Below are 72,089 nucleotides of genomic sequence, written 5' to 3'. Positions count from 1 at the left end.
CCATCCTTCTATCCTTCCTTTACTTACCCCGTTATTCCTCCTCCTACAGCTTCACATTCATTCCAGCCATCCCACCCAGCCGCTGTTAGAAACTTTTCCCTATATAATATGATGGCCATCTGCTAGGCTGAGCCACGCTTTACCAAAAAGCCCCCGGGCTCGATGTTTATCCGTCATTTCCCCCTCCGACACCCCTCTTAAAACTCTGTTTAAGGATGCAAAACATACCAGCGAGCGTTGGAGCGCTACAATTAGCGCAGGTGCCGCCAAGCTGTAAAGTGATCAGGAGGAAAGGTAATTGACGCGGAATGGAGGGGAGGAGGATGGTGAAGGGGAACTGCGGTGTTTTGGAAATGAGCTGGAAATGCTTGGACAGCGGCCCTTATTTGCTGTTTGAAATTCACTGCGCTGTGATTAAAATTGGAGCAGAGCGGTGGTTGGAAATCGACGGAAGCGCATTGCAGTCACTTGAAAAAAAGAAAATCATCTCCTGTTTTTCTGACTAATGTTTTTGGGAGCTTTGTTTTATTGACTATGTTTTTTTGTTGTTGTGGTTTTTCTGAATATTTTTTTTTTCTGTCATCAAAAAAAATTCTGCTAAAAAAGAGAAAAAAATATTACTCCAAAAAATAGGGGGAAAACATGATTAAAAAAAACAGAAATTTTTTTTTTCTCCAAAAAACAGAAAAAAAAAAAATAATTCCGAAAAACAGAGCACCGACTTCTGTTTTTCGGAGTAATTTTTTTTTGGGACTCCAAGTGACTTGTTTCAGACCACTGACCTGTATTTATGACTGGATAGCCGAAAGCCCAGTGCAAGCCGTTGAAGTCACAGGGCGGCCATCTTAGTGACCACCCCGGCACAAACCCCCCTCCAGCCCGCCTCCGGCCTTATACTAACTGCCTACGAGCTGTAAATGTCTCACCTGTACATATACCGTATAGTTTATACAGTAGTCTGCTCGCGACATGGGAGTCACAAGATGGCCGCCCTGTGACTTCAATGGCTTGGCACGGGCGTGTATGAGCGATCGGCTATCCAGTCATATATACAGGTCTGCACCAAGTCATTTGGAGTCATTTGGAGTTACTCTGAAAAACAAAAGTTGGTGCTCTGTTTTTTGGAATTTTTTTTTTTTCTGTTTTTTGGGAAAAAAAAAATTCTGTTTTTTTTTTCGGAATTTTTGTTTTCTTTTTTTTGGAATATCTTTTTTCTGTTTTTTGGATTTTTTATTTTTTATTTTTTTATTTTTTTTTTTTGGAAGAAAAAAAAATTCTGTTTTTTGGAAAAAAAAAATTGCTGTTTTTTTTCGGTATTTTTTTTTTCTTTTTTTTGGAATATCTTTTTTCTGTTTTTGGGAATATTTTTTGTTTTTGTTTTTTTTTCTGTTTTTTGGGGAAAAAAAAGTTCTGTTTTTTGGAATAGATTTTTTTTTTTTTCTGTTTTTTGGGAAAAAAAATTCCCCCTTTTTTTTTCCAGAGTAACTTTTTTTCTGTTTTTCTGAATATTTTTTTTTTCATAAAAATATTCAGTTAAACAGAAAAAAAAAAAATTCAGATATTACTCAATAAAACAACCCCCCCCCCCCCCCCCCCCCCCCCCCCCCATCCCCGCCCCAAAAAAAATTAGTCAGAAAAACAGGAGTTTTTTTTTTTTCCAAGTCAATGCAATACGCTTCCGTAGAAATCCTGGCAAGTTCTGTTTTTTTTTTTTTTTGTTTTTTTTTTATTAACGGCTGTTTCGCTGTTGTTGAGAATGTTGCTCCTGTCATCTTGACAAATGGACTCAACGGTGTGACGGCCAAGAGTGCCACGTATTTTTCACTTGCACCCGGAGCACTGTGCTTGTGAGTCCGACATGCGGCAAACCAAAGCATTTTGCTTTGAGAGCATGATGACAACACGGCAGCAAACAAACACGTGTGGCAACTGTTCACGCGGCTGACTTGTATAGCTCCCAAGCAGGCGGCGAAATATTCCACAGCAGTCACTCATGAAGAGGAATTCTTAATAATAAATATCCCACCAATAATGAATGTGCTGCCGGCTGCAGTTGTCTTGAGGGCATAATATCTAATTTCCTCCCAATGTTTCATATCTCTTCTCCGGCGTGTCGACACAGTCCATCACGGCGCTCCAGCGTAGGTTCCTATCCCTTTTTATTTATTTTTCAAATCAATATATAAATCAAAAGCGTGGACAGATGAGATGCAATAAATTACAAGAGTGCCGGACGAATGCAGAATTTTAGCCGCGTGTCAGAAGAAGCGACTCCCATGGGTGGAAGATCTACCAAATGTCATTTGAAATTACACTGAGTATTACTAAAATTTTTTATTTTTATTTTTTTTAATACAAGTGGAGCCAGCAAAGCCATTGCTCTATGTAATTAAGATTTCCTGCATTACATCTTTCTTGACAACCATCCCATGCATGTCTTTTTTTTTTTTTTAACATTATGATATCAGTTTTGTACTTTAATAAACAAGACTACTTGTGTCATAAAGGAGACGCCATTATCAACCGTCATTTGTGACTTTGGTGTCGTATAATTTGCTCAATTTGTACGTAATTTTCCCAACTGAAATGATGCAAATAGAAATTATTCCCATATTTAATTGTCGCCATCATAAAAGCTGTGCTGTTCAAACATTTTAAGACCATGTTAAAGATTAAAAATAATTTTAAAATAATGCGTGCATGGCCACAGTGCAAACTCCTTGTAAAGTTCTGGGTGGGAACTTCCACTGGTTCTTGTATTTTAATGCTCACGACATTATACTAACAGTAATTGTCTCAGTTGAACTGTTTACTGGATGCCAGAAAGATCGAGTACACAGCTGCGGAAACTCTCTTCCAATAGCATGAGGAAGAGGAACTGCTCTATTCAGAATCGTCCCTGCACTTATACTGTCTAGGCCGCGCGCCCACATGGGCGAACGGCTCAACCTCCCCATGTGAGAATGTGTGGCCTGGTGGCTTTAACTGGTTTTTACCGGATACGTATGTCAGAATGCAGACAGATAGAAAGGCGCCAAGCAAGGACAAATAACAGCGACGCAACGGCCTCGCTCAAGTCATCTATCTAGTCATCATGAGCCCTAATCTAACATCCTCAATGAACAGTCGACATCAGTGTTCAGGATGCAGCCTCTCTACACCGTATCCTATCACAGGACTATGTACAGGGTGACCCAAAAAGATGCGTACCCATATTTTATTGGATAAAAAATCCATTTTTTAACGAATGTCTTTTCTGTTGCAGGACGTGAAAGGTGAACCTATGGATGATCATTTGCAGCTATAGTTGCCCTGAAAATGTCTTGGACAAATCAGCAGAAGATATTCTCCCTGGAGACCGATTTTGCGACAAAATCATACCAGAGTGTACAGATTCAGTTTCCATTGTCGCAACTTTCCATCAAAATCAACGATTGTTAGTTGGATTAAGAAGTTCCAATTTCTACATGGCCGTTCTGCCAGCCATTTTTTTTTTTTACTAAAATTTCGCTCCATTGTACATATATTCAAATAACACTTGAGGGAAAATTGAGCATGGTTGGTCCTCACCGGCCACTTTGTGAGTCAACACTCTCCTATTACGAAATCCAGCCACATGGAAAAAGACGGAGTTATGTGAATCGGCTACAAGGGTGTTGAAACCAGGTGAAATAGAGCAGACAAAAGGAGAGTCACCCTCATAAGACCTGGAGCTGCCATATTGAATCGTGACCACAGATCCGCGTCGGTGCGCGGCGCTGAGCAGTCAAACTCGAGCACGGACCTTTAAAGCGAAGGGCGGGCTGAGAGGGCACGCACAGTTTACCTGAGCATGGCAATCATGGCTATCAGCAGGGAATATGCTAGCGTCGGGCCCAATAAGGTCAGCAAGCACCTTAGCGCTGACGCCGCGTGACGTGCATATGTGCAGAGGCGGCGTGAGGCGATGCCGTCGTGGGCGGCAGCAGGGGTTTGAAGGAGATTCCAGCTGACAGCGGTCCAGCGTTGGGGGGGAGACGAGGACTTGCGTCCCCCTGCCGCGCGTACACAGCCCACCCACCCCCGCCACTAAACCTGCCTTGCCAAGTAAAACAACAGGCCAAACAAAAAAACATAGAGGGGGGGGGGGGGGGGGGATCTGTATAGTATAATGGGATTATTGGACTGACCAATAATTTGTGGCAAATTGTTAATTAATTTACTAAATTGTGACCAAGGATGTTCCGGCAATGTGTTTGCGTAAGACCAATAATATGCTAATAGTGCAAATTAATTACTAATTAATTATTAATTAATAACTAATTTAATGCTAATGGTATATTTTATTATTAATAATGGTCATGTATGTGAAGGCATTGATCTTTGTGATTTCTTACAATAATTAGGAAATGTTACTATACAATTATAATTATTTCTATTTATCTCAGCAATGTTTACATTTTTTCAAATGATCATTTATACAACATTCTTGGAAATGTCCCATCACTGGTATTAGATCATAAACTACCTACCACAGTATGCAAATGCTCAATTTTTGATTGGCATTCATTAGTTTATTTTGCTGTGGCGTAAAACTGCATTTTAACATAAAGATGTTTTTTAATACATCAATTTCTGTTCCCATATTTAGTTTTGAAAAAGAAAAAAAAAAAAAAACTTGCAGTCTGATGCTGTGTAATTCTGTTATAAAAACAACCACAATATACGGTTCCTAATTTCATATTATTTAACAAATTTTTCAAGGATGATATGTTCTAATTCACAGTTAAAATATGTCATTATTTGCAAATAGGACGCCTAATATCCATTCATGGACACTAAAACATTAATGTGATTGCTTTTTATGCTGCACTGGGAAACGAGATCTCATTTAAAAACAATAGCAAAAGCAGAAGGCCGCTGCTCTAATATGGAGCATATAAAAGAATAAATAATCGGCTTGTCTGCAGTGTCCAACGCAAAGTAATTTAACGCATCGATGCTGCCACCTATTAATTTCTTGTCGAAGCAGAGCGAGGGGAGCCTGCGAGCACTGATTGGATAGACAACGCAGCTGCATCTTGGATGAACTTCCCGACTGAACACAACGCCCCCAAAAAAAAGACTCGCAAACGCACACTCATGGGCAGTGCACACATGGTCACATGGGAGCGAGGTGACACCGTATTCCTAATGAACGAATTACCGAACCACGTATACAGATAGAGGGGGGCCCCCAATTGGGGCTCTTGTCCTCGGGGCGCTGCATCACGAGGAGCCCCTGCAGGCTTCTCTGCGTTCAATGGAAATCCCGGGCTGCTTTAATTAGATCCGCAGCTTCTGACCCCCGTCTCGTTCCCAAATAGCTTTGGTGGGGGCACCGGTGTCGCTGATCCCCCACAACAACGACAGACGGTGGAGGCTAAAAAATGTTACATTCTAAGTAGTTGGACATGGGCCACTAAAAAGGCAAATCGGAACACAGCGTTCCGAATTAAACAAACATTTTCATGCATTCATGAGACATTTCATTAGGGAAACCTGCACAATCTATTTATATTTACAGTGGGTCTTCAGCAGTGTTGAGAATCACGGCGTTAGGCAACTTTTTTTTTTTCCTTTCTTAAACGGAAAAATCTAAGTTACTAATTATTCTGCCCATACTTGAAACTCCATTATCATTATTGTATGTGAAATGTGTTGCGTTACAATTCATTTATTAGTAGGGATGGGAGAGTACCGATACCAGGTATCGGTATCGGTATCGGGCCGATACCAGCCTTTTTTCAAGTACTCGAGTACTCGTGACGCAGACGAGTACAAGCGACCGAAGACGTGAAGTGAGTCCTCCTTGCCTGTAAGTGGCGCTAGCTTGCAGCAGTTTTTTCACCAAAACTTCACCGGTTTGGAAATACTTCAAAATTGTGAATCTTAAACTAAAAGAGCATTTTTGTGTTTTATTTTGAGCATTAAGACTACTGTTTATTTTTTTCAAAATTAAAGGAAATATATTTGTTTAAAAATATCTTTTAGTGATTTTTTTTTATTTGTCAAAATGTACTACTAGTATCGGCAGTTGGTATCGGTATCGTTGAGTACTGAGGGTCTGAGTATCGGTCTGAAAAAAAGTGGTATCGACCATCCCTGTTTATTAGTTTCAAGGCTCGAAGTAAGCTGCTGACGCCGTGCAGTCGCGTGTTGCTCCGAAAATGCCATTTGCGCACAGTAAGTGGCGCTGTTGTTGTCGGCCTCGTCACAATAAAAATGTCTTAACTGCTAAAATGTATATTTACTTTTATTTGGGAGGTGCCACGGGAAGTGTGTCACCACGTGCCGGACGTGTCTCCCTTTTGGACCTGAGCATTTTAGCAACGAGCCCACCTCGTCATTCATATGATGGTATTTTTAAAATTGTGTTTTTCGAAAATGCTGTTCCTGCACTGTCCACTCTTTTAGTAATTTTAGGAAGCAATTTTTTTGTTTTTTTATTTCACTTTTAATTTTTATGATCTTTTTAACTCTGTTTGCAATCACTTTTAAATGTACTTTTAATTACAGTATGTCAAGAATATTGAGTTCTGTCGTGTATGAAATGCACTAAAAAATATATATATATGACCATAAGATGAGATTTAGTCATCGTGCCAAAATTTAAAGTCATCATGATGCGATTTAAAGCGGTCAGGACGAGATTTGAAGTCGCCACCACGATGATCGTTAACGAGAGAATCCTGAAGTCGACTTGGTGAAACAGATGTTTCTTTATTCTCATTGTATGGCTCTTTAAAATGGTCCTCATACACTACTCTATTAGCAATTAATATGACCTGTCTCATAGAATCTGATGTATTTTTTTGTCATTATTATTATGGCCGATCATTACTGTCCTATTATTTATCCGGGGGACATTCGAGACAATCCGGAAGAGCTGCGGACGAGGAACAAGAGACACTCACGCATTTCTTTCTTTTCGGAGGTTAATGTGGGGGGAGGGGGGTTATTTGCCCCAAAGATATCATGTCTGTGTTTTCCCGCAATTAATTAATGGGTCCCCAGCTAGTTAGCAGAAGGCAGCTCTTGCTTCACAGTGGCGAGCGTGAGAGGGCAGAAGAGGTTGGAGCCAAGCTCGCCTCGCTTGCTGCAGGCTCTTAGTTGTGAGCCGCTGGATTTGGACTATTTTTAACGAAATCCCTTTATGGATAGATAAATCTGATTTTATGCAAGAAGAGTCTCCTGGGTTTCAATTAACTGGGGGTCACGCTGCAGATCTATCAGCAAAAGAAAGAGGAAAGAAAGCAGGAGAGCAAAAAGATAGAAAGGGGAGAAGGAACCTTTCATTAATGCAGTCTAATTAAACATTTGTGAAATGCATTATGTCCCTTTGTTGAGGTTTTATAATAAGCCATAGGTGACGGTGACTGTTTGCATTAAAATCCAGGTTGCACCATGTCACTAGCGCCTCCTGTAGGGCAGACTCTGAGATGTGCCCTATTTGGGTGGTGTCGTTCACAAATTTGATCAGTTTTACGGAGTGATAGCTGGAGGTGCAGAAGTTGGTGTGAATAGAGAACAGTCTAAAGTTCAGGAGAACCCTTGCCCAGCCCTTTTGTCTTTAATGCTTGTGATATTAGACTAACAGTAACAACCAGAAGACTACTAATATTCTCAGTTGAACTATTTACTGGATGCCAGAAAGATTGTGAAGGCTTTTTAATACGCAAAAGAAGGTATAATATGTTCAGTGGTTTCTACTCATACTGTCTTGGCCGTCCACCCACGCGAGGGATGGCTCAGCCTAGCCCATGTGAAAATTTGTGACCCAATCGTCTCGACTGGTTTCAACTAGATAGTGCTGATGTTGATGGCCCTTGTGTCCAAAACAGGCTCCCCCAACCGTACTTGTTGCTTCTGCTTCCTGGTAGGAAGTACACCTGCCGAGGGAGTTGGGCATGGTGAACTGGGAGGATGGACTTGATCTAATTAAAAAAATAAAAATAAATACAATAGTCAAATAGTCATGTAAAATCGTTTTTTTGACTGGTGAGCAGTTGAGGTTGTACCCCACTGCTCACCCCAAAGTCAGCTGAGATCGGCTTCTTCTCACCTATGTTGATTGATGAACATTTTTGCTGTAACAAATGGAATCGGAATCTGTAACAAACTGCAATTTGTCATTCCTCGTTGGAAAAACAAGTGATTGGGATTCCTGTTTTGTTCTGAAAGAGTCCTCTTGAGCAAACGGAGAGCGGTTTAACACCCTTTAATTTGATCCCTCGAACATGCAAGATGACAACATCCACTTGCACGAAAGAGGTCGATTTGACTGATAATGACGAGGCATGTCAAATCATATAACCTGAAGTGAGAGAAGCATCGATAAGAGAGCGTTTGGTCAAAACGCACAGCGTGATTTGTGCATCTGTCACCTCTGTCGCGCTCATCGTCTCACTGTGACGCTTATTTTTTTTTCCCCCCGCCGTCAGCTCATTGTCTCTCGTTGTTAAAGTACCCACGGGGCGCTCCTTAATGTGAAGTTGATCTCAGGTTATAGTCACTTACTCGCCATGCCCCCATTTACTGCGATGACATTTCCCTCCCCATTCGATTCCCAGCGTGAGCGCCAATCGCAAAGTGTGTTCCGTTTCTCTGCCGCGTGGTGGGGAATGATCCGCTTCGTCGGAGCGCGCAAATGTGCTCTGATACCTTTGGATGAAATGCAAACGTGGGCTGGATGAGTGCAGGTTTATATACTCACACGCACACACAAAATGTTGCTGAGGCATGCAGAAGCTGAGCAATGAGCAATGCATTGCAGACTTCATGTTGGGACGGTGAACATCACACGCCAGTAAACATCTACTTGTAGAAAAAAGTGTCAATTCTGAAAAAAGAAAACACAATCTTCATTCCTAAGTGTTTTGCCTGTTTAAAATCTTTTATGGGAGGGGCTCCTTGAAAATACTGCCCACCAGAGAAAATAGCATGCTCTATTTATTATCTAGGCTGAGTTGGCATATTATTTTGAACCACACAATGATCAAAAAATAAAAAAAAGTCATTCTGCGGCTGGAACGGAACGGATTAATTGCATTACCATTCATCTCAATGGGTAATATTACCTTGGTTTGCAAATGTTTTGGTTTAAAAACAAGGTCATGGAACAAATTAAATTTGTAACCCGAGGTTCCACTCTTGAGTGCGCAGGCGTGTTTTTGTGATGACTGCGACACTCTCTTTCGCTGCAGCTCAATGAGCTCTGGCTGCAGTCGATCTGCCGTATCATTGAATAATGAAACTCTGTCGTCTTATACTAGTAAGCAGCCAAACATTTGCACACATACCAGCAAAATTATTAAGTCTACTCTAGTCTCCATTTTGTACCATTTTTTTTATCGATTGGATGTTTCTATATGCCCCACACACACTTATGCTAACTACAGTGTGTGTAATGAGTGGTTAAATGACAACTAAATTACGCAGTCTGGTTTAACTGAGAAAGTCTCGATTTTGAGCCTTGTTTCCTTTTTTTCATTGGGAAAATCGATGACAACCGTGTCTTGTGTTGTCAGCGAAAGAATTGGAAACAATTAGTACAGTCCAAGCACGTTCGCCTCCCAGTTCTGAGGACTCGGGTTCGAGTCCGGGCTCCGGCCTTCCTGGGTGGAGTTTGCATGTTCTCCCCGTGCCCGCGTGGGTCTTCTCCGGGTACTCCGGTCTCCTCCCACATTCCAAAGACATGCGTGGCGGGTTAATCGGGCGCTCGGAATTGTCCCTAGGTGTGCTTGTGTGCCCTGCGATTGGCTGGCAACCAGTCCAGGGTGCCCCCCGCCTACTGCCCAGAGCCAGCTGAGATAGGCTCCAGCATCCCCCGTGATCTTTGTGAGGAATAAGCGGTCAAAAAAATGGATGGATATATTAACATATTTCTGGCAGAGACAGCAGGAGGTGAGTACTCATCTCAGACAAATGATCAAATTTAATTTCTTCATTTAAAATTCTCTGCCCTTTATTACAGAGAAACACGAAGCGTCGACAGAGTCCAAGACGGACTTTTAACAACGTACGTGTTATTTTGCATTATAATTTGATGGCAACGGAAAGAATGTAATTGCACGAGGCCGACTGACATTTCGCTTCATGCAATCCCTGAGAGATTAAAGTGGAGAGCGAAATCAAGTCTGAGGCTCTCTTGGATCTCGCCTTTGCTCCAATTAGTAGCTACACTCAGCCCGATTGGGAGGAGAATCCGGTGGCCGCGGGGATTGGTCAATCCTTTGAGGGGTTATTTTGAATCTGTGCACAATAGCCCCCAGGTGTTGATGGGAAATGTAGCCCCCGCAAGCCTGTCCGGACGGTCCTGGCGGTGTCCATTTACTTGCAATGACCAATTAAACCATCTTATGTAGGTCAGATAGAATGTTGTCATTAGACAGCCTCCGCTCCTCCAAATGAATGCTCATTAAATGAGCTGCAATGATTTATAGCTACAGTTTATAATAACAAGGGTATTGGCGACATTATTGGCTATAAGATTAAATACAAGAATTGTTTCCGAACATACTTATGAATGATGTTCATTTAATGTCACTATTGATTTAGTTTCATGGCTGTGCTAATTTATTTTTTTTTCTCCATAAAATGAGGTTGTCATGTTTTGGTTTTATGGTTGTGGGATTTTGTTTTCTTTTGGTGTTTTTGGTTATTTGTCATGTATTCCTTGTCTCTTCCCTTGTCCCGTTATGTGTAACCACGTCCACCTGAGCGTTTCTTCCCTTCCCAGCGTGTTGACCAATCAGCTCCCCAAGCTTCTTGTATTTTGCCCAGGTGTCTGTTGTTTTCTCGTTACCATGTGTATTTAGTTACCTGGCTTTGTTTCAGTTCTGGTTGAGTCGTTGTTGTTGTTGTTACTGTCACTGTTTAGTCATCCCATGTTGCCTTCCATGTCTTGTTTCCCTCCTGTTTTTGTTGCTTTAGTCTATTTTTTGCTCTTGTTAATTTTGTTATTTTCGCAGAGTACTTCGTTTGCCTTTTTGTTAATTAAACCCCTTTTTTTTTTTTCTTTTTTTTTACTTGCATCCCTGCCTTGCCCTGTTTTTGTTGCGCCCTGCATGCCCCCCATCGTGACAGAGGTTATGTTTTGTGGAACTATTTGTACTTAAGAGCTTCAAAATGTTAGCATGATATTAAATCACCTCCCAAACAAATCATGTTACTCTTAAAATGTTTACATTTTATACATTGTGAACACCTGTGAACATTTTGCATTAAAAAAAAAAAAAAAAGATGGTAACACAGGCAAAGTACAGTAAATGGTAACTCCTTCAGTCATTATACTACTTATTAAGCATTTATCTATAATGATGACACAATGTAGACCAAGCACAGCTCCTTTCATAACAAAAATATAATAGCGAGGCACACAGTGTATTGAACAAATAAACACTTCTTTCCAAACATGATGAACATGTGCATTGTCTTTACTTCGCTCGGATGAAGATTTTTATTTATTTTTTTACCCCTCCAACTCTGGCTGCCGTTGGCTCGAGAGTCACGCTGCTTAATTAAGGACGAGAAAAGTATGGGCGGGCCTGCTCAGTGCAGTGTCCTCATTAGTGGATTTTTCCACCCGGAGGTGGTGTTGAGGAACACGACGCCTAATGAGCAACCAACAGCCACGCAAGTAATTGCACAGGTTTCTTAAATTGGGCTGTATGAAAACTTTGTTCACTCTCATGGGCCACATTATTAGATATATGTTACTGCACAATCTTAAACAGGGTATGCACATATCATTTTATTTTTTTTTTAAATATGAGCGAGCCCACACATGCAGCGGCAACAAGTGTGCGTTTACTGAGCATGTACTCGATGGTGAACTCGACATGACCAACAAAGCATACGCTGCATAACCACTCATATAGGCTAACAATTGTCGAGTGTCGTTCCTCAAACTTCAAAATTTGTCTTTTGTAGTATTAAGACTGACCCGAGAGAAGCAGCACAGTGCCACTGGGGCATCTAGATTGCTGGAAAATAAGAAAACGACCAAAGAGTTGTAGCAAAAGCAGAAAGAGAAGAAGCTAGGCTAACTGTTAGCATCTATGCTAATGGTGTTACATTGCGATTCGATTGCTAACCCGATCAATTTGTTGACATTTAACAAACATTTAACAAAAACACTCAACAACCACAGCTAAATTTAAAAAATAAAATGAAATAAAAAGTTGCCTTTACAAAGAAAAACACAACGCTAACAATACTAAGAATATGTGTGAAATTAAATCAATCAAAAGATGTCAAACGCATCAGACAACTTTTATACTTAAAAACTACTATACTATACTTTATACTTAAAAACTTTTAAGCTTAAAAACCAAAAAGTATTCATTTAGCTTAAGAACGAAGCTGCTGACAAATGTTTGAGGGTGCCACCTGACTTGCACACGTCATGTGATGAGGCTCCTCCAATACAAATATCAGCATTAGGCATACATAACATTTTAGTTTGCACAAGAACCTAGCACTATAATCGAAAAATGAAAGTATGACATGACGATGATGATGATTATTATTACGTTATATTTTCAATGCATTTAGTTACCTATTAGATCTTGCAAAATAATATTCAGCATTATTTTCCATAGGCAGGCAGCTAGCCATGCAGTCATGGTAGGGGTGAGCCAACATGCCCGCCGGCTAGTGATAACTGTAGCTTCTTCTGCATCTCGTACGCAAACGCGCACGCACCGTCAAAACTCTCTCAGCACGCCTTTGTACAGGTAATCTCACTTCATCATCTCAGAGGTCACAGCAAAGTGAGGCGCTGTGATAATTGCTGTAGTGAGCAGCGCAAAGTGAAGGACTTCAGGAGAATGAGGGAGAGTGAATTGGACGATGGGGAGGACAGGATAGAGATAAACGTACAACAGTGCCTTCCTCTGGCTCATTTGGGATATGAATAGCACAAATAGTATGTTCTAAAATCCATCAAAAAGTCATAAAAACAGACATAATCACAAATAAAGCAGAATGTCATTTGTATAGCAAGCTGTCCAGCAGATATGCACAATCCACGACAATTTCTTTTTATACAGCGAACAATAAAAATGATTTGCCATTTGTAAAGGAGAAAAGGAAAAGTCACTAAAATCGATATGTACCAGCACCACAATGAATACATTATTTGCAGCAGCAAAGGCATACGAATACATTCTGTGGGAAATTGTACAAAGGATAAACATTTTGTATTTTACAACAGCTTACCATTATTGTACCCTGCAATAGTCTCCTTAAAAAAACAAAAAATATGTGGAAAAAATATGTCACAAGTTGGTTGTAGGCCCCCAACCACAAATCAGTTTTACATCCCAAAATGATAACATTTGTGGTTATAGTGATGTACTATAAATAAGTGACTTTCCACACCAAAAATTCCGGTGATGCGACACGACTTAGCTTCTCTGCATGAACTGATTAAGCCAATAAAATGACACGATTGAATGAAAATACAGTATTTACTGGCATTAATTATTCCTATATATGTGAGGGTTAGAAATATGCATCCTCCAACTCATTGTTTAAAAAATAAAAAATAAAAATAGGCAACTAACTACCAAAGACCTCCGACACAATGTGACAACCAACATCATCACAGGGATGGTTGTCACGTACGAATAGATCGTCACGATGTCGACATTGAGCGACATCATGACCGTCGACTGCATATAATTGAACACTAACTGACAGTAACAAAATTCTACAAACTACCTCAACAACAATAAACTTCATCAAGTCAAAACTGAGCATTATCTTTCTCAAGGTACACGTTGCTAATGAAGTTCTTGATTCGGCTCACGTGAGACGGCGAAGGTGTCATCAGTTTTATGGCCAGTGCGTGCACGGTCGTAAGCTAATGTTAAACGAACACACGTTAGCCGGAATTGCATTAAATCTATTAATACCATCAAAGATAAAGAGAAAAAAAAATAGAAATAAAAAGAAATGAGAAACAAAAATTCACTTAACATTGATGGTTACCGTAATGTTCATAAAACCCAGTGTGGCTTTTCAAAGTCAAATTAAGTTCACTGGGCAAAATGATGCCGAGCTGAATGTATCCATTTATATGACTCTTTTTATGGCTGATTCAAAGCCGCCTAGCTAATCAACGCTCTATTACAAAGCTTCTTCATGGCGGCGCATTGATTGGCTTCAATTTACATAATGGCGGAACGCTGAGAAAGTGAGGTCTTCAACTGCTTTCCATTTCTCCCGCCAAGCAGTTTAGATAGCTTTATGGATTTGCAACACGTGCAAAGACATTTTTTTTTTTTTCTTGGCTTATTTCATTACTGGTCTATTTCACCTGGGAACTAGCGAGTTGTTGACAATCACTGCGGGGTTGGGGGGGGGGCATTTCTACCATTCTGCTTTGCATCAGGTTGCTCTTGGAATCTAATTTGTGACCATAAACGGTTTTGTGCGCTGCACATACGTAGATGGTGATGGTAGATGGTAGATACGTTGGTCTGTAACAATTAAGTGATGAAGAAAAGATAACTGATAAAGGTAAAAATAGGAAATTGACCACATTTCTACAATAGGAGGCTTGTCAAATTAACACATTCACTGCCAGCCCAGCAAAAATGTATCATTTGACGTCTTTTTCCGTCAATGGCAGTGAATGAGTTAATCTCAAACCCAAAGCGACGCGATCGCAATCTATTGCATCTGTTAGTCGTTACACTTATGAATGGATCTTCATTGACATCGCACATGTTAAAGATTATCACGCAACAACAAATATAAAACATAAAACAACATACCCCCCAAAAAAATATTCTTCAAGTACAATACTGTATGTGTTCATGCAATCAACTACAAAAATAAGATGCTAAATCACGTGACAGCACACGATTGAAACACCGGGGGGGGGGGGGGGGGGGGGTTGTGTTTCGTTGGGGGGGCGGGGTCAGAGAGAGAGTCTGCCTGTCGCTACTGTGACATGTATCTGATTGACCAAACTGCAGCAGTGCATGAAAGAAACATGCATGAAACTAAACTACTAGATCAATATCATAGCACCTGTATTGATCCGATATCGATACTGACTAGTAGGGGTGTGAATTGCCTAGTACTACCTGACGATTCGACACCGATTAATCCCGATATGAATTTACAAGTTGAGATTTTTTTTTTTACTCAAATTTAGAAAATACTTGTACATGTACACTGTAAGATTTGTATGAAATTGTATTATTTATTGATCTGAAACTTCAGTCTTATAACTGTAAGCTACTGTATTTAAAAAACAGATTGTAACATTTTTCACGTTTGAACAGCGTTGAAATAAAATATTAAGGCTTAATGTTCCATTAATATAACATTCTTCCATGCTCAAGGTGTGAAATTTAAACATTTTGTTGAATATTTTTCCATCAAAAATCGATTCGGCTCGCGATATATTGCTGAATCGATTTTTTTTTTTTTAAACACCCCTACTGACTAGGTACTCGATATTTGGATCGATCCGCCCACCACTACTGTCGAACTCTGACGAAAAGCAACATTCGCGATGTTCGGCAACAGTCGCAGCTCAGCGGGGTCGGGGCTGAAGGCTTCTTCCTAAGCATTGTGGGTAAACTGATGTCAGTCGGAAGAGTCTATAGATGTTTCAGGTGTTGTTAATCTCCACGTTTCACCAACATATAGCCCATATAAGAAGTACCATGTAATTACACTGCATCACATGGTCTCGCGAGCCTGCTCGAAGGCCAAAAACGCGTGCTGGATGAAGACTGAGAAGAAGTGCGAGAAGATCAAAATTAACAGAGCAGCAAAGCTTGGGGGCGTCAAGCTGCCATCTCCCCCCCCTTATCTCATCGGGATGCCGCATAAAGGCGAGCTCAGGTAGCTGCTACTTTTTTTAATGACGCCATGGTGGCCATGCGGTGGCCCATTCGGAGCTTCCTCTCGACTAATTGGTGTGAGGTGCTGCGTTAAAGACAATAACAACAAAAAAAGGGAAAGAACAGGACAATCATGTGCAGAGCTTTTCTGCTGATTCCTTGCTTTTCTGCTTATCATGCAGGGTACATGGTGAATTGCACTCAAAGATGTTGTTGGGCGAAAATTTATTTTTATTTATATATTAAAATTTACGCTCAGGTGAGCCAGTTTAATCGTCTTCAAAAAGCCAATGGCCGAAGAACATGTCCAATCCAAACCCAACTGTAGATTTTCTTTGTTTCTAAATTGTAACTGCCCAAAGTGATTATTTTTCTACAAATCAATATGTCTCTTAATTTTACAAATTATTGACTAATCTTAAGTGTTGGGAGTAGCTTGCTCTATTTGAGACAATGTACTATTAACTCATTCAAACCCCCCCAAAAAATGTATAAATATGTTTTTTAATACTTTGTTTTTCACTCCTAAAAAATGGTTTGTTTTGTTTTTCTTTTTAATGTTAGAGCATACAGAAGGCTTTGATACAACTTCTGACATGAAGAGGTCGTTTAAAGCAATGGTAGCTTTGCAAAAAACGGCCAGCAGGTGGCAGTGGAGTATAAGAGATCAGCCAAGGCCATAAGCTCTTTCTGCCAGTTTTCAACAGGTTTGTGAAAAATTATGAAATTTAACTATAATGCTAATTGCTGCAAAACCAAAACGGATACAAATAAACTTTTTTTTTTTTTTTTTTTCCTGATGAAAGGCATGACTCTAAACTTTGTTTTGGTAGGTTCCATGTTTTTATAGCAATAGAACAGAATATTCTGTGGACCTTGCGAAATCAGTCAAAATCCAGTAAAATAAAAGTAGTCCTGGAAATGCATAAATATGGATAGATTATGTAGGCCAGTATCTTCCGTTTATCGTCTAAACGGCACCATATGCATTATTTTTTTTTCGCATACCAGGATGGCGAAGTTCGACCTATTCTCTTAACACGCTGTACATATATTTCCTGTAAAAGCACCTTTCATCAATAGATAGCATGGCCCAAACACAGAAGACATCCAGCACATACACACACACACAATCCCAAATGCAGGCTTTTTATGAAAGGATTGAGTGACATGAGGTCCACGAGATGAATAGTTTGGTAGCCCGAGGCGGGCGAGTGAAGCGATTGGCCGTAAATAGGATTGAAGTTTAAATGGAATAATGCGGTCTGGAAAAGAGCTGCTGCTCTGATTAGGGGGATGGGCAGAAAAGGTTGGGGGGTGGGGTTGTTGGGCAAGACCAGGGGTAATGTAGAGGTGAGTAGTTCACCTACAGAGCATCTTAAGCAAATCTTAAAAAAAAAAAAATGGTGGTTGTGCACGACCAAAGTTAAAAGAGAAACTGATGGTTCCTATCATGTGAGCAACTGACTATAAAGTAGAACCGTCAAAGTCGATCCTTTCCGACGGTCGACTTCTGAGGTGTTGGAATTTTCAAAATATGTTTATACATGACACAAAGTAAAGGAATAATTTGGTTATTTAGTGTGGATTGTACCTTGGGGGACTGAAATGGACTCTGACTGTACCCTTATTTCTGATCAAATAGACAAAGAAGATTATAATGTAAATGATGTTTTGAATCGAGGGAGAAAAAAGGTTGTCCTTTGGAACTGATGAGTGGACAACCTGGTGTGAGAGGATGGTTCCCAGTAGGCCAACATTAAGAAAGGAGCGGCGCCTTCGTTCCGAGTCATTAGACAGCCTTAAAGCTGATGACACGGGCAGAGGGAAGATTGATATCTTCTGAATTGGTATCCAACAGGAAAGGCCGTTCACGCCACATGTGAGGATCACCTATGAATTCATTAAGTAAAGGGCATTTTGGGGGGCAAGTACTTTTTTTTTCTTTTTTTTTTTCCTGCAATGTTGTTTTTCTTTTGCTCCTACATAAAGTGGTGCCTCATCAAATGATCACAGCAAGCGGATGTGGCAGTAGTGGAAGCAAGTTGACATTTGCATTGGAAGCTATCCATGATTTACATACAAAGCTGAAACAAGAGCTATGAAAACCCGTCGAAATGAAATAAAATCACAATATACATTTCCTTGCCCACATGGGCAGTGTCTGCTTCAAGCTCAAGACCGCGACCAGGGTCTTGGTAGGGTTCTTAAGGGTTCTGTGGAGGATCTTAGATGTTTCCAGTATTCTTCTTCTGCATGGAATTGTCAGATGTTATTCCTGCGATCTGCTCGAGCCATCCACCCATCTTGGGGATGACTGTCCCCAGTGACTTGATCATTACTGGCACCACTGTTGCTTTTACCCTCCCCAGTCCTTAGTATTTCCCCAACTTCACTATTTGTGGCTGGTTGACTATGGCCAGTTTGTCAGTCTGGATCTGAAAGTCCCACAGGATCTTGGCCTGGTTCTCATCCAGCTTTGGTGGTATCTGCCAGCTAAGAGTCTAGGACCCTCGAGGTCTAGGCCATAGAGGCCTTTGCACAGCCTGCACCTGAAGTCCCGTCTCGTAGATCCCAGCCTGTCTTGAGCCTAATTCCGGTGCTGCCGTGATTAGTGTCTCCATGCTCTTTCAGTCCAGCCTTTGACATCCACTGGTATGTTTTCTCGTTGTCAGCCACTTCTTCGATTTCGCGATGGGTGCATGCCATCCATGGGCTTGTCTTTCTAAGACAGTCCATCTGGCTCCTTCTTCTCATTTCTGGGCTTCTATTGCCTGAGGCATTCACTAAGCTGCTGGGACATGCATGACATGTCTTAATAATTTCCAATAACAGGGCTGCATAAAAATAATGCCTTTATAAAGATTGCACAACATGAAGTATGTCATAAATAGATGCCAGATTGACAATTCTTGTTAATACCTCTCTGACAGCGCAAATCAAAACTGACTCATATCTGTAAACGCAGATATTTTTTTAACGTAATTTATCTTGAAACACATTCATGAAATCATGATCCAATTCTTTAAAAAATGACAAACGTGGGCTTTTAATATCGCTTATCTTTTACACCCTCTATTTGCCTCCTTCCTTTTCTATCCATCACATCAATAAGGAGCAGGCATAAAAAGCCATTATGGTAACACTCCCATCAACTGTAGCTTGGGACAGGCTTCACAGTAAATTAGTTACAATTAGCGCTGCCTGCGGACCATCGCCCCCCCCCCCCCAATGCTATTAAATGTCTACCCAGTCAAATCTCGTGTCCGTACTGTCCACTGGATCATTTCTCAAATCAATGATCTTGGTAACTGCCTTGTTAAAAAAAAAAAAAAAAGAATGAAAGGCCTGATCAGCTGCACGTGGACAATTAGGTAGAGGAGTTAGGGGACAGTGTTAATTAGCACGACGCTCTAAGGCAATACATGTCATTTATTATGCAGCACAGAGCCCAGGTACGATATGGTGACAGCATAATTGAGATGGGAGCTTTTTAGTCAAGACGACACTAACTTCGAAATGTTATATCTCATTTCTTTGCATAATAATGAAGGTAGAGGCGCGATAACGAGATTTGGTGACCAGGGCCGCCGCACCCTATAGGCAGAGTAGCGTATTTTTCGGATTATAAATCGCAGTTTTTTTTTTTTTCATAGTTTGGCCGAGGGTGCGACTTATACTCCGGTGCGACTTATGTGTGAAAGTATTAACACATTATTATATCATTTCACATGTTATTTTCACACTAAACCGCAAGAGGGCGCTCTAGGCCTGTGTTGGTAATTCCGCCATTGCCGGTAGAAGAGGAAGCGGCGCGAGTTGGGGGAGTTGTTTGAAAGTGACACCGCGGATGAAGATTTCTTTGGATTTCGTGATTTGGAGTGAAACTGATAGTTTGGTAAACTTGTTAGCATGTTGTTTATTCTAGAGTTATATAAATAGCATGTAGTGATGGGAACATAATTCACCCGCGGAACGTTGGGACGAAGGGAACGTTCCGGGTGGGAAGGTTTTGTTATGTGGAAAAGGGGAGTTAGCCTGTTAGCTTCTAGCTGAGTGGGGAGTTGCTGTTAAGACCTCAGAAGCTGATGTCAATAAAACGCCAGCCTTTGGCTCCGCCCTTCAACACTCCGCCTCCGACTACAAACTCTTAATATGTTACGTCGTTACTGACATTACCGGGCATGTCAGTCATGTAACGTTAGTATACCGTACGCTTCTTCAGCCTGTTGTTCTCTCTTTTATTTTTATTTTAAATTTCCTTTCAAGATGACATGTATGTTTTTGGTGTTGGATTTTATCAAATAAATGTCCCCCAAAAATGCGACTTATATATGTTTTTTCCTTCTTAATTATGCATTTTTTGGCTGGTTCGACTTATAATCCGGAGCGACGTATAATCCGAAAAATACGGTACGCATAGTGCGCAGGGCCCCATTTGCCTGTGGGCACGGCGCACGCATGCACTTGACATGTTACCAAACAGCAGTATAGACAAAAAAGTGTTGAAGGTTATACATTTTTTGGATCCCAACTTTTATTTTTTGGTGAGTGGTGTCTACATCCTGAAAGGACGCTGGATAAAACTCGACAAGCAGTGAAGACAGCAACCGCACTGTCGGATGTTGCTGTTGACTTCCCGTCGAGCTCAAACACACACATACACACGCATCCGTGGTACATGCGGCACACGTGCGGTGACACATCGTCGACAGCGGGGCCCCGTCTCCGATCACCGAGGAGCGCGGATCTGCGGCGCGGCGAGAGCAAATGATTTGAGGCATATGTCAAGTCCTTGCGGATTCAAAACAAAGCACTGTCAAGAACACTCTGCCTTGGCCGGGCGGCCCGCTTCCTGCTCGGCTGCGCTCGGCGTGCGGCGGGCCATTTCATCCTCCAAGTCCAAGACCGAACCCGTCATCATCCTTTCACGTCGCTGTGTTCTTTGCCCCCACAGACTGCCGCCGACTCGGCGTGTGCTGCTCCCATCCGAGCGGCCGCCACACATTTGCCTGCGAGGCTTGAGAGGGGGGCCTCGACACCCGGGAGACGAAGTCCGTTCACATTACCCGCTGTGGGAGAAGTAGTGCGGCGGGCCGGACGCGGGAGAGAGAGATAGAGGTGGGGGGTGGGGCTTCAAATGAACAATAAAAGTGTGTTTGTGAAACGATAACACACCGAAGTAAGAAACTTTGAAGTGAAGCTGAGGAAAAAATGAATACCCCACAAACAGCATTAACTTGGTCCATATATTTGTCTAAATTCTGCCATGCATCCATCCATTGAAAGGCACCCGCTGAGTAGTGTCATCATAGACAACATTTACAGGACCTACACATACAGTAGACATATTGGATGAGGCAAAGTGAAGCTATTTGTAAAGATGCCTCATTCAGTTTCTCCTTGGAGATGTATCATCAAGCCACAATTAACTCATTGGATTAATAAGGAATCAATACATTTGATTGTATTATCCATTCTAACTCATTATTTGCCAATTTAGGCGAATACAATTGCCACATTAAATATGGCGGCTGCGCTAACATATCGTCAAAACCCATAGGCAGTATTGTGACCCGTTTTTGGCATTTTCGTTGGTTCTGACCAAGTCATTTCAAAATAAGATATGGCCTACGGGCTAATCTGAATCTAACAAATAACTTGTAATCTAATTTAGTTACTATTACATCCAAAGAGTCAGTCTAGTAACTTAGTTACTTCTAAAATCAAGTCATCAGTCATAAATTGTGCCAAGAGGTGTGGTCCACCCTGTACTGGTCGCCAGCCAATCACAGTAAAAAAATATGTTCATTTTGGTTTCCAAATCTAATGATTTGGGAAAATAATTAAATGACTGTATAATTACCGGCAATGATACAATCAGAAATATGTTAAGAGATGAAGTCTACATTCATTCTCATGGATCATAATGACAGCGTGCTGCTTAAATTATAGCCCTTTGATGAAGGGAATTAAATAATAAGTCATCGCAATGATATAATAGTGTTATATGTCTGATTTAATTATGAACAGATGCAGTGTGAAAAGTAGCATAGGGGGCGGGGCTTCTTATTGAACGTGCACTGCCATGTCAGATGAGTCTCCCCATTATATGGCGCCACAAAGTATTTCCAGCGTGCTCCAGTGAGAAGCCAAAATTGTGAAAAGAGTTGACTTTCATCGCGCTTGCTTGCGGCCAAATGTTCGACTGCAGAATTTCTATGGATTGAGCTTGTTAACCTTCATCATCATAAATCAAAATAACCAAATGTGCTATTGTGCTTTTTTTTTTTTTTTTTCCCCCACTTATGAAAATAGATCAATCTTTGTGCATTTGTTGATCATTTAGAGCATTTATGTTGTCAAAATAGGATAAATTGAATTATTTTATCCCCATAAAACATACACTCAAGTATCACAATAAATCACAGTGAACTCGTGTTTTGCATGTTTCGAGTTTGAAAGTTAGCATGTTCTCCCCTTGCTAGTGTAGGTTTTCACCAGGTGCTCAGGTGTCCTCGCACATTCCAAAACATGCAGTTCGGTTCACTAAAGACTTCAGAAATCAGATGTGGGCCACTGCAGCCCACTCGACAATTTTTGCCCAGCCTATTTATGAAGACAAAATACAAATGTAAAATTTGTTCTGCTTTTGTTTTCAAAGTTGTGCTTTTATTTTGATGTGAAATCAGCAATGAATTGTGTCCAGAGTTTCAAACATACAAGAAAAATTGAAAAAGTGAATAGCGACAATGCCGCATCAGATTTAAAATAGAGGGAGAAAATGATGCACACTTTAGACTTTAGAGTCGCTGGTTAAAATTTCAGCGACACAGACCACAGAACAAATATCAGTTACTTTATTGAGTAACTAATTACTTTTACAAAGCAGTACATAACTCAGTTTTTAACTGAATTAGACATGTGGGTAACAGGACTGACATGGAATTATCTGATTGGCTGTTGACCAAGTAAAGACATTAAAGGTTCTTGACATCACATAGCGTTTTTTCCAGTTGAAACCAGATGATGGTTACATGAGTTCAAAACAGACACTTGACCTCACGGTCATGACCCAAACTTAACCCTGGCATGACCCAGTCATGACAGCAAAAAAAACAGGTGAACAGCCAGTTACCTGAAATGAGAAGACAGAAATTAAACAGAGAACACAAAACGTACACTAGGCAAAAAAAGAATAATGGTCTAAAACAAAAGACAAGCAGATTTCTTGAACGTGACAGTACTCCCCCTTCGAAGGACGACACATTGATGGACCAGGCAACTGAGGCTGACAAGTGAAAAAGTCTGAGAAACCCAGCCTCTCTCCTCCGGACCGACCCCTCCCAAACCACCAGCAACCACCTCAGTCAATCTGTAATTTTCCAGCTTGTTTCAGCTTCTCCATCATCCTTAACAGTGTAAAGCAGTATGCAAAATGTCATTTTTCATTCCACAAAACATGATGGATGATTTTCCGTGGCCTCCCCCATCGACGAGTCTGTAATGTTCTCTTCGAAACCTTTGAAAATGACTGTCATCATGCTTCGCAGCAGCAGGCTGGATGGATCCGCTCAGTGCGGACTTTCTGGACCAACATGGCAAACTTGACGTTTTGTTTATGTCAGCATCTGTGAACGGCGTGTTTGAATGACATGTTCGCTTGATTAGAAGTGTCGTGCGGTCATGCTACCACGTGTCCATCCAGCAGCCGAGCACAAGCAAGCCCGCTAATGGCTCTCCAGAGTTTACCATGTAAAAGTGGCGTGATGGATAACATGCAGAGTCGGGTGCGACTCGGTGGTGATGCTAATGCGCAAAGTCTGTTTGGCGAGCGAGTCGACCAACGAGACCCCCCCCCCGCTAACGACTCTTTGCCAAGTAAATGATGATAAACATGAGCTCTCCCTCTGCCGTTGAGCATTACGTGCCGTACCTAATGACATTGAATGCTGATGGTGAACAAAAAGACAACAAATGTGTTATGCCGATGCATCTTAAATGGGCATCCCTAAGGAAACACATCTGAATTGTAAATCCATGTATCAAGATATCACTTTCAACCAGCTGCGTACATAATGTGTATTTTTATTTTTTTTTGCATTTTTTTTTTCTTTGTAAGCACTTGTTTGTGTTTAACTAATGTGAAATGTGCAGCTCATTGTCAGGAATGGACAACAACAAGCTTCGATTTATGCAGGAGTGTCAGGATGAAAAAAAAGGAGGTGAAAAAAAATGAATATCTGAATATATTTAAGTCTTTTCAGCCAATTCCTAGAATGGAAAAAGATATTTTGTAATGTCTTTCCAGTGGGGTGCTTTCCGGTATTTGGTGTGTGTATAATTTTCTCAAGAAATCTTATGTTGGTTAAAAATGCTTCTGAGTTTCCCAGATACAACCGATGCACACTCTTAAAACAGTTGGGTCAAAAATAACCCAAATTAGCTCAAGAATGGACCAACCAAACAAATTTTTTTTAGTTATTTAATCCAAAAAGTTGGGTCAAATTAAATTAATATCGCACAAAACAACCCCAAAAATTGGGTGTTGTGTGGGTTATTTGATCCAACTTTCTGGGTTATTTAGCCCAAAAAAGTTGAATTGGGGCAAAAATAAACCGATCCAACTTTTTGAGGTATTTAATAAAGTTGGGTCACAAATCAACCCTTTGGGTTGGGTTACTCATTTGACCCAACTTTTTGGGTTAGTTAATAACCCAATTTAATTGGGTAAAAAAAATGAACCAAGCCAACTTTTTGAAGTATTTAGACTCAAATGTTTGGTCAAATTAAATTAATAACCCAGAAATCAACCCGATTTGGGGGGTTGTTTTGTTGTTTGCGGGTTCATTCAACCTCGGGTTGGTTTGTGGATTATTCATTTGACTCAATTTTTTTGGGTTAATTATTAAAATAACCCCATGGTTGGTTTGGACCCAATTTGGTTTAATTTTGAGTCAAAATTTTTGGCCCAAGTGTTTTTAGAGTGTATGGAATGGCAATGTAGTTACATCCACCTTGTTCCCGATGTCAAGATTCTTTAATCTTTCTATCTGGTCAACAGCCAATCAGATAATTCCATGTCAGTTCTGTTACCCACATGTCGAGCCACACCCAATCTGATCGATTCACTATCTATAAAAGCCTAACTGAGAAGTGTGTGTGTTTTGTCGGATTATTCCTCTATTCCCCTGTGCACCTCCACAGCCCAAGTTAGCTTAGCTTCTCAATGGTATGCGAATAAAGAGTAAAAATCTTATTTACCTGCTGTGGTGTCCTGCTACCTTTTCCCACTGCTGATCATCTTAGTTGTGTCATTTGCTAATAATGCTTTTTTGTTTTTTATCGCAGTTCACTCCTACCAAAATGTTTGTGTAGATTAGCATATACGATGCAACTCACATGAATAGTGTCTTGGCCCAGGTGTTGCCTAATTGGCACCTGATTTTTCGTTCGCAAACTGTAAGCGTTCCCCGTGACATGGCTGTGGAAACAGATTTGGTGTCCCAAAAAGGTTCATGAATGCACTGCATGCACACACTCGGACTGATGTTCACTCTAATGTCCTCTTTTCGCTTCTATCTGCAGGCTACGTGACAGACAAAGAAAGGGCTGCGGAGTGAAGAACAGCTTTAAATCTTTCTGTCATGGCGATCTTCATATGGCTTGCAGGGGATTCGACTCGAGCAAGTCCTCCACTCTGCAAGCAATATGACACATGCTGAAGTATCAATCCTGACTGAGACTTTTTCATGCACACAGACGTAAACAGATAAGTCACTTTTATAGGGTAAAAAAACACAAAACAAAACACATTTTACCAATGGGGAAATACCCAGTCTGAATTTAACCTGTAAAGCTCGTCTTGTAAAAAAAAAAAATGACAGGCACTGTGCATCGTCTAATATCTAATTCCAGATAACTCTGGGCAAGAAATAGGGTTTCACTCTGGACTGGCAGTAGAGTAGTAGTACAGTAGAAAAGTGTTTACTCTTACTGCTGTGTGTTGCAGGACTCAGTACTCAATCAATCAATCAACTTTATTTATATAGCACCTTTCATACATTTAAAATGCAACTCAAAGTGCTGGACATCCATAATACAATAAAATAAAAGAAAGAAAAAGCCCCACAGACACACCCAAAACCCAACAAACACATTAAAAACCACAACATGGCGGGGCACAGAAGTACCCTGTAAGGAAAGGCACCCAGGAGGAGTTCATCCACAGTGAGATGGATGAAGACCAAGCATCCCTCTCACTGTGGAGGCTCACACTGGAGCTAAAAATTGAATAATTACCCAATTAAAACATTTAAACACGATAAAAAAAAATATATAATTAAAAACAAAGCTACAAGACAATATAGATTAAAATAGTTAAATAAATAAAAGGGGATACAAAAATAAAAATATAAATAAAAAAATATAATAATAATAATAATAAATAAATATATAAAATAAAAAAAAGATCAATAATATGCCAAATTAAAAAAGTAAGTCTTAATCATATCTGTCAGCATCATATCTCTGATCCCGTTATTTATTTTTCAGATGAGAATTGATAACTCTACATTTTAATATGAAACACTCCAATACAAAATGCCTTGTGTAAAAAATGAAGACCAAAAAACGGTTAATAAGACACCGTCCATGTCTTAGAAATTCCCATTTTATGCCAACATGTAGTCTCTGTGACGTCCCAAGTGGGTGTCATGTGACCGTATCCATATTTCCATCAATTTTACTGTGCTGATTCAATTTTCCTAGTTTGCATGACACCGGACTGCAGTTGCCTTGAACTCTTTACCAAAGTGCTCGAGGCCCCCCGCAGCCGCGCGTGGCCCCCTTCCCACTTAATGGGCAAGCGGCCATCTCTCTCTGTTGCACGGTCTCCATCGCCTTCTTCATTTGTCCACTCAGTAGGCCTCGGTCAATCTTTTATCGCTGGTCAGCTTCTTCTTATCAGAAGCATGCAGAGGGCCTAATTAGCCAGAGGGTCAGTGCAAGCGTCAGGCGGCTCCCAGATTAACTTGACATCATGTTAAGAGGTGGTCCGCTTGGAGACTGCTCCGCCAAATCAAAGCGAGTCTTCCGCTGATTGACGTGAGCAACCAATGTTACTTTTGGGTTTTGCACACTGTGGTGCAAATTGCAATAGGCCACATAATAATGATATTTATCACTGCCCGGGAGCGATATGTTTCATTTTGCTGCCAAATACCGTGATGACAAAAATGGACTAATTTTAAAAAGAGTGGTCAACCGAACCCACACTTGTCTTTTCTTTTCTTTTTTTTCATCTGTAAAAAAAATTTGTTAATCTGTTCATTTTTAGACTTGGGCCCCATTTTTGCTGCAGCTTACCTGTAGGATGGTCACTCCCACTGCCACAAAACAATACTACAAGAAGAGAGGATAGATCAAACACGACTGAACCAAAATGAGACTTAAATCTGACAAAACCTGAAATACAAAAATTAAACTAGACAAAAATAGACCAGATTTAAGCATTTCGACCAAATATGTAATCCTAACTAAAGTCATTTTACCATTTTTTACACCAATACATACTTCGCTTAGCTAGGTTTTGTGAAGTTACTTATTTGTATGGCAATAACTGTGTAAAATAGACCGAAATAATGCAAATAATTGAAAGGTAGAAGCAAAGAAATGTGTTTGAAGGGCTGACGTCAAATGAAGTTGTAAAATGAAGACCTCAAACAATTAGGGCACTTTAGTCAAGTGTTATGTGAAAAAAGGGGTTTCGGGGTCACTCGACTGTGTGTCGGCCGATGCTGTATTGACATTAAAATAAGTGGAGGGGTTATTGCAAGGCTTTTCATTCTCCCCCATCAAGTCATATTAGCCTCTCAAGGAGATGGCCAAGAAGGAAAAAAGAGATGGGCTAGCATGTGTCATTGACATGGACAAGGAGCCTTGTGACTGCTGTCAGGTGACTTCAGACGTATCATCTCTCTCTTGATTGCAACATGAGAGGGGTGGCTATCAAAGCAAGAATAAGAGCGAGCTAGTTGCAGCAGCGGCAGCGAGAGAGGGAGAATTAGTTGGCAAGAGAGAGCGAGGTTCAAATGAGGCGAGGAAGACGGAGAGGGAGAGATGATGAAAAGAGTGAGCAGCCACTCGCTCCTCTGGGACTCCTTTGCTTCTCCAGCTGCCAAATTAGCCCAATTAGTCAGAGTGGCCTCTGTTTGAAAGCACCGCACTGTACTGTACAGCGGCGCCAGCGGTCCTCCTCACTCATTTAAGTCACTCATTTGACTCTCTTGAAGCCACCTGCACACACACGCGCGCGCGCGTCTCTCCGAGTTTGCATTCATGTGTTTGGAGAGAACGCTTGAAAGGGCTCCGCTTCAAATCAATCCCCACCTCAGCAGCATGGGGCCCGCTTGTCCTTCTAGCTTCTGAGGAAGGTGTGAGACTTCTCTTCAGTCCTCAGGTAAAATCACTTTCAAGCTCGCCATCAAATCTTTTTTTTTTTTTTTTTTAATCTTTTGGAATCTGAAGGGTCCAACTTCTGCACAGCTGAAAAAAAAAAAAAAAGTGCCCAGAGCACATCTTGTGTGAAAACAATCATAAAAAAAAGAAAAAAAATATTTGCAACAATTGTTTCATCTGGCGTGTCGGAACAACAAGCACACCTGAAAAAACTCCCCACCCAAAAAAAAAAAAAAAAAAAAAAAAAAAGAAGCACACCCGAAAAAATAAAATAAAATAAATACATAAATAACAGACACCTAAATTTACCCTGTAGCGTGAAATCATTCTGTCAAAAGTCAAATACACAAAAAAAACAAGACACCTCGACGAATGAATAACTCGTAAACCTGTTGGCAAGAATCATCTTTCATTTTCAAATCGGTGGGACTTGCAGGAAAGAGCTGGCGTGTCATCATCACCTCCCCACAGGATAAAGAGGAGGGCGCGAACGAGGGAGCGCGAGATGGCTAATTGGATGACCTTGTTGCGCGAACAAACACACCTGAAGCCAACGCGGATGCCAAAAACCTTCATCGCTTTCATTCCGGCTCGTCTGCGTTGTATTTCACCCTGGGCTCTGACACACTTTGGAAGTGTGTTTACCTGAGCCAACACGTTGTTAAGGCTAAGAGGCCTTCTACTGTACGACAAATATGCGCACGGTGCCACTTAAGACACTCCTACCCAGGGAGGCAGACTTTGCCGAAGGAAACAACAGCTGCTTTGTGTGATACAGTTATAGGTACAGTACATCGCAATGCATTGGAATATTGTACAAAAGATCATTTAATTCAGTGTTCAAATCATGAAATTATTATAGAGTTATGTATTGGATTGTGGAGGGGATGTGTTTGGCCATTTAATAACATCTGGGGTTTTTTTTTTTCATTGTTTTACTTTCAAAACATTCCAATGCATTTAAAAATGGATGCCACTTTCTGCATGCATTATATGGAACAATTTTAGACTCTTAAAAAAATTGGGTCAAAAAGGGACTGACACAACTTGGGTTATTCAAATTACCCTAAAAGTGGGGTCAAATGAATAACCCACAAAACAAGCCACATATTTGGATTGTTTGTGGGTTACTTATTAATTTAATTTGACCCATTTTGGAGGGGGTTAACCACACTGTACAAAAATTGATGAAAAAATATGAGGACTTTTCAACAGTAGTGCACCATTTTTTATTAATACATTTGAATACTGTAAATTCTGACGTCATGGAAGAACAAATACAGCAAGCATCTGTAAAATAAGACTGTAAAATAAGAATATTCCTTTCTTTTCTTTTTTTTACAGTAAGGCACTCCAATTGTGTACGGTACAGTATTTATTTTCATTTTCATTCAACTAGGACCCTTACAATTTTCTACTTCTCGGGGCAAAATTCACAGACAGGCGTTCACATCAGTATTTCATTTACAGGCCCAATCTGCCGTTTTCACTCGGGAAAATGCACTTTTTACTTTAACTTTTTCTCAGTCTACACATCTGGGCTTATGTTAATGTTTGGTGGTGATTTTGTCCTAAAGCCCCCCCTCCCACCTCCCCCAGCCTGTATTTTGCCACAAAATGGCAAAATACAGTGAGACCACAAAAAGTGACACGTTATAGCTAGGGAACAATATACCTAAATATTAAAAATCATATTCTTGGCGATTAAATGTAAATTTAGCACTTTTTTCTGAGACTTGATCGTACAACCGTCTGCCGCACATTGTGGCATTTTTTACCGTATGGACAGTAAATAATGTGAAAACGGCAACGTTAGTTAGCGAGTGGCAAAGTAAGATGGCTGCCAGTGGTGTCACAATGGTGAATTCATATACAAGTCTGTGGTTAGGCTTGGGCGCTCTATATTTGATGATTAGCCCTGTGGCCTATGGGCGACCGTGGGTATAGCGACAGCATTTTTTTTTTTTTTTTTTTTTTTGTCATTCTCTCAATTCCAGTTACCAGCATGCCCTGCTGGCTCAGTATTAAGTCACGCATTAGCATGACCGTCTAGTAAAACTCGAGATAGTCGGGGGGGTGTAAGCACACCATCTCCTGTAAAGCCTCAAAGAGTTGGAACACATGCCAAAGAAACGATAATCTTCTTTATGAAGGTTCCTCAAGGCACCACAAAAGACGATTCTCCTCCAATATCAATAAAACACACATTACTGCGCTACTCTGAATGTAATGCATGATGGCTCCTCTTCTGTCTTTTGATGGTGGAGGATTCATATGATGTCGCGGCTCACGCCGGAGATGACTGATAATCTACAGTGCATATGACATTTTTCCCTTCCGTCTTCATCCGCAGCCTTTGGCACTGGCGAACTCGCTGGTCATCTGCACCAGTGGGGGGGAAAAAAAAGGGTTGAGTTTGAGACACAACATATGTTATTCGCTTTTCCAATAGTGCGATGCCTCGCAGGGAAATTTGCGATATCGCATTATGACAAGAGAAAATGAAAGAGGCTCGGTTGCGCCGCAAGATGGAGTGCGGACAGCCAGAAATAATATCAAGAATGTAGACATTGGGAGCTGGTGACAGTCAGACCGCATGGAGACATCACAAACAATATATCCGAGTTCAACATCAGAAACAATCAGACTAAAGATAGACAATGAAAAAGAATATGGAGAGGGAAAAAAATGAAAACGGAGCACTTTTGTTCTCCATTGCTCCTTCTGCATCTGTCATTTTGAATTTGTACATGGATAAAGAGAAAAAAAAATACATATCAATATGAACTGGAGAATAATGGATGATGTAAGGTTTGGAGATGGGGCTGAAAAGTGCCTGCAGCGCATCTTCTGAGCCCCATCCAGTCACAGTTTCTGGCAGACTGTCACTGTTTGCTATTCTTAGTGGTCGCGTCTTTAAAAGGCAACGGCAGATTAGCCCACTTCACAAATAAGACGCAAGCCTGAAAATGTCAATAACAAATTAGCACATTTATAACATTAATACTGCATTTACAAATGAAAACAAACAAGACATGACATCTTCTATGACATGTTCTAATGAGACGAGGTCCCTGTGGTGTCCCGCAGGGGTCAGTACTTGTCCCTCTATTGTTTAGCATCGACAGTACATGCTTCCGCTTGGTGATATTATCCATTACATAATGTTCTGGAGGATTTTCAAGGATCTGGGTGTCCTTCAATATTTTGCTTCTTAACCCTGATTAAAATCGAGATGTTATTGTTTTTCCGCCCAAAATTGGCACGAGAGTTTATGGACTCCACTCTGAGTCATGATAAATGTACTATTACCCAAAAACATCAGTTGGGTTGGTTTGACTCAATTCTCTCCATTCAAATTCACATCATACTGTAAAAAAAAAAAAAAAAAAAAAAATAACATGATTTTTTTCACAATTATTTAAAAAATATCATTTAATTTTCCAAAAATAGACTGTGATCTTATATGTGGAAAAATTAAAGTAACATGAAAACACATAATATCTCTTTTCTTTATGTAGTGGTTTGATGGATCTGTAAGGTGGAAAAGCGTTATCTAAATGATTACCATAAGAGTAAGTTGTTGCAATTTTAAACCCAATATCTCATTTGTCAAACAGTTTACGTTTTGATAGTTGAATCATGTTGTTTTTTTGTGTCATATACTGTTATATTCCATCAAACTCAAATTATTATTCAACCACGTTCCATAAAATGGTGTCATCCTGTAGTCTGGGAGAATATCGACCACAGCTGCTATAATTGTACTATTTCAATTGAAAACTGTTCAGAAAGCTTCGTTGGCTTAAGATGTCTGTTTTGTTTTGTTTTCTTTTAGGGTTTTATATACATTGGAAACATGTTTTAAATTTTACAAAAATGTTCAGAAATGTGAAGATTAGTCTAAAAATATGAAAAAACAAACAAACAAACAAATCAAAAAGAATCGTGATAGAATCAAGATTGTGAATTTATTTTTAAAGAATCGTGATATGACATTTTTACCATATCGCCAACCGCTATGTTTACTGTATTAAAATCACTTTATACACACATCAAAACAGTCAATAGCACATATATCTAGACACGCCTTTTCCCCGCCTCAGAGTCGCCACCCATCGTTCTCCCAACACGGTTCCCGGCGCTCGCATTTCACACGCCGCGTGCGGGGGGGGGGGCCTTCGTTTGGTCCAACGCAGGCAGGTCTAGGTCACCCCCTCGCCTCGTCTAACAAACGGATGCGATTGACTGTGACAGATCCTTGATGAGTAATTGCTCTAATCACTTGACGGCTCCCGACTGACCAAACACCCTCCACGCGTCCCCATCGCCCCTCCTCCAACGCACGATTGCCCTTTCCACCCCCACTTCTCAGCGGGGTACGACAGAGTGGAAGCGGACTGAAATCGGTCTCAAGGAGATTCTCCTCCGAGATGATAAGGCCTTTGCTGTTGACTCTTAAGCGTCTACAGTGACATTGTGCTCTTGTCAGTTTTCTCCCATCATTGTTGTATCCATTTAATAGTGACACATTCTCCACAAATAAACGTGGTCTCCGGGTGGGACGCCAAACCAGCGCCGCCAGCACCGAGCCGAGGGCAAGCGATGTCTCGCCAGTGCCCGTTTACACTCCTTTAAACAACACCTTTTCTTTTTATGCCGCTTTTTCGGCTGAAAACCAGGATGGACTCATGCTGACGAGAGGTTTTGCGAGACTTCCCGTCACATTCTTGAATGAACTCGGCTCGTGTGGGGTGTGTTGATTGTGCAATGTGGCCGCACACCACGAACGGTACGTTCAAAACTGGAACTCCCGTGATTTTTTTTTCTCTCTTCACGTGTGGCGTCTGTCAAAGGTTGGAAATCGGCCGACAATTTTAAAATCTTGCCGTGTGTGAACCAGGTTTAAGCGAGTACTTCTGCATCTTCGGAAAGTGCATAACGTGAAGCCTCAAGTAATCTCGTGGACTGAAGCAGGTTTACAAATCGCCGATCCGGATTTAGATGGTTTTTTCAGGTCATAAAGTACTCGCCAAAAGGTGGCCATTCATGACTGACACAATGACGAAGGTGCCCAACTCTGATCGATGAATCGAATCGTCAAGGTTTTCCATAGTTGGTGCAGCCGCCCTCTCGCCCAAAGTCATCTGGGATAAGCTTCAGCTTTCCCGTGACCCCAATAAGGACAAGCGCTATAGAAAATATAGACAGATCGATCGATTCGATCCTTTCTTGCCCTTTCGAATCCGGCACAGATAAAGTGGCTGTGGTATTTTATCCGGTGCGGGGGTGCTTGCGACAACCGCCCCCGTTTCTCCTATAAGGGCCACCCCCACACCTCTCCATGCACCAACCAAACGCACTCTTCCTTCCTTCTGAATACGAGACAACCAATTAGAGTCAGTAATCTCTCGGACCGACCCTGCGATTTTTCCCGAGTGTGCATCTCCTCGACCGGTGCAGAGCAGACAGAAGGAAGGAGAGGAGCTGTAGGTACGGCGCCTGGCTGTCATCTCCACTCATAGGTAGCGCTGCATTCATGGGCCTTAATTATATGTGGGTTGTCAGCACTGGCCGTGGAAATCTTGGAGAGCCTGGGCTGTGAGAGGGAATAGTTAGTGAGATTGGCAAGCACTGACAAGACAGACATGACAGCCAGGCAACCCGTTCTTCTTCTACTGTGACCACCCCCCCTTAGCCCCCACTTGCCCATTGGTCCTGCTTTGACTGGGCCACTTGACTGAGAAGGTGAGGCGTCTCGCTTGGTAATGATGGAGCTGTCTGTCTCAGTCAGTTACCTCCCGCTTTCAAGACCCCCCACCTCCAAAAAAAAAAAAAAAAAGGAAATTCATATCACACAAGCCCTATTTTATTTCTTTTATTTGCAGTTGATTCGTGTGCACTTAGTCACGGCTGTTGAACACATCGTCTGGTTGTCTGCCGACAGGCCGCATCGACGACTTTGTGCCTATTATTGCCTCGAAAATACATACAAGGCTGTTATTACCACCACCAGGAAGGTTTTGTTTTTGCCACTTGTTTGTTGTGTTGGTTACATAATATCCAAAATATTTGTAGAAATTGGGGCAAAGGATAGGACAAAACATTTTTGTCTACAATTAGACAGTTGATGATGTTGTTTGAAAACCAAAATGACCAACTTGGTCTTCAATTTTGGGCATGGGCCAGAGAGATTTTTTTTTTTATGCCCTATTTTCGGTCGAGTAGTGTGAGACTAATTTTGTCCGACTTTCCAGGGGATGCGACTGATAGTTTTGAGAGGTTGACCCTGAAAATATATCCTTTTTTTTTCTCTCTTTTTTTTTTAAATGGTGTACTTTTGGGATTTTTTTTTTTTTAAACAACCAACCTCCATCACCTCCTCAAATTAGTTATTTACTGTTATTTTTAAATGACTAATTTATTTCATAGTATTTTACAATTATCATAAAATAGAGTAATTACCATTAACTGTTGTAAATTCCCCACAAATTAGTAGCTATTCCTTCAATAATAGGTCAATTTAAGATGGCAAAGTTTTCAGATGTCAGAAATTACTTGTTTGTTTGTTTTTAAGTGCTTTGGCAGAAACAAACACCAAAATCATCTAATTGTGTTCGACAAAATCCAGTTTTGCTCCAGGTATGTTTGACAAGCACGTGCAGGTCCTAATGAGAATGTGAATGACAAGTTGAGTAATTCCACCTTCGAATGTGTCATAGTGCTTCACTCAGACCAAACACTTTGGCCCATCACAGACCCTTAAGACCGGGGCCCAAAAAATCCTGCAGGGGGGGCACGTGGTACTGCAATGTGTACCCCTGCAGCTTATTACACGGATGAATGTTGTGTGTATGTACATTGTTATCTTGGGTCAACACTAACAAATATACAGGGTGACTGTACAGTGCACCTGTCTGTGGTCAACAATGCAGGATAAAGCCGCTGACATTGACCCTAATAGAGTCAAATGAAAGGGATTAGTGCCGGGTCATTACACAGCTAAACTGGCGTATTACACAGAGGATGCCAAAGGACAAGACTTGGGTGGACATCTCGAGTTCACTAGGAAATCATGAGTAATAGTAAGCATTGAAATGTATATCGATTTTATTTTGGAGGGAGCGCGTCCACTCGCTGACTCGTTCGCGAACCGGAAACGGCAACAGCCGCCAACACTCATTCACTGAATCGTTCCTTCCTGAACCGGAAGCGGCAACGCGTTCGCCCACTGGCTCGTTCCCGGAAACACCAATAGCGAGGCTGCGTGTGTAGTAAAATCCCGCCCACGTCTTGACGCCAGCTTCTGATTGGTCGTTTGCGAAGACGGACGGCGCGAGCGTGGCTGCTCTCAAAATGAACTGAGAGACGAACGAATCACTTCAAGAAGTGAGCCGTTCGCTCGCGTTCACTGAAAAGATTCGTTCTGAAGAACGAATCGGTCGTGACCGACGCAACACCGATGGATTCATCTCGAGAAAAATGACGATTAAAAAGCACGTACAATTGATGGCACAGATATTACCACGGGACTGTAACAATTCTGAGTCTCGAGCCACATACGGGGAAACAAACTTTGTTTAGGTCAAAATTTGGGCAACAACTTTTGTTTTGGATCTCATCAGCTTGTACACCCAATGTCGCTGCCAGTGCTAACTGCAAACAGCCATTTCTATAACATTATTAAGGTGTGCCGTGCTGTTTACTTTTTACACTCACGCTGTCAAAACAGCGGGGATCTCGGAGGGACTATTCGTTTAGTGACGGCCAGTCCCGGCCCGCGTTTATTCGACTCGTAATAAGCTTTGGGCTGGGCTCCCGCCGGAGAGTTTGCTTGACAATCTGACAACGTTATCTCAAGATAAATGGGTTATGGGTCGCAGGTGGTGGGAGAGGAGAGAGAAAAGCCACTTGACTTTTCAGTCTGGTGATGTTTTGATGGAGGATGCGTTTGAGCTGGCAGCACCGGCAGGCAGGTTGCCCCCAGGTAGATGCTCGAGATTGTCTGGGAACAGAGCACTTGAGGAACGTGCAGTCGCCACTGTCTCTTTCTGTGCATTGTTAAAATCATATGACTTTATTAAGAGGGAGATTGGCAACGACAGAACGTGGAGACACCTGGGGGGGAAAGTTGACCAATTCGGGATTAGGACGATGGACAACGGTGATTGGGCAAAACATATCAGTCTGCATAAGAGACCATTTAAGTAATAACCAAGCCTGTCTCTCACTTACTCTTAGTACTTAACTTCACCTGTGTGTGCGTGAGCACAAACACACGTTCGCACACGCACACATTGGACACTGACCATCAAGAACCCAAGACCTCTTTTAGCCTTTAATTCACCCAGCAGATAAACAGACTTTTCTTTGATCACTCCACGTTATCGTAAACACCAGTCAAAGAAAGAATATAATTCCAATTAACATACAAACAATACTCAACATATAGTATATAGTATTCTGTCATCCCTTCTGTCTCGAAATCATCTTCCTCCTCGGATTCCGAAAGTTTGGTCGCCATTGATTGAATGTGCAGCATCCATTGCACTATGCACAGTACGTGTTCGATGTCGTGTCTACTAAAACGTCATTTCCGGTAGTCCCAGCGGTAAGTCGGACAGATCGGAAATACTCGCAATTTGCCATTAAAACCTGATTTTTAGTCAAACTACGGTTCACAACTTGCTTGAAATGATGTTTATGTATTACAAAACAAATTAACTATGGTAATGTGAATTGTATTCAATGTTTGCAATCTTTAAAGTGCACTGTGTGTATATATTTGTATACAATTGTGAATTGTCACGTTACGTGTGGAGTTGAGGACCCACATGCAGGGAGGGACGGCAGTTTCATAAGTATGTAATGCAAAAATTTAAAACAAGGCACCGATGAACAAAAACTAAATTAAAGAAAGACCAAGCTAACTAATATCAAAGTAACAAACGAGCATTCACACCAAACTCTGTAATATTGAAACATGGCAACAGACAGGAAATATATGGACAAGAAAACGAATGAATCCGGGAACTAAATGCAAACTAACTAGCGAGACAATGAGAATTACCTGAAAAAGACAAAAGCAGCTGAGATAACTGATTGGTAGAAACGAGCGAGACGAATCTAAACAAACATGGATCATGGCAAGAATATCCAAATGGAAAGAAAATCAATTCTTGTTTTGAAAACTCATTGAACGTGTACAGCACATTTATTTATTTAGTGACCGTATTTTCCGCACTATAAGGAGCACCTTCAATGTATGACATATTTTACAACATTTTCCATATATAAGACGCTAAAGTAGAGGCTGGGGTTACTTTATGCATCCATTAGATGGTGCTGCGCTAAAGGGAATGTCAACAAAACAGTCAGATAGGTCAGTCAAACTTTATTAATAGATTACAAAGCAGCTTTCTGACAACTCCAAAATGAATAAACAGCCGTTTTATTATTTTCTCTGAGGTAAAGTGTTAGTATTAGCCAGCGATCCAAGATGGCGGGATCTTCTGCCGATCGTGCAGGGTCACCGATAGCGTCTTGACAGCGAGACCTGTTGCGGCTCAATATTGATCCATATATAAGGCGCACTGGATTATATGGTCAGATTTTCAAAAAATTGAAGGCTTTTAGGTGCGCCTTATAGTGCGGAAAATACGGTAGTTTTTTTTTTAATTCCATTTCCGCCCTCAAAAATACAATATTCATGTCCACATCACTGCAACTGTACCTAATATTTTGTCAGGTGGGAGAACCCTAACCCAGCGTAGATAAAGCTGCCGTACATGTTGTACTTCCTTCTACCTTTCTCGCTGAACTGCTCTTGTACTGTCACACTCTTCACTTTGACTGTCTCAAATAACGCGAATGAGCTCCAAAAGTTGCACATCGTACTCCTGCACGCAGACGCATGAAAGCAAGCCAGCGATCAATGCATCTGCAGACTGTTATTAATCGATTTGGAGCGAAGAGAGGGACGTGTCTAATGACTGGTCCTGAATGAAGGAGCCTCTTTATAGGATAGCAATTGTTCATTACAGGGCTATTTCATGGTGTTGGTTACTTTGCAGGCTCGTGTCTTTTATTCAGCCGAACGTTGCAATGGAGCAATGGCCCGGGGGGGTTATATTGTCTCCTCACAGCTTCAGTGTTGTCATGCTAGTTGCCAATGATTTGCCTGGTGCCGTTCAAGACTTTGAAAAAAAAAAATGGGAAATGTGTTCTGCAGTCTTGGGAGAGACGGCTGAATGTGCATAACAGAACGCGGGAAAGTTCTGTCTCGATCAAGCGGAATGTTCAAGTCAAGTTCGGGTGCTTTTTTTTGTTTTCTTTCATCTTTTATTGCGGTCGTTGTTACGTGCGAGTTTTAGAATGTGCTTCAAGGTTTTCGCTGCGGTAGAAGGAAGAGTTTTATATGGTTCCGATGTTGTCACAGAAAGTACGTACTGAAGTCATGATGGTCTTGTCGCAATACTCAGTTGAGTACATTCATTACATTCTGCCATCTAATTGGAGAGCATTTTATTGTTATGTTTATGAAATACCATGTATGCGTTCAAGAAAGCTCCTCCAAAGACGCCAACAGCTTTTTCATGAACAAATTCTTCAAGGGTTGAATTAGACTTAGACTTAGACTTAGACTTTATTGATCCCTTTGGGAAATTTCCATGTCCAGCAGCAATGAGAACAGATAATAAAATAGAAAATAATTCAATCAATCATTAAATAAGGTTATTACACCAGAGATTGAATTAATAATAATAATAATAATAATAATAATAATAAAATGAAAACTAAAAATTCAATCAATCAATAAATAAGGTTATTTCACCAGAGTTTGAATTAATAATACATATAATAATAATAAGAAGAAAAACAAAATAAAAAAATGATTTAGCCCACATTTCCAAAATATGTCAAGTAGCCAAACTATCACAAAGGCTATCAGCACGGTGATTCCCTCCAAACGAAAAAAAAAAAAAAAAAAGAGACCTTTTGTGATGATCCTGCTCTCAGTGCTGTTTGTTTTTCTCCTCGACAGGTGTGTGAGTGGGCGTTTCCTCCAGCACCACACCTGGCGTGCATTACCTGGACAATTAGTGGACTTGAAAAGGACTCCTGACACAGCAGTCTGCTGTCGGATTATTCCTTGCTCACTGCTACTAGCGGCAACAATTCTCTGCACCGGTTTTTGATTCATAGCAATGTTCATTGTCTTGTTAGATCTTGTTTTTGTATTTACATTTACGTGTGAGTATATCCACGGCATTTTTTGGTTAGAATTGATTGGCGGCATCTTTGCTTGGTTCTATTTTGTATTTATTCCCTTGCATACTTTTTTTGCAAGCGTTTTCTGTTCCTCTTGCGTACCTAGCAAGTATTTTTCGGTTGGTGTTTTCCTCCAGCCTTTGTGCTCGCAATTTTTGTTAATTATCCTGGTTGCGCTTTCTGTTCAAGTTTTCCACAACTTCTTCTGTAAATAAATTTCTAAATTGTATTTTCCTTTCTGGGCCTGTCTTTTTTTGGGGATCCTCTTTCTGTCGACTGAAGTCGACCTGACACCTCTGGGTGTGACAGCAGCCATACATTATACAGCATCTACCACAAAAACACATATACGTGAACACACAGCTCACACGGTGGTGCATAGCTGCACGTATAAACCTTTGATGCATTATTTCTCTAGCCTTCAATGTGAGCGTCACAGGTGAGTCCTGGGCGCTTTTATCATAGAATGGCCGGCCACAGTCTCATCTGTCCCTGGGTTGAAATTGCCAATAAAGAGGGTCTCATATAGATCACCCCCGACGGGCGGCGGCGGCGACCTGTCATGCGGTCCGTGATTCCTTGCTCTCAGAGAGGGGAAGAGGGACAAATAACCGAGCGAAGCTCACCATTTCTATCGAGCCTTAGCCCGCCCCCAGTCCACTCACACACACACACACACACCCGCATGCATCCTGCTTACACTCTCCAGGTCATAAAGCGCCAAGCTAAAGGGATATAGTGTATAGTAGTCATAGGAGAGACAAGTGCAAGCCTGAGCTTTCACTTCTCCTCTCCAGAGGTCGTGAATCAAACTAATGGCTCAAAGACATGAAGACGGAGAGCATCAGGCGGGATCTAAAAGGGCCCCAAATGCTCCTGTCTTAACATTTTAAACTTTTCAAACGTATGGACAAAACATTAGGTACACCTGAGTGACAGCCCATGTTCAATTTCTGCTCATTAATGGTGTGAACAGGGGCGTCACACCAAAATACTTCAAAATATGCATTTATTTATTTGTACAAGTGGATGCTCTATACGAGACCAGAAAGTTTGCCCATTTTTCCCCCGAGATCAAGGACATCACTGTTCTTTCTATATAGTATGCAGCCTGTGATAGACTGCCCAACCAGTGCAAAGTCGAGTCTGCCTTTTAGGTGAAGTCAGCTGTGATAGGCTCCAACCCTTTCTAACCCTGAGCACAATAAACTGTATAAAAAAAATTTAAAAAAAATGGATGGGGTGTTTTCTGAAAAACAAAATTTAGATATGAAGAAAATGTCATATAATTACTTCAAAACAGTTGCAATATTAGGGTTTAAAAAAAAAAAAAAAAAGTGTAATCCAATTAGAATAATCTGAGTTAGATCATCAGAGGTCATCAACTTAACTCAGGCACGCATTTATGCTTGGAAGACTTTATTCTATAACTTTCAAATAGTTTTAATATAATTATTTTAAATGTTATTATTTAGAAAACACAATTTGACCTTTAAAAAAAAAACGTGACTTTATTCTTATAAAATTAGGACATCTTTGGGTTATTTTCTTGGGGGGGAAAAAAATACATTGTTATTCTGTCCTACAGTCAGAGAGGTATTATGTGATTTTATATATTTATTTGTTTTTATTGTTATTATTGTTGTTTTATTTTTTTAATTGTGGTTGTTTGCAAATGTACAAAGAGGTGACGATTTAAATTCATTTTATTTTGAAAGAATCTCTTGTTTTGGTTTTCTCCTGCGTTTGAATCTTGACGTTGGCCCTCCTGTGTGGGTTTTTCATGTTCTCCCACATGCTTGTGTGAGTCAGCTCTTCGCCCAATGTGAGCTGGGATCGGCCACAGCTCACCTGTGACCCTAATGAGAACAATTGAGAACAAGTAGAGTTTCATACGTAAATTTGTCATTTGTTTATTTTAATTTAAAAACCAAACAGTACTTCTACGGTATAAATTAGCCTATGATATCATTTTTTAAAGACCACAGTTCATATTGTTGGTTAAAACTTTTTTTTCTTCTTCTTCTTCTTCCTAGGCAAAGCCATGTGAGAGCTTTCATTTCTTTGAAAGACCCACAGTGCCCCCTGCTGGTGAATGAGAACGCAGCAATGAGCGTCAGAAGTGCTGCACACATGCATGCATCTGCTGCACACACAGAGCTTTTTTTTTTAAACTTGACGTGGTCTTTGCCCGCCCGCCCGCCTCAAGTGGGTCCAAACCTCGCACGCGGGTTCGGGAGCGCCCCGCTTGGGCCGGTGTAACTTGCATGCTCGCCCTCCGAGCTTTCCTCTGAATCATGGACAAGAGACGCAAAAGTGAGCGTGAGAGCTGGAGGAACCTGCATGGCCAGTGGGCAACTCCAATAAAAGACAATCTGACTTTTCAGAAGCTATCATCATCCAAGATCCTCCCACCGAGGTTGTTTGTCTGTGGGGGACACGGATGACTGTGGGTAAAGGAGGAGGATATTCCGAGCGGTAATTAATAGTCTTAAGTGACTGCTGCTGCTTGGCTAGGAGGCAGTCACTGGATTTGTTGGTACGGTTAGCTGGTACTGCGTCTCCCCCCCCCAGCGTGTCCCACGGCCTCCTGGCTTGGCATGGAAGCGCATGAGGAGGAAATGGAGAAACTGCCTTTTATGGCTCGTTTGTTTGTCTCTGGGGCCTCTTCCTGATCAGCCACACACACACACACACACTTCTTCCACTCTCTTCCAATGTTAATCTCGTGTCACAAACATGAAGGCAAAGACATGAAATGCCACAAAAATGTCATCACTCCACCCCTGTCACTGGCTCATCCACCACCCCCCTTGTAAACACTCATTTGCATGTGAGTTTGTCTGATGACGGGAGGAGGCTGGGGAGGGCGGACCAGCTTGTTGTTTTTAGCCTTTGGGGGGCTTCTTTCTGCATACGAGAAATGGGAACTAGTTGCTTCTAACAGTTTCCGCCACTGTTTCCATTAGGAAGGCCTGAGATTTCCACCATTCTCGGGCTCTTTTGCTCTATGAGGAGCCAAGAGCCGAAAAGCTTCAACGGCAGCGTGGACCACCACTTGCCGTCAGTGACTTGCTCCAAGTCTGCCTTCATGTCTTAGTTGAAATATGTGAATAGTCAAGGTCATAATATGACAAAAATAAAGCTGTACTGTATAGGACTACTGCAGTGGGCTGGCAACCTGCCCATAGCCAGCTGGGATAGGCTCCAGCATCCCCGTGACTCTTGTGAGGAATGGATGGATGGATGGATGGATTACAGCTATACAGCATCATTATTATATTCCATCTGTGAAAATACTCTTTATTGTAATAATAAAGTTGAAATACATATCAACCAGGGTTTATTATAGTTTTTGAATTTTCATTTTAGTTAGTTTTTATTTCGTTTTGAGTTTTGTTTTTTTAAATGTAGTTAGTTTTAAGTTAGTTTTACTTAGTTTGCAGGGTGGTTGTGTTAGTTTTGATTAATTTTTGTTATTTAATAAATACTTAGTTTTAGTTTAGTTTGAATTAGTTTCGGTATTAGTTTTAGTTTAAAAAAAATGTGTATTACTTGTGCGCAATATTTAGAAGAAAAAAAACACCATGGTAGCAACGTCATCTGAAGGTGCTTTTCTATTGGATGCTGCTAGATGACGTCACTTCTGTGTGACACACTTTCAAACGTCCTTATTGCGGTTAATATGAAAATAAATAAACTTAAAATCACATTTAAAATCAAAGGCTCGTGCATTAAATTAATTAAGTTAGTTTTAGTTAGTTTGTAAACATAAAATGTAGTTTCAGTTAGTTTTCGGGTTTTTTTAACAAGCTTTTTCGTTTTTATTTTATTTCGTTAACGGAATAGTTTTTTAAATTTTTAGTTTGAGTTTTTTCATTAGTTTTAGTAAACTAGAATAACCTTGATAACAACAGAAGAATCATAAACATTACAAAACAAAATTTGTAATTTTAGGAAAATAAATGGGAAATATTCTGAGGAAAAGTCATACTTTTTATTATTATTTATTTTTTTAAATATCATAATCTTAAAAGACTTAAAAAGGAACGATGCAATATTCCAAGACATATTTTTTTTTTAGACCTGAACAAGGAGAAAGCATCAATATTATATCTGGACAAATGCTCTTCATTGTACATACATTTGCGTGTATATTTCAGTTTAAAGCTGCAGCCATATATTATTTTTCCTGCATAAACCTACTGCAACGAAAGTGAACTAAATAACTTCCATATACCTTTTATAGTGGTGTACTTGTGACCCAGTGCCTGCAATTTCACCAATACAGATCAACAGTGTCAGTGGCAACATGTCAAACTGCCGTCTGCCCCTACTGGATCTAAATGACACTTTTCAGTCAAAGATGTTTCCCAGGTCATAAAAGGTAAAGGAGAAAACAGGCGCGTCAACAGCGATGACAAATTAGCATGAACAGCATATTGTCGGCTCCAGACCGGGAGAAAGGAAGCAGGACATATCTAGTAGGACTGAGGGCTGTGTTTATGGCTATGCCTGCTCTGGGAAGCCCCACGGCGCTCCGAGTGACCCTTGCTGTAGATTTTCCTACTAATGTGACCCCCGTATTGTGTATCGCCGCCGTCAAAACTCCCACAGGCTACAGTTAGTCGCCGGGCACTGGGGATCGTTGTCCTCAGTCCGCCTGAGTACAAGACAGGATGTGGCAGCTCGGAGGCATTTAGTTCAAGGAGATGTACTTGAATGCTGCAGGCGTGCATTTATGGAAGGCCTGGCAGGGGAAAAAAGTGTGTGACGTACTATGGCCAGCAAATAAAGCACAAAAAGGGGGGGGGGAACACGGGGTAGATTAGCCTAGCCTTGTTGTATGGCATCTAATCATTTATGATAGTCTCTGTGCTCATTTCTATAATTAATCTGTTTACCAGGATAGAGTTTCGCAACAAATTGGGTTTAAAAATGTCATCTGTTCATTTATATTAGTAGCGTATAGATATGGTGGCAAACAAAAGTAATATCTGCATGAGATTGGGCATTACATACAGTATTCACATTTCCTAGCCATTTTCTCACTTTTATTGTGTTTCTATTCACAAAAGAACGAGTGTTTATTTATGTACACTCAAAAAAGGACTTTGGCCACCTGTTTAATTTCCTGAAATGTAACATACAGTTTGAGCATATTCGCTATGTGATGCAATGTCGCGTTGGTGGTTTAAAAGAATGCATCATTTTTGTTACATATCCAGAAAGCCTGATCTCAACATTATGGAGTGGTTTGTGTCTCCCAATGATCAGAATAGCTTGATTGTCATTATATCACAAGGTGAAAGGAAAATTAAATACAGTTACAGCAATGACCAACAGAGGGAGACAGAACGGGGAAGCCTGACAAGTCACCCAAAGTGGCTTCCTTGTTTCTCAGTTGAAAAAGGAAAAACAGAAGGAAAGGGGGGGGGGGGGCCTTTGACAGTAAAAAAAACAAAAAAACAAAAAAAAACATCCAGGAGAGATATAATGGCCTTTGCCAAAGCCAAATGGCGGCTGCTTTGCCACTAGACTGACTTTGATTTCAGTCAACAGAAAGTCTCTGCCTGGGCCTCTCGATGGGCAGTTAGCCAAATTTGTGGTCATTTCTTCGAGGCAAGCGATTGACTGCTCCTCATATTTGGACAGTTGTGTCCATAATTTTGATTTTGGAGAGAAATGCAGGTGAGTATTAGACAAACTGACTACGTGAATCAAAAACAGCAAGCAGGGTGAGTGGGCGTATATTAATCTTTAGGAAGTCACTGATCACGTTAATGAAGTCTCACAATAATTATCAGCACTGATTGGATAACAGATAAATATAAATATGCAAACAGTAGGCTACAATACAAATTAATATAACACTATTGTGTGAGGCAGACGTGCTAAACACGAGACAACTACACTGCTGTGATTATTTTAGTCATGTTAAAATAACTTGGTTGTCGTTTTAGTTTTCCCTCAAGGGGTACAATCTCAACTGCCCAATATTTGATAAATGTAATAAAATCACGTAGCAAGCTATTGAGTGATTCCCACCTCAAGTCTAAATCCTTTTTTTTTTTAATGTATAGAACAACAAACAAAAATACATGCACTATTATTTTGTATCTCGTGCAGTCTGACCTCAAGCATTAGATCCAGGTGCGATGTTACCAATGTGGATCAAGTCAAGATGAAAACGACGCTTGTCACCTCTGCCTTGCTGTCACTCGCACGTATGCAGACGCACGCACACACACCTGGACACTACTTGGTTAATAAGGCCACTCTTGACTGACAGGTGACATTTCATTACGGGAACATCATAGAGGCGTGGTTGCAAATGTACCCAGACGTGACACGCGCCGGGTCGCTACAGCAGACGCAGACAGACAGAGCAAGTCAACTTTGCTGCAGGACTCAAGAATGAAACTCCGGACCCTCTTCACTGTCATCTCGGATTCCTTTTGACCGCAAATCCTTGCAAAGAACTTCAATGAAAACAGACAGGCTAGTCTAGTCTGAACTCATTTTTGATCAGTTCACGATCCTTGGAGATGTTGAAAGATTCTGTATTGAATTATGTCAGCAAACTGAAAGGTTGAGTTTGTGGTCACTGGTCAGTCAGAGTAGGAAAAACTATAAAATGGGGGTCAATTGGCAGTACAAATTCAAGTTGTTTGCCATCCAATGGAAGCGCAGAGAGACGTGGTTACCTGGCATGCATTTATGTGTAGGTTGAAGGTCTTCACACGTTATTTCTTTTTTGTATTCCTCTCACTTTTTTGACATTCACATCATTCCAATTTCAACATATTCCCAAAATTCACGCCATGGGGGGCTTCCATTTCGTCCATCCCACCAGTGGCAAAAATTCATAGTGTTATAATATCTCAAAAAAACAAAAGAAAAAAAAAACTATGCTGATATTACATATTACTGTACAGTATATAGCAACAATGACATTTTTAATGTCTCAAAATTATTAAAAAGTGACAGAACTCTTTACGCTGACTCCAGTTGAAAATGAAATCAATACATTAAAAACAAGGCTATCATCACTATCTTACCACTGAATGAAAACAAGAAATCAGTGGCAAGAACATACAGAAATTTTGTGTCCGTATTTTGTGCAGTTGTAATGTTTACATTCACTATATTGATTTATGTTGTGATGTTCTTCCTCAATTTCTTAAAAAGGTGATCTGAATGGCACATGTAAGAAAATATAGGCATGTATATGTATGTTTAAAAATGTAATAATGTTATTTCGCTCTCTCTCTCTCTCTCTCTCTCTCTCTCTCTCTATCTATCTGACGCAATAAAACGACAGGGTCCGTCTTGTTTTGCAATTGGTCAAATCAACAAGCAATCAAAGGCTGGAAGGCGGGCTCTGAGAGCAAACAGCCAATCGGGTGGTACTCAGATGACGTCATCCATTGTGAACAACCACCATGGCGTTACGGGAGCTAGCATCGCTCGAGAAATATTTAGGGCTGAAAAAGCCCAACAAGTACAGTACCCGAGGGGAGAAAAAGGTGACAAAAGCGCGTATGGGTATGGCGTTTAAAAGCGTCCTTTTATTTGAAAAGTAACATGTTAAACGCCGCGGAGTGGAAGATGATGCTAATAAGTTAGCCATGTGTCTGGTCACTATATGCTATACTGTGCTATAAGAAACATTATTTGACAGTGTATGACATTTTAAATGAATGACATGGGAAATATACCATATGCACATCGCCATGTGTTTCCTTTTGAGTGCACAATGGGAAGCGTACATGCTTGTGCATACAGTAGGGTGGGCTGTCACTGTGAACACAGCCAATGATTGGTCATATGGGAAAGAACACTGTATAGTGGATGTGATCACCCGATTTTCTATCATGTTTTACGATTTAAAAAAAGAAAGAAAAGAAAGCAGTATACTGCAGCATTGTTCGAAGCATGATATGGAGCTGAAAAGTTGGACCATTTATTTTTTTTTGGAGACAATTATTGACCTACTTTCTTCCAGGTCCCTGTGCTACAGAATAACAGTGGTCCTCCCCTGGTGGGCCTGGTGACCATCGCCTGCCACCTGGTGAAAGAAGCCAAGCGTCCTGAGCTGCTCGGTGATGCCGCAGAGGACAGAGCGGTGGTGCACCAGTGGCTGGAGTACAGAGTGAGCAAGCTGGACGGCTGCAGTAAGGACGAAAGCAGAACTATACTAAAGGTAGGTGCCCCAGAAGTGTAAAAAGGGATCCATGGGCGATGTAGAATTGTCCTTTTGCAGGGGCTACTCAGTCCACTCCTATTGTGGCGATGTAACTCAAACGGTTTAGTGTATCACAAACCTACAGTAACACAGTAGCAGATCATCATTATTACACTTAATATTATATTTATTAATTTAAAAGAATCAATTGGAAAACCAGAAAGCACTGAGCATGCCCTCTTGTTACCAGACAACGCATTCTTGCACCATGCACAATTACTGGAAATATATATATTTTTTTATTCAGTGTCAAGCTACCTTCATCATTATACCTTTATTAACGTTTCAGACATTTTTTGGTGTAATTTACAACTGTAAAAAATAAGATAAAATACACGTTAACCACGGCTAACAGTACAATGAAGACGTTACATAATGTATTTATATATGTAGTGCTGTATTCGGAATTCAATTATATTCTTTAAAAAAAAAATGTCCAGCAGAAAAATGGTGGGTCTGACTCAAGTGTTGTATGACTGAATTAAGAGACTGAATTGTATGAGAGGCTTTAGTCAGTAAAAGCCTTGACTGAATATCTAACTCAAAAAGCAATTCGTCTGAGAGGCGCCTCAGCATTCTCCTTTCATTTCGTTTGTCCAGACATACAGACAATGTGTGTGTGCGTGCTTTGGGGAGGCACACGCGCGCGACAGCAATACAGACTGATGTATGGCCTTTCGGTGACATGGCCCCTCATGACAGAGAAAAATGCCTTAATGCACCCGACGCCAGTCAGCGTGAAATGGATCGCCGGCCACGGGTCCGCCGGACGCTCGCCGCCTCTTGGCACTGTCCTGTCAGCGTGAAGCGTGTATGCGTGTGCGCACTTCTCACAGTGACACGCGCGGTCGTTGCGTGTCGGAGGAGTCACGCTGGGCGGCAGCATGTTATCTGGACAGGCCTCTTAAATATTTTAATGGTGCCACTTACAAAAGGAAGTCGCCGTGAGCGTCTCAGCTCTGGTGCCCAGTGCTCCCTCACCACCATCCATGCCTGTCCTGCTGTGGCCTTAACACCCTTCTTTCAAGCACCAGCCATCCTCCATGAAATGGACCATAGAGACAACCTGTCAAGTGGACCACACTTTTTTTTTTTCTTCTTTTTAAGACCTTTTCACCCCAGGATGCAAACAGAAAACTCATATCTTTTCACACAGCCTGTCACTCTTGTAATGTGACGACAAGAAAGTCAAACCATTTGACCTCCTGAGTCCAAAGTTTGCCACCTTTCCACCTTCAATCGAGATCAGCATTCTGTACGTTTGTTCGGCCACGTGGCAACTTTCCCCAAATGTGGGAATCCTGAATGCATATTTCCTGGCAAAAGAGGATTCACATTCCTCTCATTTGCTCAATTTTGCTTGGGGGTTGATATTTTGAACAACTGACCAAGCGGAGCATTCGGACAACAGGATCTGATCATATTCGACAGTCTGAATGTGTCAAATGGTTGTTCGAAGTTGAATTTAGATTATTGCCAGTCTGGTTCAAATACACGAAATAACTCTGTAGTGGCATGGCAGCAAAACAAACATTAGCTTATATACACGGGACGAACAAACAAGACCCAGGCAGATGTATATATTTCTCTCAAATTGTAAGAGCGCAAACATAACTTCTAAGGGTACAAACAAACAGTTTGCATCAATTTGGAGCAAATGAGGTCTTAAAGACATCTTTGCCTAAAAGTAAAAACAACAGCGCAAATGAAAGTTAAAGTATGAGACCTGTGGTGTCCTATATAAAATGATACTTAATAGCTTAAAAATAAAATTAATTAATAAAAAAAATAAAGCCCACCAACTGACTATTTTTTTTTTCTTCCTTGAAATTGCAGCCTTTGTGATTATAAAATTGCCTTCTCCCACATCGCAATGTTGATTAGATTTTGGTTATTTGTTCAATTGATCTTGGCTTCATTTATGTTCTGCATAAAAAATGAACAGCTGTACTTTTCCAACCTATATGCGGCCTACGCGCCGGGCGGAGGCAGCCGGGGCGCGCCGCCTCTCCTCCGATGCTCGACTGGGCTTCAGCTCCATGGCTGTAGGCTACAAAGCGCACGGATCCGATGGTGGAAGTCTGCAGTCTTCATGCCTTGTTTGGCATCAGCCACTTTTGCCGCACAATAACTCCATTTGCCCCCAAGATGCTCGGTGCGCATGGCGAGAGTTCCCTTCGCGCGGCGTGCAAGTGCTAAAGATGGTCCCCCCCCCCTCCCCTGGGACCAGCACTTCCGTGCGCGACTTTGGCCTCAGAAACGCAAATCACGCCACCCGAGTTGAGACGGCTTCATTAGAGATGCAAAGTGGGAGTAGCACGGAGTCATTTGGCAGTGGAGTAAACAAACCGCCTGTTTAGTGTGGCATCTGTGCTAAGTCGCCAGTCATAGACGAGGGTTGCATACCCCCTCAGGATATACATTATTGCCTGCCTTATAGATCACACAAGTGAGGATACACTTATGCATACAGCAAGATATTTACTGTAGGTTGATGAACCTGCTGTCATGCATGTCATGTTTTAAGTTGTTAACACGCTAGAAATTTTATAGACTCTTGTTGAAGTCACTTTGTTGCTTTATAGAGTTCCCAATACTGGCTCAGTGAAAGGTCAACATGTTCAGGCACACACCTTTTGTATTCAAACCAGACTAGCATCCAACAAGCAAAATCAAATCTGCGTTTTGTCACATGATAAATTTGCTGCTTAAACCACTAATTACAATGGCCAGCTGATTGTCCTTGGGAGGATGACGGGATCCAGTTTGTCTCAAATATAAAAAAAAAATGTCACTTTTAACAATGTTGTTTTGTTTGTGAATCACTCGATTTGAAGTGTGTAATTGGTACTGTATTTGGCATTGCATATACTGGAATTAGGAATGGCCAGCAACAACATACTTACATGAAAAATCTAATGTGGAGTATTCAAGGGGGTCATAGAATTTGAAGAGGCCTTAAAAAAAACATATAGTTTTACTCAATTAAACATGTGGATTGCACAGCTGTTTTGTTTTTATTTTTGCTCTTCCAGGACCTCAACCTCTACTTGCAAGACAAAGTTTGCATGGCCGGAAACCACTTCACCTTAGCAGATGTGCTAATGTACAATGGAATTCACCCACTAATAGTGAGTTACTTTTTTTCATGTATATCATATTTTTTCAGACTGTACTTCACTCTTGAGTTGTAATTTGTGTCCGGAGTAAAAGTCCTTTTTTTTTTTTTTTTTTATTTTTTTTTTTATTTATTTATTTATTTTATTAAAAAAAAAAAAAAAAAAAAGGTTGAGTTGAGTTGAGTTTAATATTTTTGTTAAGAATAGCATTCTATTGGCACAGATCACACACAATTGGCTATGTAGTCATTTACTCAATGCAGTTTGCAATAACATATCCATATTGTCACTTCTCTCCAAAATGTAGTCATGGACATGAAAGTTTGACCATTTTTAGAATTCAAAAAAAGAAAGACGAGTAGTAAGAAGAGATCTTGCAGAAATGGAAGTGTTTTTAAGCAGAGATGGAAGTTCAGCCTCCCCACCAGGCACGCCGTCACTTTGCTTTGGACTCTTGTGTTCCTTTTAACCTCGGGGACATTGAGTCCTGCCACTATATCTTTAAATGTCCACTTCACGCACAAGATTTCACAATCATTAAAAGCGACTGATGGTTCTAGGCGGCGATGTTGTCAGCTTCCAAATTCCATTTAATTAGATCCCAAGCAGCACATTCCAAGGACACGCTGATTTATTGGACGATGATTCATCTGCTGTTTCGTGCGTAACCTGCTTTTGTGTCGTAATGACCTCACCCAGACGCTTGTGTCACCTTCACCAATCCCGCAGTGCGTTGTGTTAATGGTACAGAGTGGGGGGTAATGACCTAATGTTCCTCTCTCACCCAGATGGACTTGACCTTCCAGGAGAAGGAGCAGTATCTGAACGTGACGCGATGGTTTGACCACATCCAGCATCGCGCCGGCATCCGACACCATCTCCCCCCAGTAGTTGTGCTCAGGAACAGAATTTACACAACGAGACACCACTGAGGACTACGCCAGACACACCAAAAGTGTTATTTCCTCCGAGAAAATGATTTGAAATGAGCGTGGGTCACATCAACATCGGGATTCCATTTTTGTTTTGACCGACATTAAGGACTGATGACTGCGTTACTCAAGCTATTGCAGGATGGCTTCCAAATAATAAACTAGGTCACCTCTCAATTGTCTTTTTTGGTATTGGTTGTGTCATTGATTATTCTTATACAGTAAGATTGGTTAAACCGGATACACAGCAAAGTAGTTGCAGGTTTTGTCTGTATTGTGTAAAGGGAAATTATTACAATTGCTTCTAACTTAATAAAAAGGTGTCCTCATTGAAAAATGGATAAGGGACAGAATTTATCACGTGTCAGTGTTTACTTGAAATGCCTCACCACCATGAAACATGTAATCCACCACTGCATGGTACCTACATTCCTTGATGCATGTAGTTCTGCCCGCCATGACTGTTTGACGATCCAAGTATGCCAAACGTGGTCACTGCATATTGTCATTTGTACGTCTATCGCTTGCGACTGCACTACTAAAAATGACAAGAAACACACGTTTACATTAGCTTTACAGCTCACTGATCTGTCTATAATTATCACTAGATAGCCAATAGCCCATACATGCCCATGCAATCCGTTGAAGCCACAGGGCGGCCATCTTACTCCTCCCTACATTTGGCGGAGGCATCTTTTGTTGAATTACAGGTATAATTCTTTAATAAAGAAAGACTTCCGACTTCGCAAGTCAAATTTCTAAGTTCAAGGGGGCGTTCCCGTACACACTTCCTGGTTTGAACTCGGAAAAAGTCCGCTTCTGACCATCCTCGAATGCAGCATAATATAGGCCACAGATCGGTGCATTAGCTTAACACATATGGTAACATTAGCTAATGGTAAATGCATGCTTGCTCACGTTAGCTTATGGTAAATACTTTATCTTATGGTAAACGTGTATGCTAACGTTAGCTTATAGTAAACACACATGCTAACGTTAGCTTGTGCTAAACACATGTTGACGCTAACTTGTAAACATAAGCACACATGCTAACATTAGCATATGGTAAGCTACTAATTCTGTGGTATGGCGTTTGAATCTTGTCTCAAATAAAATCTTGATACTGTCAGACGCATGGTAGTCTGACGTAAACCTACAGAACAGAAGCAGGGTCCCACAATATTGTTTTTTTGACAATTATATCCGAGTCGAGATTTTTGCAGTTCATTCGGTTCCCTGCTCGTTTTGATTTCTCCACATTTTACAGCGGCCGCTCGCATCTCAGACTGCCTACGTATGCGTTGGCATCACACCGCACTACTCGACTTCCTCGGCACCAGCCGTGTGGGCAGCGGCGGCGAGCAGTCGAGCATCAGCCCCGCAGTCAAGAGATCAGACCGAGGCTCCGCTCAAGTCCCAATAAGCACCACTGTTGATGCTTCAGGCCAGGCAGAGGGCAGCGGGCTCACCAGCTGCCACACACAGCCAAGCCAGCCAGCCAGCCAAGGCCCGAGCCTGCATGGGCCCCCCTTGGGCGACAGTCAGCCACTGTGCGTCACTTCAGCCCTCACACTACCACGGGGGGCTTCTAGAGAGAGAAGGACGAAGGCGGAAAGCAGGCAGCCGTGGCGAGAGGAGAGGAGGAAAGAGCACCCAGAGGCCAAGGGATCTTTTTTATGATGTGAACGATGATCCATGCACCCGAAAAGGGGTTTCACAAATGGAACAATTAACAGTCATCAAGGTGAGAGCTATCTGCAAAAAAATTGTTAATTTACAAGCAATGTATTATAGAAATAAAAAGCTGGGACAGTGGATTCTTATGATTGTGTTGTTATTTTCTCAGAAAATATTTCTGACAAGTGACGATGCTGCTTCTTGTCATCACCCCGGCAACAAAACATCAAAGAGGCTCATGACCCACAAGACCCGGCGATGAAATCTGATGAGTACTTGTATTTTCTCACGATTTCTTCTACGTAAATCAACCAGAAGATGGGTGTAGTTAAAACGAGAAAAAAAAAAGAAAAAAAAAGTGGGTTTGTGGTAAGTGTTACAAAGATGTAAAGAGGGGGAAAATGGCTCGCAGTCATCCAGGCAGTCCTTGTGACTCGATGGGCCAGTTTGTGGCGTCGGGAGCCATTAAAGACGTCTTTGTCTTCTGGCTTGTGTTAACATTTCGTTGGAATGTCAAGACCGCTCGCCGCAAAACTTGCCCCTGGATGTATTTTCTAAATTAATTTGTGTTTCTGATGATGCCATGATTCCTTGTTTCTCTGTAAGATTAATAATGTGCGTGAATATGTGGATTGCACAACTTGCTTATCCAATATCAAAGGAGTACGGTTGCACTTCAAATATGATCAAAACAAAACCAAAAACGTACGCATGCGCAGTATAGATAGTGCCCCGCTCTTCGACCACAATATTTTTATATGAACATTTCTGATTATTCAAGAACATGGACCTCTTTTGTAAGCATTTAAGTCAACAAGCAAACACAGATTGACCTTGAGAGAGGAAAGGAATTCAAGTCAGATTTGGCCAAAAACACGACATAACACCTGCAGACATCTGCGAATAAAAAACCTTGCCCAGAAATATTGGCAATGTCATCATTTTCGGAGTTCATTCTCCAAATATGCCAAAAGCTGCTGTCTATACAGATCATGATTTATGGAAGGGATGACTTAAAGTCGTGAATTCCGAGAAAATTATTTTTGGATGAGTCTATTCATTGACTGATACTGTAATGTGACCATAATTGGGGTAAGAATAAAATCAATGAATGAATTACCGAACAGAAATACACATTAATGAAATGAAAAACTTTTACTCTAAACAACAGTTGTGTAAACAAATTCTAATATTTTTTTATGAGAGAAATAACGCCGAATCAATCACAACAGAAGTGTCACCTAAACTTTTAAACCAGGGGTGTCCAAACTTTTGCATTTGAGGGCCACATACAGAAACTCAGAAGGACGCAAGGGCCACATCATGTTATGAAGAGAAATTGTGTTTAGTCCTAAAAATTGTACAAAGAATTTATTTGTGCTTTTGCATATTTAGGAAAAAAAAGTAGGGTTATTATAGTTTTGGATTTTTTTATTTTATTTTTTATTTTGTTTTGAGTTTTGTTCTTTTAAATTAAGTTAGTTTTAATTATTTTTCAGGGTGGTTCTGTTACTTTTTTTTATTAGTTTTAGTTATTTAATAAATGCTTAGTTTTAGTTTAGTTAGGTTCAGTATTAGTTTTAGTTTTTTGTTGTTGTTTTTTTTAATGTTTATTACTCGTGCACGACATTTAAAAAAAAAACATGGGCGCGACGTCATTATTCCTGATTATATCAAAAATAAATCTACTAAAAGGTTCATGCATTAAATGAATTACCAAAGACTAAACCGAAGGACATTTTTGCTATAATTATAGTTTTATATTAGTTAGTTTTGTAAACATAAAATGTAGTTTCAGTTAGTTTTCTTTTCTTTTTGTTTTAAAGCATCTTCATTTTAGTTTTATTTCGTTAATGAAATTGTATTTTGAATTTTTTTTTTTGTTAGTTTTTTAGAAAACTAAAATAACCTTTAATAGTGCCTGTGTTTTTTGACACTCTCTTTCTTACTTTGACCATCTCCAAACATTTATTGTTTTTTGAATTTTTTTTTTTGTTAGTTTTTTAGAAAACTAAAATAACCTTTAATAGTGCCTGTGTTTTTTGACACTCTCTTTCTTACTTTGACCATCTCCAAACATTTTTGTTTTTATTTAATTTGAACTGAGTCAAATGCCATTTTTAGCATATATGTCGCGGGCCACTAAAAAATGGACGGCGGGCCGCAAATGGCCCCCGGGCCGTAGTTTGGGACACCCCTGTTTTAAACTATTCCCAAACAGGCTTTTCCTAACTTGTGTCAACCTTGGTGGGAAGATTTTCACTTAATGGTGAGAGCTGAGAGAAGAGTCAAGTGATCCCCACGTCACCTCCACATGCTCCGGCGTCAACACCTTTGCCGCCTTGTGTTTTCCAATCACATGAGATGGAGAACATCTAAAAGCGCCACCACCGCTCCCAACATTTAAAGAATCGCTCAGACGCCGCCACCACCCATTCCGTTCGCCTCGCCATCAACATGAGGCGATGCATCGGCGGCGACATGTGCTAAGATGAGGCCACCGTCTCCGGCTGATTCACTGGAACCCTCGATGAGGAGGCCGTGCGTTGTTAGCGTGTCGTATAAGCACTTTTGACAGCACTTCTTATCGTGCGCTGACACAGTGTGACAGTTGTACCATGCGCCCGTAAAGATGGCATCTGATTGTCTATTGCAATTACGCGAGTGCGCGAACAAAGCTGTGACGGACAACATTGAGGAGGGGTCAAGTCGGAGATGTGTCATTCACTGCCTTTGACAAGTATACTTGTCAATTGTATTTTTTAGAGTGGTGCTAAATGGGGGCGAATCTGAGCATGCTCCACTGTAAATATCAAACTTGGAAACAACTTTACTGATGCCCAACCACCGGTAGATGACATCATTGCCCCATTTTATAGGAAATAAACACAGTTTCAGAGTCCATGGGAGAAATGGCTGTATTTTGGCAAACCTACTTTTTTCTGCTGTCAATTATAAAAGAACGGGACAGGACAAAAAGTAGGGAGTCTATTCTGTTATTTGGTAGATTCGGTTTATATATAATTATTGATTGGAATATCACGTGAGTATTGGAAATGTAAAAATTTTCTATAATGACTGGCAGTGAATGAGTTAAGCTTGGGATGTTCTTCCACTTCACTTAAAGTCTTCTTACTTCAGAAGAGAAGTTTGTCAGAGCTTCCCTGCCACTTCTTCATCCACTCTTGAGCAGCTCCATCTTGGTGTCAACATCTTCAAAACATCAAAAGAACTCCCCTTGAGTTTGCGAAAGAGGAAAAATGTATAGAAATATCTGTGGCGACGACAGTCCTGGAACTTTTCTGACACGCCGTCACAAGAACCAAATTTCACCTTTTTTTTTTTTTTTTTTTTATTTATTTTATTTTTTTTTAATTAAAAAAAATAAAAAAATAAAAATTTAAAAAAAAAATTAAAAAAAAGAAAGAACCAAATTTCACCTCTTCTTAGAGCAACAGAACTTTTACTTCGCTTCCCCACTGTGCCGAAGACACGTTACGTAAGTTTCTCAGGTGTGCCAGAGGAGTGTATATGATGCACACTCTCAGCTCATCAATCAAGGAGATGGGTGGTTGATTCGGCACGTGAAGGTGCTGCTGAGGTACATATGTGTGACCCGCGGCGAGGGGATTGCGCAACCTCAAGTGTGCGAATGTTCTTGAATTAGCCGCCTGGGTCGCTCCTCACCTCTTCTGCTGATCTACCTCAGCTGCTCCTTTGAATAGTCGTGTGTGTGTGGGGGGGGGGGGGGGGGGGGGGGGGTAGAGGCTGGGTGGGGGTGTGTGGGGGGGTCTTGTTGGAGGTTGACTTATAGTGATGGTGACGGAAGTGAAAAAGCAGTAAGAAAACAATTTGTACTGCATATGTGATGTGTCTTCACAAAATCGGGCTTATGTCTCTAAATGTGAAAAACTGAGATACTGACATATTTTATACTTAATTCCCTTTTCAAATGATATATATAATACAAGGATGCCTCAAAAAGCAAGCCTCGAAAAGAAGTTACAGCGATTTCAGTTTGTCAGGTTGAAATTCCTCATTTTGAGAAAAAACACGTTTTAGTTTTGTCAAATGTCCATAGCAACCAGTCACTTAAGAAAGAAAAAAAAAACGAAACTTTCAGGAACTGTTGAAAGACCACTAAAAAGTCAATAACCGCAATGGGAAATGGAAGAATTTGGTGTCAATTAAAATATTATTTGCCATTTGGTGTGGCTGTGACAAAAAAAAAAAAAAAAAAAGCTTATTGATATTTAATCATGCGGATAATATATTTCAAATGCACTATGATTTTATTTTCAATACACTTAAAACAGCATAAAGTGGTTTATATATATATATATATATATATATATATATATATATATATATATATATATATATCGAAAATGACGTCAAAGTTGCTCAAGGCTCAGCTTGCAAGCGTCCCAAGACCAAACTCAGAAAACGGGTGAGCCGTGATTGCTTGTTGAGCAACTTTGATGTCATTTTCAGTCGACAGCTAGACAGCTAAAAACAAGTCGATTTTTGCTGCTTGACTCATATTCCACAAATGCAACATTATTCAGAATATTGTGTTCAGACTAATGCGGGTGCATAAAAAAATATTATAAAGAAAATAAAAATAAAACAAAAACTAAATGTAATTAAAATTATTTCAAATTATTTTTTTTCTTGTTTTTTTTTTTTTTTTTTTTTTTTTTTTTAAGAAAAAGTAGGTCAGTTTTTGTTCACAAACTGGACATGTGATTCAGGATGATTTTTTTTTTTTATTTGTTACTTTAAAAAAAAAATAAAGTGTGTCAAGTTAATGCTATTTTTTTTTTAGTTTGTTGCTGTTTCATGGACTACTCATTGACCATAAGTCACGATCCTCATCCCTCTTATTCAAATGCTCCACAAATTAGCCATCCATTTGCCTCATCACCAGCACCCGAGCCCTCCCCGCCGTCTGCCCCATCCGAACCCCACAGGTCATGTCACTTAACTTCAGCCTGCCCCCCTCCTCTAATAGGTCGTGATGGGGCGCCTGCAGGGAAGTTGACTTCTCGCTGAGAAGCGATACGAGAGGTAATTGCGACTGAAACCTGGCGAGGGTTTGGGGTGGGGTGCATTTCAAATAGGCATAGAAGTACTATTATTTGGGGGGGGCAGATCATGGGTGGGCAGAGAGCACTGCCCTCAGCTATTTCCTGTAATGTGACTACCATGGGAAGAAAAAAAAAAAAGAAAAAAAAAAAGCAGCAACAGTCTACTTATTTACATAATTCTCATCTGCATACGTCACCGGGCCGCGAATGTCTTTTGTTATTAGAATAGATCGGCTTTTAATTTCAGACGACTAATTTATTTCAACCTGCAGTGAAATGAGCTGCCGCCTTTCTCTTCTACAATGTGCTTCATTTGCCTAATGAATGAATAAAACTTGAGGGGGGTCGGAGCTGGTGACAGGTTAATAGAACATAAACACTTTTCATTTATTTAACTTTGATTAAGAGTAATTAGGTGGAATCTTCTTCCTGTGATCTTTTTTTATGACAATATGATGCTTTTAGAGGTTCGTCTGCAGACAAATTAAGACTGTGCTTAACTATTAACTAAAACACATCCCCTTTGGCAAAAAAAAATTCATCCAGATAAAGAAAAAAAGAAAACTGTCGGAACTCTTGTTCCATTTCCTTTTATAGGCTCTGCGCACCCTTCTGGAAACCCCCGAGTACACTAACACTTCCAATCTACCAGTACACAGAAAAGTTTTATTTAGCCCACCGTTTCTTCAAATTTTCCTCACTAAAGGTCAGAAATTCCAATTAAATGTGAGGTCATGTTCATTTTATTATGTAAACTGGTATAATATTCATTTGTACTTTTGTTTTTCCTTTTTTAAGTTTGTTCACAATACTGCAAAAATTTTATATATCGAATGGTCCTGCATACTCTACTCGTTATTTATTGGGCAACCACTTTAATATTTGAAACTATGTGCACCAAGTAACAACATAATGCAATCCCAAAGTGCATTTCAGTTGTAAACTTTAAGAGAAGAAAAAAAAAAAATAGCTCGACAAACAAATAGATTTTATGAAAATATAAAAACGGTAATACGAATACTGCATTGTGTCAAACTCATTCACACATGTAAGCTTCTGTGAGTGAGTGAGTGAGTGAGTGAGTGAGTGAGTGAGTGAGTGAGTGAGTGAGTGAGTGAGTGAAAAAAAATAATAATCCGTGCGTGCTTTCAAATTGCCGCGGGAGTGACGTCACGCAGCCCCCCCCCGCTCTGCGATTGGCTGGAGGGGTGTAAACACTGTCTTTCCACAGAAACGTCCCGCTGTTTACAAAACAAACACAAAATGGCAAAATACAGGCCTTGATTGTTTAAGACAAAATCACCACCAGAAATTAAGATAAGCCCACATCTGTAAATTGAGAAGTAGTTTTTTTGTTTAAATCCTGTATTTAAAAAGTGCATTTTCCCGAGTGAAACCGGCAGCCCGGGCCTTTTAATGTCCCCAAAAAAAAACAACCAAAAAAAACTTCAAGGCCAGAATTTTTCTTTTAAACCAGGACAATTATCGTCCACGGTCCTGAGAAAGGCTCTCCAGGGCAATCCACTAATTCTGCAACTATCATGGCATTATCGACAAGGTTGTTACTCTTTCTTCATCAGTAAATGCACCTACTAACCCCACAACACAAGCCAACACCCTAATCTGTACCAGGTATCGAATAACGCGGACGTAAGGATTCACAAATTCATCGGAAATCCCAACGACGAATTGAATAAAATGAGCCAAAGCACAAAAACGTGTTGTACATTTTGTTTGTTAGTATGTTTAACAGTGACAGGCATGGAGAAGCAAAAGACAAACAAAACACACGGGGTCAAATGTAAGCAAATTCTCCAGTTTGCTGCGTGTGAAATGAATTACGCTGGAGTGCTAATTGTACAATAGCCAGTGGATCGATTGTACACCTACGAAAATATTCAAGTGCCACATCGCATCCAAAATGGGAAGTAGCTGACGTGACGCTATTGAAGAAATAAAACGGTAAAGACGACATACAGTTCGCTCAAAAGTGGATGTCTTTGTGCTGACCCCGGGGGACACTTAACTGCAGTGTGTCTTAGTGTAGTCTCAACAGCATTTGATCTTCAAAAAAAAAAAAAAAAAAACTTCATTCAGGCTAAATTTACCAGCACATGACACACAGCTGATCAGCGGTTGCTTTTGAAAGGCACCCGCAGAAAAGGGGGAGGCGTGAAATCGACATTTGGGCAGGAAAAACACAAAGTCATCTCTGTGTGTCGTCCTATCGCACACATGCGCACGCTTTAACTATGTAACAGCTCAAAGTTGCCTCAACGTATCACAAATTTTGACCTATCAAAAAAACAAACAGACGCGAGGCTTTGAAGTCAAATACTTGGGAAAAAATAAAAAAAAATAAAAAAAGACATACGGTGCCTTCGGGGTGAAGGTGGGAGCAAGCAATGAAAAAGATGCTCATGACGAGATGGGCGGACAGATTGAGGGGGAGCTGATGGCCTCCACAATAGACTCTAGTGTGTTGCACTTGGCTTCAGGATGCACAACAAACACCGATTGAGTTTATGCTTTTTTTTTTTTTTTTTTTTTTTTAACGAACCACTCATAATAGATGTTACATTTCAGTGGCATCCAAACGTGCACACACGGGTCAGACCCTGAAGGGTTTGTGTGGGGGGGGCGCTGCCATTTTTTTTTTCTGTTTTTTTTTTACGGCTCTGGCAAACTCCCCTTGTGACTTTCACAGTTGTCGCGCTCCTTTTTTACAGATCTAATTGATGGTCTAACCTCGGGGACAAGAGCATGTGATTAGCACTCACACGCTGCCAATGCATACAGATGCGTGCATAATTTCAAATAAATGCCGTTATGGTTTTAGGGAGGTGTGTTATTCGTTTTAATGCAATTTCACAGGGTGTTGTGTCGCAAATTGTTTGGACTCTTGTAGAAGTAAGTGTTCTATTTTTGGGCAATTTACTGCAATGCAAATGCAATATTTAAAAAAAAAAAAAAAAAAAAAAACTTGAGATTTGTTTGCAGTTACACATCACTACTTTGCTATTTTCCGCAGGATTTCTAGATAAACATTGCAAAATGTTCTGATACGGTGAAAAACCAGATGTTGGTAGAGTGTCGAAAAATGTACTCAAGTAGGAGCACTGGTCCTTGAGAAGAATATGACTGAAGTGGGAATTAAAAAAAAAAGTAGTCCTCCAAATAATTACATTACATTAAATAATTTCATTGAATTTGAATTGCTATGTTATGTAATGTAATTGCTATATATTCCTATAGGCTTTTGTTCTGTCATGTAGAATTGTGGAAACGAGTTCAGCACATGCACAAGCACAACCTAAAATATACATATTTCTTTAATAAAATGCTAATCTTTTGAATTCTATTTCATGAAAGAAATGTAACCAAATTCCCATCAATACGTTAAGCATATTCATTTGTATTTTTTCACATAAGTGTTAAAAAAAACAACAATTTATATTTAAACACAAAATATAACACTGTTTAATGACATAATTAAAGGGTAGTCATGACAGAAATCTCATTTTTTTTTAACCAGGCACATATGTGAATAATAATAATAATAATTATTATTATTATTATTATTATTATATCAAATATATAATATAATAATTATGTGTATTATTTTATTTTATTTTATTTTATTTTGTAAGTGAATCACTGCAAAACGTTAAAACAACAAAAGTCTCTCCAAGTGACAACAAATTTGGTCACTTTGGTTGATGATCAATTTTATTTTCTGTTGTTTTATTTTATGGCTTAGAAGTGTTTTTTTTTGTTTTGGTTTTTTTTTTATAATTAATTATGACTTTTCTGTGGCATTAGCGTCGGTTCGTTATACTATGTTGTGGAGCTGAAGTCATAAACCGACCACCCTCTGTACTTTGCTTGTTGTCTCACTGAAATTATAATGATATGAATGATGACCTGTTTGCATCATGCAGGTGACTGGAGTGAATGTGTGCAATTTGGTTCTGATCCAAATTAAGATGTGTGTCGATTGAATTCTTGTTTGATTTATATTATATAATTATATATTCTAATTTCAAAAACATTCTTCAAAATTAGCTTTCGCCATTTTATTTTTTTTTGCCAATGAAATGACACCCACCACCGACTTGGGTGCTTCAGGTGAGTGTGACATGACAAAAATAAGCCCCCCCCCACCCCCCCTTCACCTCGCGGCTGCATCTCTACTGTAAGTCGTCTTAAAGGGCTGTGGCGTGCACCCTGCCATGTTTGGCTCTTGGTGACACGCTGTGTGATGGAGCCTGCCCGCAAACCCTCCATTACGCTCATGTTGGTGTCCTCTCAACTGTGCTCCGATGGGGCAACGTCACTGTCAGAACTGACTCAAGTTTAGTCAAAGACATTAAGAGGGCACCTCTGGGGAGAAAACGTCAGCGGAGAGAAGAAAAGTGAAGGCAAGGAAATACATATATATATATATATATATATATATATATATATATATATATATAAAAATAATCAATTATCAATTTAATCAATGATTATTTTTGATAATCAATTCAGATTTTCTCTCAACAATGTAGAAGAGATTAATGTGACCAAGAATTCTGCTTTTTACCAGAAAATCGTGAGGGAGAATTTTTGGCGGTCAATTTGTGACCTCAAGCTGAAACGCATTTGGCTTCTTACAGCACAACAAACTGATCGTTAAGTGTCAGCAAGTCAACTTCTGAATGGTTTAAAAAAAAAAAATAAAAAAAAAAGAGAAGGTTTTGGAGTGGTACAATTGAAGTTGAATGCTTTTATTATGCATTTCAACAGAGAAATTGATAATGGCACAGGTACCAAAATTAATGGAAGTTGCGTGTTATGCTGCAATATGAAGAATAAATAAACAAAGTCATAAAATAAAATAAATAAACAAGTCAGTTTGCCCCTGACTTTATCATCCGACATTGATTTGGGACTACAAACGTACATGTGACGTAATATCCCGTCAAATTATGCAACGTGTATTGGTTTTACCATAGCCAAAATTCACGTTTCATTTTTTTCAAGAAGCTTCAAAATCAACCCCCTGTAAGCGTAAAAAAAAAAAAAAAAAAAAAAAACGTTTTTTTGAGAATTTTGGGGCCTTTTTCAAATTTCTAGCATTTCCATTCGGTTTTATTTTCACATTTCTTGAAAATGTGAATACAAATGAGTGGATGTCTCTCATCTGGCATGGGAATTCCTTGCGATCCTGCCAGGGGAGCGAGTCGAAGTGGCTGGGGAGAGGATAGGTTGGGTTGCCCTGCTAAAGCCGCCGCCCCCGCGACCCGACCCCGGATAAGCGGCAGATCATAAGATGGATGCAAAAAGAGCATATTCAGGTTTTTGTGTTTGGCCTTTAAAAGCCCGAGTGTTGCTAATATTCCGATATTGAAAGTTATTGACTACCTGTAAAAAATGATGGTCGTTGATTGACAACATTTGCGTGCTATGCATACCAACATCTTAATCAACTATTCCCAAACGAACAAGCTCACCTTTCCCAAGTGTCGTTTTTTTTTTTTTTTTTTTTTACCATTTTACTCCAAAAGCAAGTTCATTTAATAAGAAGCCCCCCCCCCCCCCCGTTCCTCTTCCCCGACGAGAGGCCAAATCTCTTCAGCATTTCCAGCCCTGTGAGCTAATTTGACAGCTCACGGGGGTGACGCTGATTCCAGTTCGCCGAGACAGGTACCCTAGGGCGAGCCAGCTGGATCGCAGTGGATGCTTACAGATTTGGCTTTAGATTCATGCTGGGTGTCATCTGTCTCTTTGGGCTGGCGAAGAATTTTTTTTTGGGCGTGTGTGTTGGTGTGTGTGTGCGCCCGCCCTGACATCATGTGCCTGAGCAGTTTGTGCCTGGCAGGCTTTGTCTGTCCAGGTTGGCCATCAAACACAGCCAGCATGGCCCTAATCTGACGAGGCACCGCTCCAAACATGCCACAGCAGCAAAGAAGCGCGCGCGTGTGTGTGTGTATATGTTTGTGCTTCATGCGTGACCTCAGGGCACACCGCCTTTAAAAAAAAATTAAAAAAAATCTATATTCTTATTTTTTCTGCTCCTCGCCTTCTTGCTCCAACGCGCCAACTTCAAAAGGCGTCAAGTAAAAATCTTCGCCTCACTTTCGACCGCGCAGGAAGCCAATTACGAATCTCCCCTCCAAAATAAAAGAGCCGCCACTCGGATTGCGGCCACTTGGGCTTCAACAGGTCCAGATAAGCGTCGATCCTCTGCAGCACTTGTAGCCCTTCCGAACAAGAGGCCGTCCCTCCCACTGCCGGGGCGGGAGAGGACAGACAAACCCCCCATGGGAACAAAAAATAAATAAATGACATCCCGGTCGCTGTTAATCTCCAGGACGAGCCCCAAAATGGCGGCTGACGCTAACGGTTACTGACACGCGGCGCTCGTCTGACTCTCTGACACACACACACACACATGCAGTTCACTCAAGTTGAGATTCCTTTGACAAGGTTTCGTTCCATTCTTGCAGCGAAAAAGAGATAAAAAAATGTTCCCTGAAAAGCGCAGAGTGACGAGCGCATATGTTGATTTTCAAGCCGGAGCTTTGACTTCCCATCATGCCTTGGGACAGAGCGGTGGCAGCGAGGAGTCACGCTATACATGCGCTTCCTTTTGCTGCAGTCTTCAGTGTGTGCGTGTTGAAAGCAGGGGTGTCCAAACTTTTTCATTTGAGGGCCACAAGGGCGCAAGGGCCACATCATGTTATGAAGAGAAATTGTGTTTAGTCCTAAAAATTGCACAAATCATTTATTTATGCTTTTGCATATTTAGAAAAATGCTACAGTATATAAACCAATTTATTCCAATTTATTTGTAATATGGCAGCAGGGGTTATTGTAGTTTTGGAATTTTTCATTTTAGTTTTTATTTTGTTTTGAGTTTTGTTTTTTTTATTTAGTTAGTTTGAATTACTTTTCAGGTTGTTTCTGTTAGGTTTTTTTTTAATTAGTTTTAGTTCTTTAATAAATGCTTAATTTTAGTTAGTTTCAGTATTAGTTTTAGTTTTTTTATGTGTAGTATTGTGCGCAATATTTAAAAAACATCATGGGCGGAAAAGTCATTATTCAGGTTTATATCCAAATAAATCTACTAAAAATCACATTTAAAATCATCCCCAAAGTCTCATCCATTAAATTAATTACCAAAGACTAAAACGAAGGACATTTTTGCTATAATTATAGTTAGTTTGATTGATTGAACATATAAACATACAAACAAACAGCAGAGAAACAAAAGTTAAAAAAGAAAAGAAGAAAAGAAAAAACAAAAAAACAAACTAACCCTACAGAAACACACCTTTGCTTAATATTTGTTCTTGTTTTGGGTTTTTTGTACACACTTGTACCCCTTATATCATAAGGACTGTGACTAATTTCAAACAAGTACTATGGCAGAGTAGATTATTATATACTTTGGACATTATTTGTGCTATTTTTAAACTCAACCAAGTCATAACATTTCATTGTATTTAATTTGTTAAATAATGGATGTGTTGATTCTGTACATTTTGATCGATTAATAATCCTTATGGCTCTTTTTTGCAATTTGAAAACAGAGTTAGTGTTTGTTTTCTATGCATTTCCCCAGATTTCCACACAATAGATCAAATATGGTAATAATAATGAACTAACTATAGTTAGTTTTGTAAACAAAAAATGTTGTTTCAGTTAGTTTTCTTTTTTTTTAAAGCAAGAGCACAGAAAAATATGAAACATCCAATACTGTTGGATTCATTTTCTTCCACCCTTCGACTTCTGTTTTTGGATTTTTATTTTTGCGTGTGCGTGTGTAATTTTTCCAGCTTTCATTTTTCCTATATTTTTAAACTTTTCTACCTTTCTGTCAAATTTCTCAAATTTTTGGCAATTTTATGGACATTTGATGGTTTCCTGCCTCTTTTTATAACTATTTTGGGCACTTTTTTCCCCTGGCTTTTTTTTTTTTTTTTTTGCTATCAATTTGCTGACATTTTTAGGCAATTTTGTGAAAATTTTATAGTAATGTTCAGACTTCTTTTGATTTTGGAAATTTGATATTATGTTTTAAATGTTTTTTCCCTCCCTTTTTTTCTGGGCAATTCTGTGTACATTTTATGGTACTTTCAGGATTTCTTCTTTTGTTTTTGGACTGTTTATTTTATGCCTTTTTTTTTTTTTTTTTTATTAATTTCCCTTGACATTTTTTTTGCAATTTCACGGACATTTTATGGTAATTTTCTGTTTTCCTCTTTTTTTTTTTCTTTATGGTATTTTTCATCCATTTTTAGACTTCCCTGCCTTTCTGTTAAAAGCAGAGCCCGTGTTCTATTAAAACACCCAAAAACGTCATTTCATAAATCCTATCCTGTCGTCATTTTTGGCATGTAGGCACAATTTGGCCCATTGCCATATAAACTCGCATACTAGTGGCGCACAATGCAGCAGGGGGGGCCGCTTAAGCGCCTGGGGAGCAATTCGGGGTATCGGTGTCTTGCTCCAGGACGCAGCTTGAAATACTCAAAGTGTCAGTTCATTTAAATCGGGGATGAACGCATTATTTTTGACTGCATCATTCTGGTGAATCTAGTTTATATTCTCTTGATTCAATTTATCGAGTCTGATGCTTGCTTTTAATCATTTTACACCAATAATTTTAGATGATTTTTGCAATGTCCGAATGTTTCTCTTTCTGTAATGCTTTTAATGTTTTATGTAAATCACTTTGAATTGACTTATACATGAAATGTGCAATAAAAAATATTTTGCTTTTACTTCAATTTGTAGTAGGATACTCAAATTGTGACAGCTGCAGACCTGCATTCAACATATTGCATATATATATATTTTTTTTTTTAATTGTTTAAAAAAAAAATAAAAAAATACTTTGTCTCTTGAATTAACCTGAAAAAATGCTCCTAAAAATTCACAAAATTTTTCCACAAATGAAGTTACAGATTGTCAAAATGGCTCCTCAAAGAAAAAAAAAAAGTTATTATAAGTATTGACCAGTTAAAAAAAAAAAAAAAAGGAATTACTAAAATAAGTTTTCTCGAGAAAAAAAAAAAAAAAAAAAAAAAAGCATCTTCATTTAACTAAAATCGATTCAGGTGGAAATGAATGGCTGTTGGTTTGGTGCCGTTCATTTCAAACAAATTGTCATCATCCTGCTCTCACTATGTGTGTTTGTTTGTTTGTTTTTTCAGTGGGCAAGTGAAGGGGGCGTGTCCACCTGCGCCACACCTGAGGCGCATTTCGGCAATCAAGAGGTCTTTAAAAGGACTCCCGGAGCGACAGATCGCTGTCAGATTATTTCTTGCATGCAGCCTTTGCTCAAGATGTGCTCTAGACCTTTTGTTCCTGAATCTTGGTCTCGTGTTCTAGTACAGTCTTGTTTTGATTTGATAGCTTGTGTTGTATTTTTTGTTAACCCCTGTTGCTCCTTGCCTTTTGCAAGTGTTTTTTGTTATCAACTTTTCCGAGTATTTGTGCTCGCGCTTTGTTGTTTTGTTTTGTTTTTTCTCCTGGCATCTGAGCCAGCGTTTTGGTGGCTTTGTGAATAAACCTCATCTAAATTGTAGTTTCCTGTCTGGGCCTGCATTTTTTTTGGGGATCCACTTTTCCACCGACAGTAGTCGGTCACGTTGCACAAATAACTTCATCTCATATAGCATTGCTTCCTGCAATAAACACTAAATTGGGCATTGTTGCTCTCTCCTGTTTTGAGAGGATGTTCGCAGAGGTGTCAAATAAAAAGCCATATTTTCTTAATTAAAGCTGCATGATTTAGCTCCCACATTTGCAGAACATTTCCTACAAATAACAATGCAGGACATATATTTGTTTATGTTGATGTATTTTCTTGCACAAAATTGTTACAGCTAACTTTTAAAAATATGCAATCCAAAGTAATACTGTTTTAATATAAAACTCCCTGAACAATTTAAAGTGTTTGTTTATTCACTTTAATTATGTTGATGAATCTGAATGACCCTTTTGTATGCATTTTAAAAACGCACGACATACATTTGTGTCAAATCCTTTTAAATCCATCCTGCAAATTAGCTTTGGAAATGAATACTGCTTTTAAACAGTCCATCTTTTCAATTCTCTTTTTTTTTTAAAAATCTTTTTAATTGCCCCCTCCAGAATTATGAATAAACAAGGCAACAAGACGCACACTGGTTTCACAGTGGACGCTCGCTGGTGTTGACATTGTGTATTTATTGGCGTGCTTCTTCAGCTACCAGCAGCCTCGTTTGGTTTTATCCTTTGGCGATGATCAATCATTTAATCTCTTTAATAGGCCCAAATCAAAACTAATGGTGCATGTAATAACTGCCTAAGTAAACAATGTGGACAGTAGGGCACTTGTGGTGCCCTTAATGATTTCTTCCGTGACTGAGTGTGACAGTCCTAATGAATTTTGGGTTTAGCAAGGTATAAGCTATTTGGCCCAAACGATGCCACTTGTCACTCTGTATTTTGCTGATTTTGTTTTACGACTAGTACTGTCTTTATTAATTCATTTATGCACATATATTTACAAATTTAGCATAATGCAATAGCCAAAGGAGAATTTAGGGCCATATTGTGGTCACTGTGGAGAAGTTAAGGCCTTGGTTTGTGTACAGATATTTTCTTAATCTATAGTTTACCCGTTTATATTAGTCCTGTTGAAAAATGTATGCTTGGTTTTAATAAAATATCAATTAATTTTAGCAGTATGATGAAGTAAATGTCTTAAGACAGCGGGTAAAACATATATTAATAAATTAACATTCATATATGTGAGCATTTGTTAATATTTTAAAAATAAATGGATAAAATACATTATTTTTTGTCGTGTGTTTTTTTTTATTATTATTATTATTATTAAAAGTGAGGTTTTTGGTTGTTGTTTTTTTTTAGTAGACTGTCCACAGAGCAAGACTGACATCTGCTGGGCCACCGAAATTCCACCTTCCCTTTTTTTTTTTATTTTACTACATAAACACTTAGAAATTATGAAATGCGTCATTCTAAAAGTGTTGTAGCTTTATTCTAATTTTTCGTAATAAAAAAAATTACCCCAAAATATATTTATCATGAGCTCGAAAAACAACAATAAGTCCTAAAAAATGTGGCACCCCTATTTTAGCGACTTGGTTCAATCCACTCCGTTGTACCCGGAAGTAGTAGTAAGTGTTTTGTTTATTGCGATCAGCTGACTTCTATTCATATGACTGCTATTAGCAAGAAACCTTCAGCGGTTTAATATACGATGCATTGTTGACTATATATTACAAATGAAGGCATCGGCATCGGCTTCGATGCGTTTGTGTAACAATTAACCGACAGTTTGCTCGTCTCTTGTAGCTAAACGTGAATTTCGTGTTTGAAGCAGTTTGAAGCTAGCATGTTGAGATAGCTACCACAAAGAGGAATTAAAATGAGACTTTACCGCAGAAGAACTTCTGTTTATTAGTGAAAATGGACAAAATTGTTAAGGGTGAGTGCGTCGTGTTTCACGCATGCATTTCTTTCACAAGGACTTGAATTTCTACATGTTATTTATTGAATCTCTCAGTCTTGCAACTTACTAATACTAATTGAAGTAGATAAACTTCCTTTCGTATGAATTCTGCGGATTATCTTTGCTGCTATTCCAGATGTTGGCGACATCCAGTCTCGGCTGTTCGACCACAGGCCTGTGATCAATGCAGAGATCCGTTACTTTGTGAGAGAATTTGAGGTATCAAAGATACAACACGCACACAGTGATATGCTTGATTTTGGTTTGAAATGGTGGCATGCTACATACAGTACATCTTTGAATAGAATGAACCTTATATGAACCAGCTGTATAGGTTGCCCAATCGTCTGTGTGTCAAATTGCTCAATCATCATTTCCTTTTTCAAAGGAGAAAAGGGCCCATCGGGAGAGCCGACTATTGGAGAGCCTGAATAAAGTGGTGCAAGAAGCCAATGAGGAAGTGCTTCCTTCAGATTTAGAGGGCATGAAGCAGCAGCTCTCCAATGTTATTGCTCGATGTAAGTCATAAGTATCCAGTGATACAAGGACTAAAACAATATCTTGCATGAAAAAAAAGTATCTTCAGTTGGATTAAATGGGACTTGCAGATGTTAATATCAAATTGCAGTGACCACTTTTGCTTGTCTGTCACAGTGAAGGCTGCTAATCACATGGCAGAAAGAGTCCAGCAGAGGGAGCTAGAAACACAGCAGGTAAATTAATATGGCAGCTGCTGTGTACACATGTGACTTTTTTTTTCTTTTTTTAACTGCCCTTGCACAATTGTTTTAATCAAAAATAATTATGCCATAACAATGAATGAAATCGTTGTAATTAGTGGGTGCCCTATACTCATTAGACTTTTTTCTTTTTTTTTTAAACTACCAACTTGGAAGCCATTCGCTGTGTTTATTTTGATGCCCTTTCACCATTTTTGTTTTTTTGTACTCATGTCTTGTGTTTATGTCCTTCCAGAGCAGCCAACTGCAGGAAAACATGGAGCGTCTGAAAGACGAGTGGGCAGATTTCCTGAAGGAGCAGCAGCGACTGAAGGAAGAGGTGGGCGAGGAACATGTCAAGGCCGTCGGACAAGTCAGCGCTCGGTACAGTGAGAAGAAGAAGGACCTGGAAAAGTTGTTGGCGGAAGTTTAGTTATTGTGTGTGTGCGCATTAGGGCTGCAAAACATTGGAAAAATACGTGATATGTGTTGAATAAAGCGATATTGATATTATTGTGAGACTTTTATTATCTACTTAACACATTCACTGCCAGCCCAGCAAAAAATGTATCATTTGACGTCTTTTTCCGTCAATGGCAGTGAATGAGTTAATGAAAGTTTTTGTTGTTTTTTTTCATGCAGCAAAATAAGCAAGCTTGATGTATTGGATGGTGATGCATATTTAAGTTTGCGTCTGATTGGTCAAATTCAGATAAATCCAGCATCCAGTTTCATATGAAACTTATCGCATGGGCCAATATCGCGACATCGATATGTTGTTTCCATAGTGTGCAGTCGTAGTGAGAAAAGAGCTCATGTTCTGCTTGTGCACAAGATTTTTCCAAATCCTGAATATTCACAGTGTGATTAATATTGTACATTTATGTTGAATCACAAATCACTGCACAGAATAAGCACAACAGGGGAAAAAGTCTGGAATAAGTCACTTTTAATTTGAAAAAATAAATAAATGTTTTCATCATTGCCAGGTTATAATTAATCCCTGCTTGGATGGCACTTTTGCATCATTTTAATCAAGGAACCAATGTTTGTTCACTAAGGTGAGGGGGAAAGATCTAGCAGGTGTGTTTAAATCACAGCTCAAGTGAGTGCAAACCGAACTTTTGTTTCCAGAATAAATCAGCAGCTCGCTCGTGTTTGGAACATTTGACCCG

The 72,089-nt window shown here is 40.1% G+C and overlaps 2 protein-coding genes and 1 long non-coding RNA gene across 3 annotated transcripts; all 3 read left to right on the top strand.

Moving 5' to 3' along the window:
* Positions 1–46,972: 46,972 nt before the first annotated feature.
* On the top strand, positions 46,973–52,093 carry eef1e1 (eukaryotic translation elongation factor 1 epsilon 1). Its single transcript, XM_077509409.1, has 4 exons — positions 46,973–47,146; positions 47,626–47,823; positions 50,901–50,996; positions 51,773–52,093. Exons 1-4 carry the CDS (start codon positions 47,063–47,065, stop codon positions 51,914–51,916), a joined length of 522 nt encoding a protein of 173 aa, XP_077365535.1. The 5' UTR covers positions 46,973–47,062; the 3' UTR covers positions 51,917–52,093.
* A 658-nt stretch (positions 52,094–52,751) lies between these two features.
* Positions 52,752–54,905, top strand: LOC144009591 (uncharacterized). The gene is made up of 3 exons (XR_013280970.1): positions 52,752–52,845; positions 53,184–53,660; positions 53,763–54,905. It is a non-coding gene; the product is annotated as an uncharacterized LOC144009591 (long non-coding RNA).
* Positions 54,906–69,853: 14,948 nt separating this feature from the next.
* Positions 69,854–71,427, top strand: bloc1s5 (biogenesis of lysosomal organelles complex-1, subunit 5, muted). Its single transcript, XM_077509131.1, has 5 exons — positions 69,854–70,171; positions 70,332–70,414; positions 70,584–70,713; positions 70,850–70,908; positions 71,171–71,427. Exons 1-5 carry the CDS (start codon positions 70,153–70,155, stop codon positions 71,345–71,347), a joined length of 468 nt encoding a protein of 155 aa, XP_077365257.1. The 5' UTR covers positions 69,854–70,152; the 3' UTR covers positions 71,348–71,427.
* The last annotated feature ends 662 nt before the right edge of the window (positions 71,428–72,089 follow it).

This window comes from Festucalex cinctus, chromosome 20 (assembly GCF_051991245.1).
Source record: "Festucalex cinctus isolate MCC-2025b chromosome 20, RoL_Fcin_1.0, whole genome shotgun sequence".
Taxonomy (NCBI): Eukaryota; Metazoa; Chordata; class Actinopteri; order Syngnathiformes; family Syngnathidae; genus Festucalex; species Festucalex cinctus.
This window is presented reverse-complemented; position numbering and strand designations above follow the sequence as displayed.

Coding starts and splice junctions, on each gene's coding strand:
- eef1e1 (XM_077509409.1), top strand. CDS start 47,063: ATGGCGTTACGGGAGCTAGCATCGCTCGAGAAATATTTAGGGCTGAAA. Junction 47,147..47,625: donor GTACCCGAGGGGAGAAAAAG/GTGACAAAAGCG, acceptor ACTTTCTTCCAG/GTCCCTGTGCTACAGAATAA. Junction 50,997..51,772: donor ATGGAATTCACCCACTAATA/GTGAGTTACTTT, acceptor TCTCTCACCCAG/ATGGACTTGACCTTCCAGGA.
- bloc1s5 (XM_077509131.1), top strand. Junction 70,415..70,583: donor ACTTTGTGAGAGAATTTGAG/GTATCAAAGATA, acceptor CCTTTTTCAAAG/GAGAAAAGGGCCCATCGGGA. Junction 70,714..70,849: donor CTCCAATGTTATTGCTCGAT/GTAAGTCATAAG, acceptor TGTCTGTCACAG/TGAAGGCTGCTAATCACATG.